The sequence below is a fragment of the Micropterus salmoides genome, unplaced genomic scaffold (genome assembly GCF_014851395.1).
Source record: "Micropterus salmoides isolate LMB-PRFRI ecotype aquatic unplaced genomic scaffold, ASM1485139v1 Ms_hic_scaffold_6, whole genome shotgun sequence".
NCBI lineage: Eukaryota > Metazoa > Chordata > Actinopteri > Centrarchiformes > Centrarchidae > Micropterus > Micropterus salmoides.
The window spans coordinates 37,256,852-37,328,940 of record NW_024044348.1 but is presented as its reverse complement, the minus strand read 5'-3'; the positions used below and the strand labels follow the sequence as shown (position 1 = coordinate 37,328,940).

At 40.8% G+C, this 72,089-nt stretch overlaps 3 protein-coding genes and 1 pseudogene across 3 annotated transcripts; 2 read left to right on the top strand and 2 right to left on the bottom strand.

Moving 5' to 3' along the window:
- Nucleotides 1-12,874: 12,874 nt before the first annotated feature.
- On the bottom strand, nt 12,875-21,460 carry LOC119889822 (annotated as a pseudogene).
- A 925-nt stretch (nt 21,461-22,385) lies between these two features.
- On the top strand, nt 22,386-27,768 carry si:ch211-260e23.9. Its single transcript, XM_038700669.1, has 4 exons — nt 22,386-22,542; nt 23,768-23,910; nt 24,044-24,209; nt 26,664-27,768. Exons 2-4 carry the CDS (start codon nt 23,787-23,789, stop codon nt 26,890-26,892), a joined length of 519 nt encoding a protein of 172 aa, XP_038556597.1. The 5' UTR covers nt 22,386-22,542; nt 23,768-23,786; the 3' UTR covers nt 26,893-27,768.
- A 112-nt stretch (nt 27,769-27,880) lies between these two features.
- zgc:162297 (uncharacterized protein LOC555865 homolog) lies at nt 27,881-35,026 on the bottom strand. Its single transcript, XM_038700668.1, has 6 exons — nt 34,536-35,026; nt 33,832-33,914; nt 33,562-33,742; nt 33,054-33,204; nt 30,979-31,106; nt 27,881-28,161 (listed from the first exon to the last, which is right to left on the bottom strand). The coding sequence occupies exons 1-6, from the start codon at nt 34,606-34,608 to the stop codon at nt 27,971-27,973; spliced, it is 807 nt and encodes a 268-aa protein (XP_038556596.1). The 5' UTR covers nt 34,609-35,026; the 3' UTR covers nt 27,881-27,970.
- Nucleotides 35,027-35,251: 225 nt separating this feature from the next.
- On the top strand, nt 35,252-45,796 carry ccne1 (cyclin E1). The gene is made up of 12 exons (XM_038700666.1): nt 35,252-35,515; nt 36,074-36,124; nt 36,355-36,442; nt 36,782-36,844; nt 37,189-37,355; nt 37,660-37,795; nt 41,803-41,949; nt 42,158-42,253; nt 42,568-42,702; nt 43,832-43,943; nt 44,105-44,262; nt 44,757-45,796. Exons 2-12 carry the CDS (start codon nt 36,111-36,113, stop codon nt 44,934-44,936), a joined length of 1,296 nt encoding a protein of 431 aa, XP_038556594.1. The 5' UTR covers nt 35,252-35,515; nt 36,074-36,110; the 3' UTR covers nt 44,937-45,796.
- Nucleotides 45,797-72,089: the final 26,293 nt, after the last annotated feature.

The window sequence follows — 72,089 nt, the reverse complement described above, 5'->3', positions numbered from 1 at the left end:
TGTTTCCTGTCCTTTGTCAAAAACTCTGGCCCACCAATCCAGCTTTGACACATTTTGAATGTTTCTGCAGGCATTCCTCGTGACGCATGGTCAGCGGGATTCAACTCTGAATTAACATACATCCACTGACATCATCTGACACTGACAACAGACAATCGTCTACATAAAAATTGGTCAACACTGCTGCAACTGCAGCAGGAGCCATGTTTTCCTTAGCATCTTCAGCCGTCTTCCTCAGCGCGAAGTTTGCACAGCTGGGGGAGGATGTGGCCCCAAACAAGTGAACCACCATTTTGTATTCTTGCAGAGGTTTCGTCAAGTTTCCCTCCGGCCACCAGAGGAAGCGCAGCAGGTCACTATCCTCAGGTGGTACACGTACTTGGTGGTACATAGCTTCTATGTCTAACATTAAAGCTACATGATCTTGCCTGAATCGTGTTAAAACCCCGATTAGTGAGTTAGTTAAATCTGGACCCTGAAGAAGCTCTCTGTTTAGTGACTTGCCTTGATATGATGCTGCACAGTCAAAAACTACACGGAGCTGTCCTTTTTAGGGGTGGTAAACCCCGTGATGAGGTATATACCAGACCCTCCCATTGTCAGACTGGGTCTCTTCATCTGGTACCGGAACAGCATAGCCTTTGCTCAACAGGTCAGACATGAAGCTTTGATATTCACCGTGAAAGTCTTTGTTTTTGACAAGTTTTCTTTTCAGGTTTTCTGCTCTCTGCACAACTACACTGCGGTTGTTAGGCATCTTGACGTATCTGTTTTTCAGGGGAAGTCCTATGGTATGGTGACCATCAACCCTTTTTGCTGTTTCACTAACACAGTCCATAAACTGAACGTCTTCTCTTGATATTTCCTGTTTTTCCTCACTGGCCTTTTCAGGAAAATCATGTACCAACAGGTTCTCCACACTAGCAATAGAAATGCGATTCACAGAAACACTGGGAATACTCTCAGATGCAGTGTTGCAACTGTCTCTCCTGAGAGGACCTTGCAAATGTGGCCAGTTTTCCAAATCTTCAGGCACTGGAATGTTCTCTTTGGACACAGGAATATCTTTGTGGGTGTAGATCTCAGGTATGTCAATGTAAATGTTCTCTTTCAAACCACACACCTCTAGTCCTTTAATATGGTAGCTTGACTCCAACTTTTCCTGTCCCATCGTGCGAAGCAGGATTTGAGTTTTCTTGACTTGTAGCAAATGCACTCCCCTTTGGCCTGGATGATTTTGTCGCTTTCACATTTACATGATATTTTTCCTTATCTTCAGCATCCTTTATGTCACCGAAAACAGGATCCACAGCTATTTTAGCTTGTCTGTTTATGAACATGACTAAATCTGAAAACTTTGCTCTTGTACCACGTTTTTCTTGAATGTCAAATGCAGAAACTCTCCATATTTCTCTCATTTTGTACGGTAACTTGGAGACAATGTTTCTGAGGTTAGTGGGACTGTCCATTTCTGTAAGTTGGGTAATGTCTTGCGTGGCGTTGTTACATCCAGTGAGGAACAAAGAGTAACTCTGAAGGGCCTTGCCGTCATCTGGTTTTATTTGTGGCCAGCTAAATGTTCTACTCATATAGGCAGTTGCGATTTTTAGTTCATTGCCATAGTGATAAGTTAGCAACTTCCTCGCCTCACTATAACCTTGATAGGGACTCATATGCTGGCAACTTCTGACTAAGTCCCTGGGTTCCCCTCTGGTAAACTGCTCTAGGTAATATAACCTGTCACTGTCACTATCAGCTTTGTCATGAATGGTATGATCAAATGCTCTTATGAAAGCTTTGAACTCAAGTGGATCACCACTGAAAAGAGGCACATCTCTCTGGGGCAATTGTGACAGTCTTTGCTGTTTGACTAACATCTCAGTGATATCATTTTGTTTCAACATTACTTCACACAGATTTACTGGACTTCTGTTAACATAAGATTGTGTGTCAGTTTCTTGTTTCTTGTTGAAGATCATCTGCCTTTAATTGACCAATGTGCTCATAATTTACCATAGGCTGTTGGTTATGTAGCTGTGGCATTCCTGGTAAGACAGTCTCAGGATGAATACCTACATCACCTTTGGAGTTGTCATACTCACTGTTTTCCAACACTTGTATTTTTGCTGTAGAAGCAGCAATAGCTATCTCAAGCTCAAGTTGTTCCTTCTTTGCCTTTAATTTGCATTCTTCGATGTCCAACGCCTGCCTCTGTTTTAGTGATGCTGCACGTGCAAGTAAGGCAGCACGTTCTGCTTGTTCCTTCTGTCGCACCGATGATATGGATAAGACTTTGGATGATCTTGAAGAGCGGCAACTAGCTGAGCTCGTTGTGCTTTTGTCTGCAGACTTCCTCCCCGCTGGTGTGGCAGCCACAGACACGCTGTCTTCCGGACTCACATCCTCCTGATGTTGTTGCCTTGATGTAGCTATCCATGTTTTAACATCAGTTATGAAAATGCTGAACTGTTCCATTTTTGGCTTGAACCAATACATCTGATCAGCATCGTGTTCATCGTCAGGTAACAGCAACAGTACATCATCATTTGAATGAGTAAACTCTTCTAGCAGTTTTGAGGATTCATTTAAATGTTCTTCAACAATGTCTGGATTTTCATTAACTTCCATTAGTCTTTCAATCTTGTTCCTTTTTGATGTTAACTGTGACAACTTGGATCGTCTTGCACCTATAAGCATGCTCACTTGTTCTTCCAGACCCTTTTCGGTGTACCTTGGCGCCCTCTTCTGGCTAATCCGGCTGCAGCAGCTCTGAGCTCTTGACTTTGCATCGTGTGAATCGTCCGCCATTATGGCTGTAAACACAACTTCTAGTTCGACAAATGTTCACAAATGATGGTCTATGACATAAAGCTCACCAGGCTTTCGTAAAGAATATCATCTTCTGAAGACCAAAACATTCTAGTCGTCTTATTCTCACAAGAAGTTGGGCAGCACCCTCATTTTGGCATGCTTCTGCGGCATAACAGCATTCTTTACTTTTTCACAACTCTTATCCTCATGTTTCCTTTTGACTTCTTTACTGCAGTTCTTTGGGCACTTATCTGCAGCTTTACTCTTGTCTATGTCTGTTCTGTTCTTGGGAAGTTGGTGGTGGCTCTCGCGACGCGTTGTCATCGCCGTCGTCGTCTTCTTGCTGTCGAGCCAGGTTGTTTTGAATGTTTTTGGTCTAATGAATGGCGCTTACACCCAGCTTTTTAGATTTTAGGGAATCTAAGTGTCCCTGATTTCCTGTGGCCCCTACTAGACCCTGTAATTCTACCACTTCAATCTTCAGATCCTTCAAAGATCTGATGATGTCCCTGGTGACACTGCGAGTGTACTGCTGACACAGCTGTTTAATCTGGCTTTTTCCAAAGTCCCACCACTGCTGAATAAATTTTAAATCAGCCTTAGTTTCTCTGTGAGTGAGCCAGAAAAACTCAAAAGCAGAATTAAAGGCTTTGTCATGCAACAGTGCAGTATTAAAATGCCAATAAGCACTGCTCAATCTGACGTTTTTAATAAAAACAGAACAACAAACAAGACAGTGATCAGTAAAACCCACAGGGTTAATAAAACAACCTTTAAAGACATTGATGTGATGCTTAAAACAGTAAAACCGATCTAATCTAGCCTGAGATAAAACATTCTCTTTGCAGTGACTCCATGTGTACTGTCTCTGACTTTTATTTTATCCAGCAGCTCGTGTGTTTCTATGAGCTGTTGTAGGCCCTGTGAGGCTCCTGGTGATTCCTGTCCAACTGTGGATTCTCTGTACAGTAAAAATCACCTCCCAAGAATAAAAACTCATCACTACTGCATTTTCTGACAGTATTGCTTAAAACACACATGCAGCCTTTCCGCAGCATTACATGGGACATAGACATTTATCAGATTCATCTTTATATTCTCATACTGAACTTTAACCTTCAGTAGACAGCCTTCAATGACTTCCTCCACCTCACAAGATGCAGGCAGGAAACCTCTGGAGAAAAAAAGCCCAACCCTTCCACTGCAGCTGGACTGATGGCTCAGAACAACCTGCCCATGCCACTCTTTCTTCCACTGACTCTCATTTTCAGAGTTACTGTGTGTTTCCTGAACCATCAGTACATCTAGCTGCTTAAACTCCATGAGTTTAAAAAGGGCAGCTCTTTTTGTGTCGTCCCATTTAAATTTAAAGTGCCAATTTTAAAGTGACCCATGGAGAGAGAGAAAAATAACAAAGAAACACAAAACAAACATGTCAGGAAGAAAAAGAAGAGAAGAGGCTGTTTAAACATCATCACCAATAATTTGAGTTTTCACCTTAATGATCAGCTTTCTGAGGCGATATATCTCCTGCTCTGTGAGGCCTTCATCACCAAAACCTCCTGAAGCTCTGGTAAGAGGTTGAGCTGAACTGAGAAACAGTTTCAGGTCTGGGAAAACGTTCTCAACCTTCAACAGCCTGAAATCCTTAGTGTCCTGAAGGAACTTTTGTATTTGAGCTAAAGTGTAGCTGCTGCTCCCCTCCTCTTGTGTGAAATAACTGTTTTCTGAAGAGCGTGTTTTTCTGTCTTTCTTTCCTTTGGCAACTTTAGCTCTGCTCTTTACACTTTCTGTGCTCTTTCTCTTCTGTGTGATTTTCATTAGATTCTCATCAGACATCTCCTCATCCTCAATAAAGTCAGAACACACTGAAAGACTGTTCACTGTTGTTCTCCGACGCCGCCGCAACATCTCCCTGCTCTCTTAAAATGTTTTTCGGGAATGAGCGAATAAGATGGCCCTCTGCACCACAGCCAAAACATTTCATGGTTTCTTTTAACAATAAGTCATTTTTTAAGAACGGGGGAGCGTTAATAATTACCCCTTTTTCTACCACATCGTTTACTTTGTCAGTGTGATCTAAAAACACAACAATAGCTCCGTTCATGCGGGAGGCAGACTCAATGCTGCCATAACCCACCACCTCTCCCACCGCTAAACTCGCCTCCTCCACCGAGCAGCTGACAGCCGGCACCAACTTCACTGCATGTCGGCGTGTCAGCTTCACAAAATCCACTTCCACATCTACAACGGGCATGCTGCCCAGCCAGGCTGGAAGCACCGCCACCAACAAACACAACCACAACAGACAAAACTCTTAACTAACACAATATAAAGAGACAAAAAACAAACATAAACATATAAGTTTGAAAACTCACTCAACGCAGCATTCACCACACCACCACTCACGCGCCTTCCGCTCAGAGAGAGAGAGAGAGAGAGAGAGAGAGAGGAACAGAGAGAAAGAGAAAGAAGGATGGAAGGAGAGAGAGAGGGGAGGGAGGCAGCCTACACAATATACACACACAGTGGTACAGACAGTAAAGGTGATGTTGCTATAGCCTGAATTAATAATGGTACATGTTATTTATAGTAGTGTTAATGATAATAATCATAATGTTAATGATTATAACAACAATAATAACAATAGGACTAGTAACAATAATTGTAGCAGAGGGTGTCGAGCAGGAACACGGGGCAGCAGGTGACTCGCAACCACAGATCCAGACTCCACAGCTCCAGAGCCAGAAAACCTGCAGGAAGTGATAGGAGGAGAGAGGAGAGGGACGAGAAAGCACAAGACTACGGGAAAGGGGAGAAGTCAAGTTAGTAACATGCATTAATGGGATGAAGTTACATACAGAGGGAGAGAAAGAAGAGGAGAGAGGAGCTCAGTGCATCATGGGAAGTCCCCCGGCAGTCTAGGCCTATAGCAGCATAACTAAGGGATGGTTCAGGACTCACCTGAGCCAGCCCTAACTATAAGCTTTATCAAAGAGGAAAGTCTTAAGCCTACTCTTAAATGTGGAGATGGTGTCTGCCTCCTGAACCCAAACTGGAACCTGGTTCCACAGGAGAGGAGCTTGATAGCTGAACGCTCTGGCTCCCATTCTACTTTTGGAGACTCTAGGAACCACAAGTAACCCTGCATTCTGGGAGCGCAGTGCTCTGGTGGGGTGGTAAGGTACTATGAGCTCTTTAAGATAAGATGGTGTCTGACCATTAAGAGCTTTGTAGGTAAGAATAATGATTTTAAATTCTATTCTGGATTTTACTGGAAGCCAATGCAGAGAAGCTAAGACAGGAGAAATATGATCTCTTTTCCTGGTTCCTGTCAGAACACGTGCTGCAAGATTCTGGATCAGCTGAAGAGTCTTAATGGACTTTTTTGAGCAGCCTGATAATAAGGAATTGCAGTAATCCAGCCTAGAAGTAACAAATGCATGGACTAGTTTTTCTGCATCATTTTTAGACAGGATGTTCCTGATTTGCAATATTACGAAGGTGAAAAAAGGTGGTCGTTGAAATTTGCTTAATGTGAGACTTAAACGGCATGTCCTGATCAAAGATAACTCCGAGATTCCTCACAGTGGTGCTGGAGGCCAGGGCGATGCCATCCAGGGAAACTATATCTTTAGATAATGCGTCATGGAGGTGCTTAGGCCCCAGAACAATAACTTCAGTTTTATCCGAGTTTAACATTAGAAAATTACAGGTCATCCAGGTTTTAACATCTTTGACAACTTCAACACATTTGAAGTTTAGCTAACTGATGAGTTTCATCTAGCTTGATCGATAGATATAACTGAGTATCATCTGCATAACAATGAAATACTATTGCCTAAAGGAAGCATATATAAAGTGAAGAGGATTGGTCTGAGCACAGATCCTTGTGGAACTCCATGACTAACTTTGGCATGCATGGAGGACTCATCATTAACATGTACAAACTGAAATCGATCTGAGAAATAGGACTTAAACCAGCTTAGAGCGGTTCCTTTAATGCCAATGAAATGTTTCAGTCTCTATGATGGTCAATGGTATCAAAAGCAACGCTAAGATCTAATAAAACACACAGCTGTTTGGCGACTGCTTTCTCCAGGAACTTAGAGAGAAATGGAAGGTTAGATATAGGTCTATAGTTTGCTAAAACATGTGGATCAAGGTTGGTCTTTTTCAGAAGAGGTTTAATTACAGTTACTTTAAAGTACTGTGGTACAGAGGGAATGAAAAGCGCTGTGAGATAACTGTTGTTGTGATTTAGCGCTATATAAATAAAATTTAATTGAATTGAACTGGTACATAGCCTGTTGATAAAGATAGATTGATCATATCTAGTAGAGAAGTGCTGACTAAGGGTAAAACTTCTTTAAGCAACCTAGTCGGGATGGGGTCTAAGAGGCAGGTTGATGGTTTAGATGAAGAATTATTGAAGTTAGTTGGTAAAGATTGAGGGAAGCAAAGCAGTCTAAACATATATCTGGTTTTATAGCTGTTTCTAAGATTCCTGAGTTTGGAGATAGGTCGGTGCCAGTTGAGGGCAGGTCTTGGTGATTTTTGTTTCTAGTTAGAATTTTTCTAGTTAGAATTTTATCATTAAAGAAGCTCATGAAGTCGTAACTACTGAGAGCTATGGGAATACTTGGCTCAATAGAGCTGTGACTCTCTGTCAGCCTGGCTACAGTGCTGAAAAGAAACCATTCCTCTTTTAATGATGAGTACTACGTTGCTCTGGCATTACGGAGGGCCTTCCTATAAGTTTTAAGACTATCTTGTCAAATTAAACGAGAATTTTCCAGTTTGGTGGAACGCCAATTCCTCTCAAGTTTCCGCACTATTTGCTTTAATTAGCGAGTTTCAGTATTATACCATGGAGCTAACAGTCTTTGTTTGATTATTTTCTTTTTTAGAGGGGCAACAGAGTCGAGTGTCATTCGCAGCAAGCCTGCAGCACTATCAACAAGATGATCGATTTGGGAGGGACTGAAATTAACATAGGAGTCCCCCGTTACTTTGTGATCTGATAATGAATTTAGAGCTGATGGAATCAGACAAACATCTTGCATATAAATTTTTGCCCAATGGCGTGTAGTACTGCAATACAAACTCAAAAGTTATCAAAAAGTGGTCAGATAAAGAGGGATTCTGTGGGAACACTATTAAATTAAGTTCAATTTCAATACCGTATACCAGAACAAGGTCGAGGGTGTGATTAAAACGGTGAGTCGGTTCATGAACACTCTGAGAGAAGCCAATGGAATCTAACAGAGAGATAAACACAGTACTAAAGCTGTCGTTCTTAACGTCCACATGAATATTAAAATCCCCTACAATAATAACTTTGTCCATTTTAAGGAGTAAAGTTGACAAAAACTCAGCAAATTCAGATAAGAATTAAAGCTGCAAGCAGCGTTGGGCGGGCCCTCGCACTTGTAAGCGCGTCCGCGCGTGAGCCGGCCGAGTTGCACATTCTGGAGCTCTGCCGGCGCGGCTGTGAATTTCCTACACGGTTCCGACGCCGCATGAAGGTGCTATATGTCACTTCCTGTGTCCCCTATGTGGAGCTACATAGCACTTGCCGCTATGAATATAAATCGGTATTGGCGTGTAGATGTCTGCGGGGTGGGACAGTTATCAAGCACGTACAGTTTGTTTCAGATGTGACCATGTACACTGAACAATAATGTACACAAACAATAAAATAAATTCCTTTCATATTTCCCTGCCTTGTTGTTTATGTGTACATACAGAGGAAGAATGTGAGAACAGCACACATTTCATTGTTACTGTGTGTTAGAGCATGGGAGAACAGTGGATACTTTTAATACAGCCCACACCCCTAATACTGTGTAACTATAACAAGTAGAGAACAGAAGAAAAAGATGTTCTTTCTTTACAACTGTCTGCATAGCTTATTCATATTGTATAATGAATGAAAATAAATAGGCCTACTAGGCTCCTCTCTACTTTGACATTTAAGATTAGCTGGTTTGATCTACCTTCATACACATGTGACATTACTGTACAACTTGAGAAAGGTGAGTTGTTTTCTGCTCCAGCCTGCCTAAAAGAAAAGCGTTTTTGGGATTAAATGGACTTTATTAGCTGCTGCAGTGCAGGATGAACTCAGAATAGACCCATTTCTCACCTTATTATTCTAAATCATGCAACGAAGAAGAAATGCATAATAAATCCTGGGACAAAATCTGTCCACAGCATGTAGTCTGATGAACAAGACTTGTGTTATATCTGACTTGGGCAGTGAAATGTTTAATTTTTTTAATTCATGTGGTCATAGTTGTCCACAACTCAAATCAGAATATAAAAAGAAATGTTTTATACCACCTCAAGAAGGCTTCCTATCACAAAGTTAGGAAGGTATTTCAAATGTACAACTGCAGTACTTAATTCTAAGTAAAGTAATTTCCCTGACATTACAGTGTTACGCATGTAACAGGTTTTATACTTCCTGTGAGTATAATCCAATCAATATTATTTTCATACTGTATATCCGTTGTGTAATTTGATAAATTGTGTTGTATGTGGTGCTCGCATCGGGTACTACTGAGACTTCATTGCCCTCTTCAGAGAAGACTCTGACTGCAACATGCGTCTTTGTAAAGAGAGAAACGGACAGAAAAAGTCTCTAACTCTGCCTGTCAGCTCGCTCTGCTCCGTTAAAACTGAATTTACCATACAGAATTGAATACGAGTGCACTCCAGATTTAGCTGCAGCCAGCTGACCGTGTGCTTCTCCCTATACCGCAGTTCTGTGTCCATGCATGCAGCAAACTGAAAGCACTGTCTGTCGGAGCGTCTACGTGAAAAGAGAAGGAAGACATTGCTGGTAGTATTGTCTTCAGAGTTGTTAAACACCTCAGCGCACTGAAGGAAGCCATCTGACTGTGTGAGGGGCAAGATCGTTGATGTCTGCAGGCAGAGTAGGAGCTCTCCTGTCTGACTGGTCCACCAATAGCAGAGAAGATGACCCCTTGAGACACAGCCCCTCCTCATTTGCATAATGAGGCAGAAATGCATACAAAATTTAAAAAAGACAGGCAGAAATAAATACCATGGGTGAAAATAAATAAGGTAAATAAACAAAGGAAGAATAAAACAGACAAAAATATTAAAACACACATAAATAAATACATTAAAAAAATTAGTAATAAATAAAGTTGAATAAACAAATAAGGTAATTATAACAAAGGTGAATAAGTAAAGACACTAATTAAAATATAAACATTTATGTCTCCTTGTATAATTTAATTACTACCTACATTTATTTATTTGCTTTATTTTTTGTGTATTTAATTGGATGCTTATTTATTTATTGAGCATTTATTTATTTCTGTATTTATTTCTGGCTGTGTCAGGATCGGTCCTCCATAACGGGGTGGGAGAGTTATCAAGCACGTAAAGTTTGGTTAAGATGTGAGCATGTACACTGAAGTTACAACAACTTCCTGTGTCATGGCGAAGACTTGATCTCTGACGCCACGCCACGGACACACCCATTGACGAAAACTCGCAAATAGCACAACTTTTCATCTTGAATGCTTTTAGAAGGCACAGCAGAAATTTGAAGTCGGTCGGACTAAATCCCTAGGAGGAGTTCGTTAAAGTACGAAGTGTGTAAATCATCCAAAATTTGACGTAAAATTCAAAATGGCCGACTTCCTGTTGATTTTAGGGCATCGCTCCAGGGCTTTTTTGTGCGTCTGGACAAGATACACGTACCACAGAAAATTCGTGCACGTAGGTGAAACGTGCGGCGGGGCTGCTTCGTTAAAAGTCACTTCCTGTTGCCAGCAGGTGGCGCTATGACTGTGGGTGAATGTCAGCATGTACATGTGTTCAGGGCGGGACTCTCATCCTACATGTACAGTTTGGTGCAGATGTGAGCATGTACACTGAAGTTACGACAACTTCCGTGTCATGGCGAAGAGTTGATCTTTGACGCCACGCCACGGACACGCCCATTGACGAAAACTTGCAAATAGCACAACTTTTCATCTTCAATGCCTTTTGAAGGCACAGCAGAAATTTTCGGTCGGTCGGACTAAATCCCTAGGAGGAGTTCGTTAAAGTACGAAGTGTGTAAATCATCCAAAATTTGACGTAAAATTCAAAATGGCCGACTTCCTGTTGGGTTTAGGCTATGGCTCCAAGAGGCTTTTTTGTGCGTCTGGACAAGATACACGTACCACAGAAAATTCGTGCACGTAGGTGAAACGTGCGGCGGGGGCTGCTTCATTAAAGTCACTTCCTGTTGCCAGCAGGTGGCGCTATGACTGTGGGTGAATATCAGCATGTACATGTGTTCAGGGCGGACTCTCATCCTACATGTACAGTTTGGTCCAGATGTGAGCATGTACACTGAAGCTACGACAACTTCAGTGTCATGGCGAAGAGTTGATCTTTGACGCCACGCCACGGACACGCCCATTGACGAAAACTTGCAAATAGCACACTTTTCATCTTCAATGCCTTTAGAAGGCACAGCAGAAATTTGAGGTCGGTCGGACTAAATCCCTAGGAGGAGTTCGTTAAAGTACGAAGTGTGTAAATCATCCAAATTTGACGTAAAATTCAAAATGGCCGACTTCCTGTTGGGTTTAGGCTATGGCTCCAAGAGACTTTTTTGTGCGTCTGGACAAGATACACGTACCACAGAAAATTCGTGCACGTAGGTGAAACATGCGGCGGGGGCTGCTTCGTTAAAGGTCACTTTCTATTGCCAGCAGGTGGCGCTATGACTGTGGGTGAATGTCGGCATGTACATGTGTTCAGGGCGGGACTCTCATCCTACATGTACACTTTGGTCCAGATGTGAGCATGTACACTGAAGTTACAACAACTTCCTGTTTCATAGCGAATCATCGACGCCACGGACACGCCCATTGACGAAAACGCGCAAATAGCACAACTTTTCATCGTCAATGCCTTTAGAAGGCGCAGCAGAAATTTGACGTCGATCTGACTAAATCCCTAGGAGGAGTTCGTTAAAGTACGAAGTGTGTAAATCATCCAAAAATGGCCGTAAAATTCAAAATGGCCGACTTCCTGTTGACTTTAGGCTATGGGTTCTTGAGGCTTTTTTGTGCGTCTTGATATGATACATGTCCCCAGAAAATTTCGTACATGTAGGTTGAACGTGAACGAGGGGCTAATTTTTTCCAATTTTCTAGGTGGCGCTAGCGAGTCATTTTGCAACGCCCATGTGCGAAACTTGTAGAATACGAAATTTTTCACCGGTTCTGACATGTTTGCAAATTTTGGTGAGTTTTCGAGAATGTTTAGGCCATGTCATTTGGGCCTACTTTGCAGAAAAAGAAAAAAAAAAAAAAAAAAAAAAAAAAAAAAAAATCCGAGCAAATTCAATAGGGACCTCACACGGTCGTGCTCGGGCCCTAATTAAGAGTATGGACCCGGTGCTCAGTACACTATAACAAATTGAATTGGTTGCAGTGATTTCCAACTTGGGTGGACGTAATCACAAAAGAATATCTTTTGTACACACTATAGTGAATAAATCCTTTGATGAGCCAAGCTAAAGTTTCCTTCTGAGTGTGATTAAAGTGAGAAAAATGTCTTACCATGCACATGGTTGCAAAACAAATGGGGAATAAAATGTAAGTGGAACCTGCTGGCAGTTACAAAATGTAAAGCTCAGCAGGCACTGATTGTTTTGATGCTGCACCCCCTTTTCTACCTAGGAACTGCTTTATATTTTAGGCTGAGAACCTTATTGGAAAGCACACATGCAGCCTTTTTTCTTACATTGAAGAGTCACATTTTCATAGTCAAAATTTTTATTTACAATCTTATAATTATAGACTATTATAATTTTCATAGAAAGACTACAGTATATTTCAATAAAAGTTAGTAGGTGGACTTCTGATCTTCGATTCATTTGTTACATAAATATAATTTCTCATATACTAAGCACTTGTGAGAAGTTGAATTGTTGCTGCAATTCTCTTACAGATGTGTATTTTTAAAAATGTCTCCTTACAATCCTGACAACTTTTAATAAGCAAATAATCAGTCACAAGCAGAATAGCTTCAAACATTTGTTTTATTTGTAATTCATAAGCAGAGGTATATTAAAAACACCCTGAGAGAGGATGGATAAAGAGATTTTATTCCAATCCAGAGAAATTGACTCTCCAAGCAGGATATTTTACACAGTTTATGAAAGCAGAGGAAAGTTGATGTTGATGTCAGTCTGTTGTACAAAACATTATTTGAGTTCAGTACTGAGTGAGGTTTCTATGGTTACTCTGCAATGATTTGTGTTAGGTTTTATTGATTCGACTATACACTGATTTTTAGGATAAACACTGAGAAGATAGTAAAGGTGTGTTGCTCAATTTGGCACAGTCACACAGAAAGTTTAACATCCATTATTGACAGTTTTTTCCAATAAGGTAAACAAATATGTTCTAAAGGACTCTGGCTGTGTTTGGCTGGCCTGACCACCCTGAAAAGCCCATGTGTAACCCTAACTCAGTCTTTATAACGCACCTCTGCTCTGAGTTCCTTTGTGATGTAGTTCAGCAATGCAGCAGTGACCTGCTGCTGGAGAGTGGCGTTGCCCATCACGAGGGATACGAGCTGGGCCGCGTCCGTCCAGTTTAGGTTGCCTAAGACGGCCACAATGTCATTATAGAGCTTCTCTTGCTCGGTAGGGGGGCAACTCCATCAGGATCTGAGGCAGAGGCCTGAACTGACCGCTGGTCATCCAGCTGCCCAACAGACCACCTACTGCTCCACCTGATACAGACACAGAGAGGGTGGAGGGGTAGAGTTACTGTGTGAGTATAAATTGAATATAAGCATGTACTAGTATGAAGTAAATCTGAAGCAACGACAACTGAAAACAATTCAAGGATAAAGGATAAGTCTGGTGATGAGTGATATTTTTCATCCCATGAAAAAGACCCAAACCAACAATAATTTGATCCTACTAACATGTAGTATGGCCGATGATGTTTAGAGAGCTGACATCAAAACAAAGAAAAGTCATGTATAATTCCATTATTCCATGCAGAGTACAATCTAATACATGTTATCTCAGCCAGTAACAGGTTGTTTTACGAGGAACTGTTATTAATGATGTCAGGACCAGGCTCGAAGGCCATGACAAAAAGTCATCTACCAGTGCAAATCCTCCCCAACAAATGTATTCTAAGTAATGTTTAAAGGCCGGTTAGGTCAGAAAGTATTCAGAAACAAACTAAAACATTGTTGATCTATTGATGGGATTTGTTGACGAGGAAAAAAAAGACACAAGCCTTATCCTTCAACTTGGCTGCAATTAAATACTCTCTAAATTCTTATTTGATGTTCTTCGTTCTCACCACCCCAAAGGGGCCAGTGTCAGGATCTGTTAGGAAAGATGGGGCCAGCCAGCTGTTGAAGCACCCTGGGGCAGGAAGGATTACAGTAACTTTTACTCAGGGACATTTTAAATCTTTTAATTCAATGATCTTAAAAGGCATCCTGCTGAAACCCAGCACACGCTGTTTCACCTGTCAGCGAGGAGGAGGGGAAAGAGGGCCCAATACTTCCTTCTGGCCTGGACTGGAATAATTCACCTGGTAATATGCAATACTACAGCTGTTTTTTTGAAGTCGTTTTTCTTTGCCTTCCTGCAGCTGGGGCACAGAACAGCTTCATGACATGATTTTACATATCAGAAGTTGAAGATGCCATGATCAATATTTTCAACATTTTTATATTAATGGATCAAATGACTACATGTAATGTGAGGTGTCGCCTGCAGTGATGAACCCAGAGAGAAAACAAAGACAAACATTATCCATGTTCTCCTCAGCTCTGCAGAGCTTCATTGTGTCTTTTAGCTCAATGTTTTGGATTTTACAGCCCACGACTCTAATGTTTGGTTCACTCTCACCGGCAGCAATCAGCTCTTTTCAGTGGAAAACCTCTGATTAACAGAGTTAGCGTTTACCTGGTGAACACATCATTCAGAAGCTTAAGAGACAGATATTTTCTCAGGAGTTAGAGGAGACAAAAGCAGCTAAAAGGAGAGTGAATATTGGACTTCAAAGATCTGTCTGCTGCCCAGAAACATGACTTCAAATAAATGCTAATGTTCAACTGTGCCTGCTAGCTGTGTCAATGTTGTGCATAAAGTTTGTTGTTCTGCCCCCAATTTTAATATTTGTCTTTTTAGAAGTGAGGCTATGTCTGGTATTCTCAGTCACACAGTGATTAAAAAACACAAGTTCACAGATCCCGTGGTAACATCTCCAAACTGATAGTCGTGTACGACCAAAGGTAAAACTCCCAAAGATTTTGAATTTGACATGATATAAAACAGCAAACAGCAGATCAAAGCCAATAAATAATCTAGCAGTGAATAAGGAGGAAGAGGTGGTGGGTAAGTATTGTAACAAAGCATCGGTCATGCTTTAAATAACTCCTTTTGTGTTATTCCATCTCCAAAAATGTCTCATCTATGAATGACAGCCTAGTTGAAGTTTTGAATTTTCCTCCAAGGTATGAGATCCTACAAATCTCACAATCCCAAAGGCCCCAGTCAGTGTGGGCTACAGAGGTCAGGATCAGTTGTTGTCTTACCAACAGCAATACCCGGAGGTCCACCGAGCAGCCCGCCTAGAAAGGCTGTTCCTCCTGCCACCAGGGCTCCTTTGGTGGAGTTTTTCACCGCGACCTTGATCTGATCGTGAGCTGATATTTCACAGCACAGACGCACGACATCATCCATTCTTGGAGCCATCCCTGCGTTCCGACACCGGCATGAGGACAATCAACACTGCTGTGGTTACCTAAAACAATAACAAAGACACATCTTTAAGCCTTGTTTCGAGGTTGAAGCTGCAGCAGAGTTTTCTCAGCTGAGTATTTACAGATGCGGCGGGGTTAGGAGACAGCATCTAACAAACCTCCAAACTTAACCTGATGTAGTCTCTCAAAGAAGAATGATGAACCACACTCAAGATAGCCTAGACATTAAATTTTCATTTGTAAGTTACCAGGGCGTTCTTGGAACGCCCCAACTGTGACTGATTTCCAGGATCCCAGATTAGTGGTTATGATTGTTGACCAGCATTAACGAATAAGCAACAGTTTAATAAAAATGAAATCATCCATAACCCTTAAGATAAATTCATAGTTTCAATAAAAATCATTTGATGACATTGCTGCCCTGGCATTTGGCCCTTGTGCTCTCAAAAAAAGTGAACCCCTAAAGCCAAGAGGCCTTGCTCCTAAAATTATTAAATTAGGCCTGTTTGCAAAAGACAGTGAAGGGTAGGCCTAAATGAAAAAAAAACATTACATATTGTTTCCCTTTGTGTGGTATGCTTTTGTTACCCTTGATGGTGTCAAATGTTGTATGCTATCTGAAAAAATATTGACTGACCTGTCCTGAATAAAATGAACTTAACAGTTTGACGTCTGCGTGTTCTGGGCTGAGCAGTGGATGAAGCTTATTTCTCTGCATTTGTCTGCAAAACATAGATTTTTTTAATGTCCAGCTTTTTAATGTCTGCTGAAAGTCACCAGTTAAAAGGGCCACTCGTTAAACCGAAACACATGTGTAGACAGACCAGTGTTGGGCAAGCTACTTGGAAAATGTAGTGAGCTAAGCTACTAGCTACTCTACATTAAATAAAGCTTCACTACAGAGAAGCTAGCCCCCAGTGAAATGTAGCAAGCTAAGCTACAGCAACATGGTAAAAGTAGCTTAGTTACATCTAAGCTAAGCTATTTTTTATAGTTAGGTCATATATATATATATATATATATATATTTTAGACACACATACATACATATATATACACACACACACACACACACACACACACACACACACACACACACACACCATGTGTTCACATCTAGATGTGTTAAACAACTCAGGACATACCACCCTTTGTTTGAACCCACCCATTTTTCCAGTGAGCAAAACTATTGGAACATGTGGCTGACAGATGTTTCTTGTTGCCCAGGTGTTGCCTTTTAGGTTGATTGTCCAAACATTAAACAGCTCTGCATGACTAGTCTAAGTTTTCATCCTTGGTTCAAACCTATAAAGAGTGCATTTCCTGTTAAAGATTATAAACCAACATGAAGACCAGAGAGCTGTCTATGGGAGAAAAGCAAGCCACTGTCAAGCTGAGAAAAGAAGGAAAATCGACCAGAGCCATTGGACAAACATTGGGCATAGCAAGCAAAACAAAGAAAGAAACTACTGGTGTACTGAGCAACAGACGTTCAACAGGTCGGCCAAGTAAAACAAGAGTAGTTGATGACAGAAATATCGTGAGAGCTGTGAAGAAAAGCCCCAAAACATCAGTAAGTGACATCACCGACGACCTCCACAGTGCAGGGTGAAGGTATCACAATCCACTGTTGGAAGAAGACTCAGAGAGCAGAAATATAGAGGCCACACCACAAGATGCAAACCACTCATCAGCAGCAAGAATCAGAAGGCCAGATTGAAATTTGCAAAGAAGTACAGAGATGAGCCGCAAAAGTTCTGCAACACAATCTGATGGACTGAGACCAAGATTAATCTCTAGCAAAGTGATGGAAAGGCCAAAGTGTGGAGAAAGAAAGGAACTGCTTATGATCCGAAGCATACAAGCTCATCTGAGAAGCCTGGTGGAGGTAATGTCATGGCTTGGGCGTGCATGGCTGCTTCTGGAACAGGCTCATTAATATTTATTAGGGCCCGAGCACGACTGTGCGAGGTCCCTATTGAATTTGCTCGGATTATTTTTTAGGGCCCGAGCACGACCGTGTGAGGTCCCTATTGAATTTGCTAAGATTATTAGGGCCCGAGCACGACCGTGCGAGGTCCCTATTGAATTTGCTCGGATTATATATTTTTAGGGCCCGAGCACGACTGTGTGAGGTCCCTATTGAATTTGCTCGGATTATTAGGGCCCGAGCACGACCGTGCGAGGTCCCTATTGAATTTGCTCGGATTTTTTTTTTTTTTCCTGCAAAGTAGGCCCAAATGACATGGCCTAAACATACTCGAAAACTCACCAAAATTTGCAAACATGTCAGAACCGGTGAAAAATTTCGTATTCTACAAGTTTCGCACATGGGCGTGGCAAAATGACTCGCTAGCGCCACCTAGAAAATTGGAAAAAATTAGCCCCTCGTTCACGTTCAACCTACATGTACGAAATTTTCTGGGGACATGTATCATATCAAGACGCACAAAAAAGCCTCAAGAACCCATTGCCTACAACAGAAAGTGACCTTTAACGAAGCAGCCCCCGCCGCACGTTTCACCTACGTGCACGAATTTTCTGTGGTACGTGTATCTTGTCCAGACGCACAAAAAAGTCTCTTGGAGCCATAGCCTAAACCCAACAGGAAGTCGGCCATTTTGAATTTTACGTCAAATTTTGGATGATTTACACACTTCGTACTTTAACGAACTCCTCCTAGGGATTTAGTCCGACCGACCTCAAATTTCTGCTGTGCCTTCTAAAGGCATTGAAGATGAAAAGTTGTGCTATTTGCGAGTTTTCGTCAATGGGCGTGTCCGTGGCGTGGTGTCAAAGATCAACTCTTCGCCATGACACGGAAGTTGTCGTATCTTCAGTGTACATGCTCACATCTGCACCAAACTAAACTAATCTTGTCCAGACGCACAAAAAAGCCTCTTGGAGCGATGCCCTAAAATCAACAGGAAGTAGGCCATTTTGAATTTTACGTCAAATTTTGGATGATTTACACACTTCGTACTTTAACGAACTCCTCCTAGGGATTTAGTCCGACCGACTTCAAATTTGTGCTGTGCCTTCTAAAGGCATTGAAGATGAAAAGTTGTGCTATTTGCGAGTTTTCGTCAATGGGTGTGTCCGTGGCGTGGCGTCAGAGATCAAGTCTTCGCCATGACACAGGAAGTTGTTGTAACTTCAGTGTGTATGCTCACATCTGAACCAAACTTTACGTGCTTGATAACTCTCCCACCCCGCTATGGAGGACCGATCCTGACACAGTCAGAAATAAATACAGAAATAAATAAATGCTCAATAAATAAATAAGCATCCAATTAAATACACAAAAAAATTAAGTAAATAAATAAATGTAGGTATTAATTAAATTATACAAGGAGACATAAATGTATATATTTTAATTAGTGCCTTTACTTATTCACCTTTGTTATAATTACCTTATTTATTTATTCTCCGTTATAATCTTCAACTTTATTTATTACTAATTTTTTTAATGTATTTATTTGTGTGTTTTAATATTTTTGTCTGTTTTATTCTTCCTTTGTATTTATTTACCTTATTTATTTTCTTTCTCTTTTATTTCTTCCTGTCCTTTTTAAATTTCTGTATGCATTTCTGCCTCATTATGCAAATGAGGAGGTGCTGTGTCTCAAGAGGTCATCTTCTCTGCTATTGGTGGACCAGTCAGACAGGAGAGCTCTAGGCCTACTCTGCCTGCAGACATCAACGATCTTGCCCCTCACACAGTCAGATGACTTCCTTCAGTGCGCTGAGGTGTTTAACAACTCTGAAGACAATACTACCAGCAATGTCTTCCTTCTCTTTTCACGTAGACACTCCGACAGACAGTGCTTTCAGTTTGCTGCATGCATGGACACAGAACTGCGGTATAGGGAGAAGCACACGGTCAGCTGGCTGCAGCTAAATCTGGAGTGCACTCGTATTCAATTCTGTATGGTAAATTCAGTTTTAACGGAGCAGAGCGAGCTGACAGGCAGAGTTAGAGACTTTTTCTGTCTGTTTCTCTATTTACAAAGATGCATGTTGCAGTCAGAGTCTTCTCTGAGATGAGAGCACGACATACAACACAATTTATCAAATTACACAACGGATATACAGTATGAAAATAAGATTGATTGGATTATACTCACAGGAAGTATAAAACCTGTTACATGCGTAACACAGTAATGTCAGGGAAATGACTTTACTTAGATTTAAGTACTGCAGTTGTACATTTGAAATACCTTCCTACCTTTCTGATAGGAAGCCTTCTTGAGGTGGTATAAAACATTTCTTCTTATATTCTGATTTGAGTTGTGGACAACTATGACCACATGAATTAAAAAAATTAAACATTTCACTGCCCAAGTCAGCTATAACACAAGTCTTGTTCATCAGACTACATGCTGTACAGTATTTGTGGACAGATTTTGTCCCAGGATTTATTATGCATTTCTTCTTCTTCGTTGCATGATTTAGAATAATAAGGTGAGAAATGGGTCTATTCTGAGTTCATCCTGCACTGCAGCAGCTAATAAAGTCCATTTAATCCCAAAAACGCTTTTCTTTTAGGCAGGCTGGAGCAGAAAACAACTCACCTTTCTCAAGTTGTACAGTAATGTCACATGTGTATGAAGGTGGATCAAACAAGCTAATCTTAAATGTCAAAGTAGAGAGGAGCCTAGTAGGCCTATTTATTTTCATTCATTACACAATATGAATGAGCTATGCAGACAGTTGTAAAGAAAGAACATCTTTTTCTTCTGTTCTCTACTTGTTATAGTTACACAGTATTAGGGGTGTGGGCTGTATTAAAAGTATCCACTGTTCTCCCATGCTCTAACACACAGTAACGATGAAATGTGTGCTGTTCTCACATTCTTCCTCTGTATGTACACATAAACAACAAGGCAGGGAAATATAAAAGGTTTATTTTATTGTTTGGGTACATACTTGTTCAGTGTACATGCTCACATCTGAAACAAACTTTACGTGCTTGATAACTCTCCCACCCCGCAGACATCTACACACCAATACCGATTTCTATTCATAGCGGCAAGTGCTATGTAGCTCCACATAGGGGACACAGGAAGTGACATACAACACCTTCATGTGGCGTCGGAACCGCGTAGGAAATTCACAGCTGCACCGGCAGAGCTCCAGAATGTGCAACTCGGCCGGCTCACACGCGGACGCGCTTACAAGTGCGAGAGCCCGCCCAACGCTGCTTGCAGCTTTAATTCTCATTGCTTCACAAAGGAACTGGAATTTGGTTTCACTTTTACTTGTATTAAAATGATGTAATGCTTATACCCGGCATGTACGCCGAATATCAACGTGGCTGCAGTCAATTCGTAAAATATATCACGTCAAATTATTCGCGTTATAAATGCTCGGCAACAGCCACGTTTATTATTATATTTTAAATTGCCCGGTTTCTGAATGGAGTTTGGTGGGACAGGTTCGTTAGTGAACTTGGGGGTCGAGCACTGGTCTAATAAACTATTTTATGTCTATAGTGTTTTTTCAAATAAGAGACATAATGACAGTAGGTTTAATCAACGATGGTTTGATTTAAATTCAACACAATTCCACAAAGTTTCATATCTATTTTAATAGCGAACAAAGTGTGACTTCAAGCGCCAAGTGATCCGTCTTCCGTCTTAAGTTGAGGCAAGAGATAGAAGGCAGCGGTCACGAGCCTATCGTCGATAATTAACTTTTTTTAAATGAAAAAAATCCTTTCAGTCTTACCTTCAGTTCTGGTCCTGTCCCGGAAGCGTAGTTTTCAGTGTACACATTCGCCTCTTCCCAAAACATATGAACTTTGAACTATGCAGTGGGTGGGATAGGCAGTAACGTTAGGGTTGCTAACTTCCGGGGGGAGGGGCAAAAGTAAAGTGCCTTCCCTTATAAATTCACGTCTTTAAGGTTCCAGTTACGAAACAATTCCGTATTTAACGCAACCCCATGGAGGTAACGTTAAACAAAAACCTTCCACTGACTGACTTATCATTGCTTCTCTTTGTTATGACGATAACCCTACTTCCTGTTTCTTAAAGATATCAGAAAGTATATAACAGACAGGCGGGACAAGATGATCATTTAAGCGCAGCGGGTTCATGTGATTTTTATTTGGAGATCCACGAAAATCAAAGATGTGTCATAGCATCGCTACGATAGACTGCATGAAGATCACTACTCGCAGTCTATCTTAACTTTAGGAGGGCTAGCTTTACTCCAACACTCCCTTACTTTACTCCTTTTTATTTTTTACATTGTATTTATTTTAAATTTTATTTATTTATATGATTTATTAATTTTAGTACGTCACCTCCTAGTCTTGTCTGTCCCCATGTCAATTATGCACTGTTCTGTAACATGCCACTTTGTATGTACATTTGTCAATAAAGATTAATATATATATTAATGGCCAGACCTGCACATGCGCACCACACAAAACACTAGCTGAAACTCAAAATTATGGATAGAGTTAGCTAGCTTGTTGTTACTTTGTCCATATATTATATCTCGTCATTCTATATAACTATACAATAAGTTTTTAACCAGCTTTGACGGCAGGGTTCCCTGTGCTTTCATCATGTTTCAGTGGTTATCAGTCCACGCGAGAAATAGCTTTTTACGGTACGGTAGGGTCGGTTCGGGTTCCACTCTGAGCTCCAGCTTGAGAAGCCATGTACACAAATGTAGAAATACAAAAAAACCGTGACATCTCCATCCGCGCGCTTCACTTGCACATGCACGCACGAGAAGAAGTGGGTTTGTTGACATGTGACGCAGTGACTGACGCACTCACGCACACTCCCCACGCCTGAATGGGCGGGGTTTGGTCTCAAAACACTGAGGGGACTCTCGCCGATAAACAACTTGAAGATCAAAACAATCTCTGAGGAACAGCCGGGCCGTTTCTGCACAACGGCCACACCCGAAGAAAAACACACGCTTATTTAGTCAGGTAATGTAAATCTGTAGGCTGTGCATCAATTAGCAACAGTGGTCTTTTATGAGCCTTGGATTTAATTCGTCTTTTGTTCTCTAACTACGCGAGATGTCTTTGCGTGCTTGTTATTGGGACTGAATGTCGTCCGTATTGAAATGTTGGTCTGTAAGTAGGACAACAATGTCCACTCACCCAATGCGAGTATCTGTGATTATAAGAAATGAAAGAGCACACAATATCGTCTCTGGACACACAATATCAGGTTATTGATAATAGGCCTGCTGAGGTTCTGGTCTCGACATTGTTTGTCAGATTGATCTGGACAGTGTCCTGCAGTATGTGTACAGGGAGGGCTCTGTTATCCACACACTGGGGGAAAACATGGGTCGATTTATGGATCTTTTGTTTGTCTTAAACGACAACAGCAGTCGTACTAAAACATGTACTTTCAACAGATAAGGATTATGCAAGTGTTATTGTGATCAGCTGACATAAGAATTTAATAAGTACAAATGGTATTAATCCTTCACATACTGTGAGTTGGATAAATTGGATGAGGTCGGTATGTGTAATCATTTTTTTATTACTTGTTGTGACAGTACGATTTCTCAGACAGCATTACAATAGTACTAAAATATAACTTTGATGCCAAGAATGGCCTGGGGACCTGTACCAGGGACCAACAAATACTGTGTTGATATAAGTTGCACTATAATAAGGCTTCCAGGGTAATCATTGTGGGACAAAAGGTCAGTCAGCTGCAGTCTGAGATCACACATAAAAGTTACTGTCCTTTCACATGAAAGAAATCTAAACCCGCAGAACAGATTATATAATATATTGCTGCAGTCAGTGTAATTTCAGCCTCTTGTATCATCTTGTTTCCCTCAGCTGCTTCAGTTCTAAACTGACCCCACATCACAGGATGTAACAACTCAGGCTGCTCAGGTTTCTGACAAGCAGTTGTTGATACAGAGTGTTCCTAGGTGTCCATGTTCGCAGGTCTTTGGGGTGTTTATTGGGACAGCCTAAAGGGGGAGCCATCTGCATTGTTAATTTGCAAAAGACACAAGCAGGGAGGAGGTTCAGGTGGAGGAGGCTACTCGGATTATCTCCGTGTGCACTCACATTTAAACTGTAGATTCATTTGATGTCATCAGTTAACATGTAACTTTCCAAACTAACGCCACTGTGTCTCTGGTGTTTTCTTGCAAATCACCTGTTTGCTGTTAATTTACAGATTGAATAGAGGCATTAAGATGATCGGAAAGATTCTTTCTCAGCTGCTTGGAAACGCTGGAGAGGACTTTGAGGCCGCAGACAACACTTATGAGGAGCTGATGGAGTTCGAGGAGGGAGGATGGGTCATTGTTAATCTCCCAGGTCAGTGATAGGCCCTGCTAGAGATACATAAATATGTTCTTCACATCTATATGATTTAAAAAGTTCTTGGCTCAGTGAGGGTGCATGTTACACTGGGATGGAAACTGATCTATTTGAGACGTTCCTTAAACAGAGAATGGGCCGTTATCAGCCCCTGAGGTGGATCCCCTGGAGAACCTGCTGATTGAGCACCCCAGCATGTCGGTCTACCAGATGAGATGCAGGATGAGCCCAGCGGAAGAGGAGGAGGAGGAGGAGGAGGAGCTAGGCTCTGATGAAGACGAAGAGGACACCTCCAGGTTACTTTCCATCTACACGCTCAAAACTCACACACGTACACATATTTCTTACATCTTGAAATGAATAACCACTGACCAGTTCACACCACTAAGACAAGTAAGACAAATTAATTTGTTATGAGCTTGAGATTCATGCTTTTTATTATCTATAGATATTTTTCATTTTTTAAAAAGCAGATTTTCTTCACTACACATACGATTATGAAAAATATGTCATTCACTCATCTGCCCAGTTACACTACAGCTGCACCACACTCACCTTAGCGCGACATTATCTGTGACGTGAAAACATCACTTTTCCACACAATGAACGAAAAAAAGTGTTTGTCCTCGTCATTGATCAGTTATAAAATCCTAGCACGCTACGAAGCTTCTTTCCTGCTGCTGACACCGCTGTCAGTCAAAGAGTCAGTCGCGCTGTACGGCAATAGAGGAGGTTCTACGAGCGCCTGCTTCAGCCGACTTTGATAACATTAGCCACTGAAGCTGAGAGCGTCAGAGCTGATCTGCCTCTCGCGGCCCATTTCCATCACCCATCTCTGTTTCCGGCACAGTTAGCTTTGATTTAGATTGGTTAGGACACTGAGACGAGCCTCAGCAAAAGTTTAAAGACTGCCCTGCTGTTATCCTGATGACTCTGTGTGCAATGACGCAGAAAAAAACACTTTAAGGGGGCAGACATAATATTAAATGGTCTCCACACCGACTGGCTTGGAAAACCTCATGTTCCTACATTCCTCCACCAGTGCCTGGTATTTTGAGAGATTCTGCTTTTCCATCCTCTCTTCCCACAGCTCAGTCAGCTCAAGCATGATGATGTTCCTTGAGCTTTTGGACCAGATTTGTAAATCTCCTGGGGTACGATGAGGCATCTTCTGAGGTCTGCTCTAATCTCTAGTGTTGTAGTCAAGACCGCGCAAACCGAGACCAAGTCAAGACCAAGACCAGAGTTTATTGAGACTGTGACAAGACCAAGACTTTTAGGGGCTGAGACCAAGTTAAGTCCAAGACCGAGGGAGGGCGAGACCGAGTCAAGAGCAGTTCCCCACATTACATGACACACAACAAAATGTGGAACGAGATCATAAGTACTTCTCAGATTGATCTGAAAGATCCACACCCGCATATAAACACTAAGAGCTGAAATCAACATAAGCATCTTTATTCAACACTACTTTTCCATGCTTACCATTGCGGGGAGGGGTTAACGGTGACAACACATTTTTTATTAGGGTTATTGGTTGCATTTGAAGCAATACGTTTTACATCCAATCAAAGTTAGGATGTTAACAAATAAATTAGACAATGCAAAAGCAATTTATTGATATTCTCAAAGTTATGGTCTTGACTGGTCTTGAAATAAAATCTTGAGTACTACAATACTACTAATCTCCCAGTCTGCCCCAACAACAACACAAAGACTGGAAGCAGGGGAAACATCTAGCCTGACTACAAAAAGCTAATTATAAAAGCAACAACAGGTGGTTATAGGGTGTTGTGCTGGACTTAATGCACCCTGTCAAGCAATAGTCTGGTGTATATAGCACTTATAAAACTTTAACTTAATTCAGGTGTTAAACATACAAGATATAATATGTCAATTAGCAAGCTGGTATGTAGGGCTGAAAAAACATTAATCAAAAAGTATAGAATATTATCCAAATTGCAATACCTGCAATTTTTTGATTAAGGTAAAATGTGTCACAACATCCATTGTGGTGCTACAGAGATCCCCCGGGCTACAAATCATATTCTCCAGATGGAAGGGAACATTCTTGTTTGGTACAGACCCCAGCAAAAATCCCATCATCATCATTTTAATGAAATGCAAAGATTACCATTCCCACTAAAACCGTGACCATATCACAACAATCTGCCAATCACAATATGACATTCTTGCATATCACTCAGCTGTTTCCCAGTTTCCAGGCCGAAAGCCATTAAGCTTCAAACTTAATGGACAGACACGATAGTTGGATCAATGTTCTCATCTCTCAGCGAGAAAGCAAAGAACATTTTGCCCCAAATGTTTCCAGATTTTGCCTTTTAAAAGATGAAATGTCCGGAGGCAAGGTCAAGGTTTTCAAGGTCAAGAATGGACTTTCATGCTTAGCTAACAAAACAATTTTTGGCCACTTCAGTTATTTTGGGGGTGTAATGGCGGACATGTATTTGCGCAACTAAAGTCAATGGATGTTACAAAGAACAAGACTATTTTTATCCCAATACTGATATTCATTATTTTCAAGCTTTAATCCAAAACTAACCTTTTGAAAAATGAGGACCAACCAAAACCTTGCAAAAGTATCCTCACATTCGGGGTCCAAATCTTAAATTGGTTCTTACACGACAGAAGAGCCAGAACATTGATCCAGAGCTGGTGTACAGCAGTACTTTATCTCTCACATATTGTATTTCACCAACACATACTGTACTTCCCCTGTGTCTATCCAGGTCAGTGGCAGTGAGGCGACACATATCCTGGCGTCTGGCTGCCTGGGGAATCCCTCTGCCCTGCAAGGTCCAGCTGCTGGCTGTCCAGAGAGCCAGGACCCAGGTTGAGCGGAAGAAGCTGAGCCGCAGCGCCCTCCACAGGCAGAACCTGGCTAAGATGCATTTCTCCCCGGCTGAGAAACGCTACGGCCACTTCAAGCAGCCCTGCCAGCGCCTCTGCAACTACTGAGCAGGAGCGATGGTCTCGCGTTGCCTTCACCATAGCCAGGTGTGCTGCACAGTGCCTTGACTCTGAATTACTCAGGTTTTCCACCATTGTTTCACCTCACACAGTTTGTTCTTCATATCCACCGCGGCAAAGCATGTGAGAGTCACCACTTTCTGTGCAGTAAAGTGATCGAATATCCGCCAAATGAACCACAGCAAAACATTTTTACTTTAATATAGGCAGCCTACACGGCAAACCTCACGTCTGAAACCACTGAGAACACAGAACCATTGTCCTCTGACATCATGAATGACACCCCCTCAGGTCATACGTAACAGTTACTTTCAAATTAAAGCCTTTGTACCTTATCACATGAAAACAGTTTAGTTGTTTGACTTGTTTAGATTGATTAGCTATCAGTAGGGGTGAGGCTTATAGGAAGCTGGAGGTGTGTGAAAGTTATTCTAAAAGGTGTGTGAAACAAATATGAAAAATTAAAACCTTTAGAATACTTTGCTTTAAATTATGATGCAATTGGATTAAAGCACGCTTTGATTGGTTATTCCTGGGTTGTTTTGAGTATGTACTTTATTAATGTATGTGCCTTAGCTTTAGATGTTCTTGTTGGAAGTGTATTAAAAGTTAATTTCATATCAGGTTGATCTATACAGTATTCATGTTGTGCGAATACTCTGAGGAAAAATTTCAAAACCACTGTTCATGTTGTGTGTTGAGTCTACCATTTTTTACTTTTCAGCGCGTACTTACTTTTTTCATGTTATTAAATTTTTTCATTTTAGACTCACGAGTGTAAATACAGTTGAATATTGTATTTTTCTATTTGTGCAGATTTACAAAATGTTCAAAAAAAGTGCAAAATAAATATTGTTTTCTTAAGGTTTAAGTGTATTTTATTTGACATGGACATTGGAGCTACAACATATAATTATGCAGAAGCACCAGATGCACTGGATTTGGTGCTCTTAGCAAAATACAATCACGCTATAGGTGGTGGTTGTATGTGTTTAATGTGGCAGTAATTGAACAATAGAATCAAACATGTTTAAGGCTCTGGGATGATGACACAAAACCTTCCCTCTCATTTTCGAAAGTCGTGTATCTTTCCCATTAACCTCTTCACACGCTCTGGGTCGACTGCATTGGCCCAGTGGCCGTCCTCCTTGAAATGAGAACCGATGATGATTCCATTTGCATCAAGGTAGCTTTGAATATTATCGTAGGTCACTCCAGAACCTATTAGTACTGGGATTCTCACAGACTGGGAAACCTCTGCAAAAGCAAAGAAACAACAGAACAGTGGTAACTACAGGTTTTAGACACACACACACACACACACATTTACATCCAGACATTATAATCTAATGTGCTAAACTGCACCTGAGATTTATGGTTATGTCAAAGCAACACACTCTTTTATATAGCTGGGCCTGTTCATGAATGCTAATGTTGATGAATGTCTGTTGTAATGGTGAGAGGGGACTAAACCAAGTGAACTTTGGACACAGTATACTGGCATGTGAGCTCCAGTATCACTGTCTGACCCGTGCCTGCACGTTTGTGTTGACAAGATAAAAGAGAGTGTGTGTGTGCGTGTGTGTTTGAGTGTGTGACAGCATGCCTGTTTAGCTCAAAGTGTTTATCTTGTCTCAGGTGTCGTGTTGGAGACTCTGCTTAAAATAGTTGTTGCTGTAAGAGAGACATGGTCAGATTTCAGACCCACTGACCCTCGGCAGATACAAACCTCTGAAGCCAAGAGGTATTCAAATTCTGGTAGACCACCACAATGTAAAATCCTCTATTACAAGTAAAAATCCTCCTTGCAATATTTTACTCAAGTAAAAGTACAGGAGTAGTTCCAGCTAAATGTAGTAAAGTGCTGGTACCCATTATACAAGTTAGGTATTCTGGGAAGAGATATAGAAGTTTCTGCTGCTGCCCCACCAGACTGCAGAGCAAACTCAATTTCACTCTATAACTTGTTATATTGCGACAATAAACCTACCTACTTTATAAACTGCATAATATTTTTCTAAGCAGCTCATATGTTTTCCATATAAAATTTGATTCTGCATGGTAACGAGTAACAAGTCAAATAAATGTAGTGGAGTAACAATAAGTGCCAAGGGCATCACTTTGTGTTGAAAGGTGGCGGGGACATAAGGGCCCAGATTAGGGGTGTGATGACACACTTGGATCACGAGACGTGACGATGAAGAGAACATAATGAGAAAAATTTTATTTAGGAGAAATATGAAATGGTGAAATATCTGAGAGGGGGGTCTGGGGGTCCTTCACCAGAAAATTGGGGCATTAAACACTTAATTTCCTGCATTCTGGAGACATTTTCTGAACATTTTAGAAACATCTGCTAAAATGCTCCAATTATGTTCACCAACTCACTGTGTCTGTTTGTGTACAGTTGTTTTCTCAGAGCTTTTTTGCCTGTTGAAACTGATACGTCCGGTGTAGACGTTTTTTCACAGTTTCAGAGGAAGACATAATCATTTATTTTTGCATCCTTATGCAAAATGTTTGAGAGGCTTTATAATAATAATAATAATAATATAATAATAATAATAAATTGAATTTGTATAGCGCTTTTCACGAACTCAAAGTCGCTTTTCAGAGCAGATAATGTTATGTTCTAGGAAAGCGAAGGACTGTGCTCTTGTTAAGTTTACTTTGCTAAAAAAAAATTTAAAAAAAATTAACATCTGAAGAGTCAAAACCGTTCTTTTGTTGTGTTAACAACAGTGCTGTCAGATTTGGTAAGGCCAGGGGCTATGGAATATTAAATCATCCTTCTTTGCTCACAACATCTTTCTTACCCTCAGGTGTGCATAAACTACAGGTTATGAACTTCTTTTTGAAAAACAAAAATGTGAAATTATTGGTTGTCAGTATTGGCTGAAAGAAATCCGTATCATGCATCCCTGAATGTACATGAGGTTTGGCATGGGCCAAACCATGACACATATGAAAGAACATATCCTCGTAGCTTCTAGCTTCATGGGGCATTTCACGCCAAGTTTTTGGGTATTTCTTTGTTTTGATAACTGAAGCAGCTTACTTTAACAGGCATAATTTTTTGTTCACGGGGGCAGTGAAACAAGCTGTAAACACAATTATGACATATTATCACCTGATAAAGTTGATATGGCGAACGTACTAGCAAACAGTTGGCTATTTACACGCGGAGCAAACACGGAGCAACATAAGCATAAATTCGTGTCTGTCCACCATGAAAATAAACACATATTATTCATTTAAATTGAATTTAAAATCATGTTTAAAGGACAATCAAGCGTGTGACCATTGTCTGTGAATTATTCAGAAACACCTGAAGAGTGCTTTGTTTTATGTTTTTTAAATTGTGTCCTTGTGAAAGGTATCTTGTTATATGTATAAGTACTGTTGTTCCCGTTTTAGTGTATTTTATGCAGTTGCGATAACACCTGCCCAGGGACTACAGTCGAATATTAACCAAGCTGGCTAAACTGGCACATTTACAGAAATATTTATCAATGTGCACTGTCTCTGTAAACTTAAAGTCTATAAATAAAAATAAATAAATAAACAAAACATTCCACTCGGGCGCAGAGTTCAGATAGCTTAATGTCCGTTAACACTTGTAACACTGTATATGGTGTGTGTGAGAGAGACAGAGGCAGAGTGGGAGTACATTTCCTATAGAGCCATAGTGCAGCCAGGCTTCAGATGGGTGCCATATTGGGTGACTGCCGATCAGTGGTCTGAATGTACACTCACTGACAAATAGAGGACAGAGACTTAAGATGAATTAAATATAAGGCTGTGGTACTTAAATACTTGTGTTACTTGCATTTCTGTTTGATTTCATTGTTAATTGAATACTTTTAGGTTTTTAACATTTTATAGACTACATGATTCATTAAAAAGACCAATGTTGAATCAATAAAATCAATGTTGAAAATAGCTATAAGTTGCAGCCCTATATTTCTATCCAAAATGATGCCAAAGTGTCGAGCTGTGCATGATCAAAGCTACCATTCATTGCAGCACCATATGGCTCAGGCAGTAGGAAGTGTGGAGTTTTTGCAGCAGTACCTCTGAGCTCCCGCGGATCAGCCTGCCCTCCTGTGGCCACTCCCGTGATGATGAGTCCGTCTGACAAGAAGAACTCAGCAGCACGCGCCGTCTCTTCAATGCTCACATCTGATGTCAGGGCATGGGAGCTGGGAAAACACACATGTAGAGTACATACACAAGCATGCATGTAAAACTGAGACTAACTCTGGACAGCGGGCTGAAACACAGTTAAATTAATTCAAACTAAAATACTTTGTAAAATTGTCTTAAAACTCCCCAAACCCTGACAGCCCATCAAAACTTCCAAACCCACTATGTATTTTATTTCAAAACACAAAGTGAGTAAGCAAAGGTTACTAAACCACCAGCACTGGGGGAAAGCTGGTGCTGGCTCTAAAGAGCCAAATGTCTGTTATTGTGGGGTACAGTATGATCATTACTGAGCAACAATCTGGTATTAGGGAGGAATTAAGACTTACACATTAAGATGTTACAGTCATGGCTGTTCCCCCTGCAGTTTCACATGTGTTTGTCAGGGGGCACCCTGTGTTTCAGGATTTCCCTGTCTTTCTCTCTCTGTCCTTGCCTATGTTGACAGTGTGTTGTCATGGTTTCCCCTCCCCTCCTCTGTGGACTCACACACCTGCCTACAATCAGCTCATCACTCCGCCACAGACTCTGCACACCTGTTTGTCATCAACTCATCCTCCTGCAGTATATCTTCTCTGGCTCTCCAGTCACTCATCGTCAGCTTGTTGTTCAGCCTTTCTGGTAGCTACACCTTTGCGCCAGGATCACTACCCACCGACCAGTCTACCTGCTCACCTGTCTTGCCTTCCAGCCATTGCTCCTCAGTAGACCAAGCCCACACCTTAACCCCCTGTATGCAAAAAAGACTGTCTTTCAAATGCTAGTCCAGGTCTTGTGATTGGGTCCTTCACACATTCTTAACATTAATTACTGGGTACCCATTCTAACATGAGCATGACCATCCTTGAACAGCATAAAGGTACAAACAAGAGTCTGCCATCAATGTTTTCTGGTGAAGTGTGTGTGTGTGTGTGTGTGTGTGTGTGTCAGAAGGTAGGGACGCTATAGAGATGTTCTGTATAGCTATTGGCTGGGGTTCTGGCATTAGATCTGTTTAACTTATACTCTAAATTGTTTTACAAAAAACCCTTCAATTTTGATGAGTGATATACAACCTTAAACAAGCCTATATGACTTTATTAATTAAAGTAGTACATTTTATTTACATGAAATCCTAAAAATTAGATTAGCAATTAACAGGTTAAGCATGTATATATAGAAATTGGCTGAGCTGAAAACAAAAAGAGCATAATATGGGGAATTTACTACCACACTAACAAGTGCAGCAATGAGGACACATAGAAAGTGACTAAAAACAAAATGAATGCCACTTTTTAGTGTTTATATTTGCATCTGTCAGAAATGCAAAAAGTGTAGTGTAACTTCAAAGGTGTGTTTGAAGAATATTTTACAGGAAAGCAGCTGTTTCACATAGGAGGCTACGCAAAAACAATGCAACTCTGAATTATACATATTGCTTCAGATAACTTTGTGTAGAGACATTCCAAAACACCTCTTAGGAGGTGTTCCAGATTTTGTTTTGACATTTTTGCCTTTATTGAAGAGTGGACAGAGTAGGGACAGACAGCAATTGAGGTGAGAGAGACAGCGGTATGACATGCATCTAAGTCCAAAATTTCCCATTCAGCTGTTTGATAAATACAGGCGCTTTTAACGACAAATTTTAATTTGCCAAAACCTGCCAGGCCCAACTAGCTGCTGACTCTAATAACAGGCTTAAATCTTGATGATATTGTTTGTCTAGTCACCCCAAAACTATATGATTCTTCGTTTACTAAATGGATCAGTGGTTAGTCCTGCCATTGGTAATTATGTCAGTATCATCAGAGAAAAGGTAGTTCAGAGTTTACCACTACAGTTGCATTCAGAAATATAAATACGCTATGTGTCAAATATGCTTTCAGGTCTTTTTCTGCATACATATGGCTAATCAGGTTCTACTTATCAAACTACTAATCAAACTGTACAGATGGGGATCTCACCTGTGCTTCTTTTTGATGTCTGTGAAGATCTGCACATGTTCAGCTCCAATCTGCTTGCGATATCTCAGTAAGTCCCCAGCGCAGGCATTCAGGAGGCCCTCATCAGCCACGTGAGAAAAGACGAATCCCTCAGCCCTGATGAAATCCAGACCTGTGATCATCCAGAAACATTAGAATACTATGGTTGACTAACCGGTAGCCACATTGTTTTTGCCTGACATACAAGTAGCTGACCTTTGTTTGTATGAAATTTATCATTAACAGCCAAACCACACAGCCGCTTATTTCACTGGTAAACATACCATTAAATTAGAGAGGGTGACCAGACAGTGAAATAAGCTACTGTATTGTTTGGTAGGGATATATGTTTGCACACATTTTGGTCTTGATAATACATGACTAAAGACCTCTGTAGTGTTCATTTCTGTTCTAAAAGCTCTGACTGCACATGATCATAGCCTCTTATTTATACAGCACAGTGATAATTGAACTGATGTAAAGACTGAACCTGAAGCCAGAGCTATGGCTAGTGCTTGCTGGTTAGCAGAAGACAGTATTTGCACTCCGAGCGGGAGGAATGGACAGATGCTTCTCACAGCAGCACATACTGCAGTCATACAGGCACACACATCAGGGCCCACAGAGAAGGAGTAAGGGATATCATGCATGTTCTCAATGATCACACCATCCTGAAAGAGGGGTTTACAAGCAATCGTTACAGGTCTGCATGGAAAGACTTCAAATGTGTAAGGAATTCACACAATGTCCAATAACTTACAATCCTTGCGTCACGGTAGATTGCTGCCTCCCTGCATGCTTCTTCCGTGATTTGGGACATTTTCAAGCAACTCAGGGGGGTACCTGACATAGATGAGAAACTTAGTTACATACAATACAAATCATAGATCTCAAATTTGCAGAGGTAAAATGTAACTAACTGTACTTCAAAACATCTTTGAAGTATTTGTACTTTACTGTATTTCCATTTCATTCTATTTTACACTTCTACCCCATTCAGACAGTACTGTACATTTTACTCAACTATGTTAATTTGACAGTTAGAGTTAGTTACATATGTAGTTACTTTACAAATGATGGTTTTTCATACAAAACATATGATTGGCTTATTAAAACATTATTAACACATTGTTGTACATTAGTTCAAATAGCTTCACATAGACCAACTCAGGACCAACTGTAAGAGAAAAATGCTACTTTATGCTACATTAATGTATGGTCAGAAATAATCTAATAGCAGAATGTAACAGTATAACATTTACATGGCCCAGTATTCTACACTTACTACTTTTTGCTAATACTGTGCACTTTTACATTCTCAATACAGGACAGTTGTAATGGAGTATTTTACAGTGAGGTATTGCTACTTTTACTCCCAGTATGTAAAGAAACTAAATACTTTATCCACCACTGAAAACTTTACATTATCATTAGAGGACATAAGTCAGTGCAGTCTTAGTTTACCTGGTAAGGCTTTCACATGAATCATTCCAATAACCACGGATTTTAGGCGACCAAAAAGGTTCACAAACTTCATCTTCCCGTTTTTGTAGAGAAACCAGGGAGCAGAGAAACAAATCTAGCTTGTGTCTTTCTAAGCCTGGGAATCACGTGACTGGTCAAGGGTCAATTTTGAAACAAACAGCATTTGAATAGTTAACCATCTTCAAAAATCTGTATCAAACCGGTAGCACAGAAAAACAAGTGTTATCCTGCATTACCCAACCGTCTGGATTAGAAACTGACTTAGAAAAGGGTGACCTGGTTGAAATTGGAGGACAAGTATGGCAACCCTTGCTTGAAATGGGCGCCCAGGCAGAAGCATCCGCAGGCTAACATAGTTATTTTTTGCTAAATAGCAGATGCGTCATGGGTGACAGCAAGTGACAGCGTTACGTGGAGTCTATAGGGCGAAAATGCTCAATTATCTCATACTAATTTGGTCGGGTTATGTTTTATTTTAGGCGTAATCCAAAGGACTACAGCTTTGTTTACATCTGACAGACTAGCCACGCGGTGCCCGGGCACTTCCTATTTGGAAGCGCCGCCCCTGCAGCTGTCACTACCAGCAGGCACGCCTCCCGTTTGCCGGCTAACTTATAAACTTATTTTTACTTATCTTCAACACAATGTACGCCTGCTATTTCAAACACATGCGCTCTGCACAGGCTACATACGTGAAACTGTAGTAAATGGAGTTGAAATTAAAGAATAAAGAGGCGGCGAAACTGGAAGTTTAGCGCCAAGTTAAATCCACTCCTCTCTGACGTTGATGCATCAAGTCATCTGTTCCGTACAAGGCGCCAGTTCAGTGCAACTAGCCCGGCCTGGCGCACACACGCAGAGAGAGCACCTCCGAGTCTGAACAACAAGCGAAGTTAAACAGTATTAATATTTATATTTTAGAGGAGGGCAAGAGTGAACTTCAAGGGGAGAATCTTGAGGTGAGTGGATGAAACGAAACTGTTCGTTGTTCGAGTTGGTTAAGATAGTTTCAGCTGCAAATGTTGTAGCTAAGCTTACTTAAATGACGAGTAACGTTAAACCACAAGATGTTGGAACGTTTGAAAAGTTGGTATAGATGTATGGTTTGTATGAAGTGTCGCTTGTGTTCGCTGGGTGCTCGGTGTTGTTGCTGTTAGTGTTAAATTGTATAAAAAAAATAGGCGTCCTGGTTGTGCCTGTCGTTCGGCCATTATGTGGCAGGCCAGCTATCCAAAGTTAGTGTTGGAAAATAACCAAGTTCCCCTTAAAAATACGCAAAATAACAACGTTAAGCTGGTAATGTGGTGTCTGCTGTTTGTCACCGACTCGTTTCATGAATATCCTTGCATTATATGGTACTTTTTGGCGACTTCTAACTTTGCGTACCGTTTCCATTTCCCCGCGCCAGGCTGAGTTGGCTTTGTCAGAAGGAGGGAGTTGAGAGTGGGGGTTGGGAGTGGATTGAATGTGTTTACTTAATCCCCCAAATAAAATATAAAAGCGTGTCTCATTCACAGGTTTACTCTGAAACTGACACATACCCTTCTGAGGATAATGCGAGGAAAACGGTGAGTTGCATAGTTATTTCATCCATGGCTCTTTTTAAGCGCGTCAATCAAAGTGTGTGACGACAGAAAGAAAAGTTACGTTGATGGAACCTTAGCCATCCGGCTAGTTAGCTTGTTGCTATAGGACCGTATCTTGACAATATTAACATGTTTATCCAAGCATGTTAAAATGTTTGTGTTGACTCTCGAGCCTTACAGCTCCGTTTGTGTTCTGTGTTGTTAACTTACAGGGAAGAGACAGAACCGCAGTCTGTTGCTCCCGAGGCACCCAAGGAAAATACAGTACGGTCGAGAAAGAGGAAGGCAGATGTTGCCATTGTAAGTAGTCTGAAAGGCTTGCAGACTAGCCTATATCTGGCCTAACCCCCGTTTTCAGCTGCAGCTGTGTAGGCCCAATTGAAAAACCAAAATGTAAAACTGACGCCACACAGATGTCCTGTGCTTCATTTAAGTATGACTGATCCATGCAGCTGATATTTATATTGCATATGACTACTGTCGTTTAGTAATACTTTGAGCTTACAAAATAAAACACAGGATTCAAATTCTGCATTTCACAACTCTCATGTGCTGTGGAAACTAATCAAGTCAAACCAGCTCTGCTGCTGAACCGAATCACATGCAAAACATGTTTATTTCCTCCTTTTGATCCTCCAGTATTTGCAAGATCTGGATGAGGAGGTAGCAGAGATGACTAAGAAGAAGCAGCGTGACTGTGAGGTAGGCTTAGTTATCTTTCCACTCTTGGTGTCACTTACCTCACTCTAGTCTTAAACTTAATTCTGTTAGGCCTGTTAGTAGATTCAGTCTCTGGGTCTCCCTACTAGGTCTGTATTATGTCAAATGCAACGCTGCTGGTAATTGAGATTGGCTGCTTATTGCAAGTTTAATGGCTGATCCATTGTTAATGCTGCATTAATTAGACCTTTTTAGATGTGTCTTTCAGGCCTATATGTTTGCAGTGAGCATAATGGAGAGTCAGCCCTACTACAACATGTTTCTATACTAGAGTTTACCCTCTGATTTTCTTTGTGTCCCCTCTGCTGTCCCTTGTTCCTGTGAAGCTGGGCTGGAGTGCTGATGCTGGTTACACAAGTCCACACAGGTGGATCCCCACACCTGATCAGGAAGAAGACCAACCTGTTGCCCATATAAACGCATGCTTCCCCCACTACAACTTTAACAACATATTTGTGACCCCCGTGCATTGTACCCCGCTCCCTGCGCTGTGGTGAGTTCTGTTGCTGCTGCCATCTGTGCTTTCTCTTGTAGCTAAGCACACACAGATGGATTTCAAATTAAAGACACATTAGCTAAGCCTAGGCAACAGGCCTAGAAGGCTTGTCTCTTCATTCAGAGGATTGCTTTTTTCCTACAAACCCTGTTGGAACTCGATTGAAAATTGTTCTCTGTATTTTCTGTTCGTGTGGTTTATGTATCTGTCCAAGGAAAATCATACTTTAAATGCAGTTAATATATCTTTGCACAACAAGGGGTCCATTAAAGTTACCATTGTCTGTCTCTCTTGTCATCAGCTGGGCCAGTAAGGATGTGGTATGGAACAACATGTTGGAGAAGGATAAGACCTACACCAGGGACGTCCACATGATGGAGAAGCATCCTCATCTGCAGCCCAAGATGAGGGCAATTCTGCTGGACTGGCTCATGGAGGTCTGTAGCATGTCTAATTACACGCTATACAATAAACAAACATGGCACAGGGTGTAAAGGTAACTGAGGAATCACAAAGCCATGAACTGTGTATTAGAAACCAAAACCTCACCAAATTCAACCCAACAGGAAACCAAATGAAAAGTGTATTTTTGCACTGACAAGAGTATAAATAATCCACCGTTCCTCTCAACAACCCCAAAATGATTTGGTGACATTTCTAAGTCTTGATGGCAAGACGTACATAACACCTATTAATCAACGCATTCTCAATTGTTGTGCCTTTAACTAAATATACTTAAACCAAACTCATTCACCGAGAGTTTAAAGAAAATAATATATCCTTGGATTAGATAGAGTGATAGGTACTTTATTCATCTCCACAGTGAAGTTAGTGGTCTACATAAAATAAATAAATACATCCACAACTTACACAAAACAACCATGAGGTAGGCATACAATTAACAAATCATTCAAACTACTAGATACCATAAACAGAATTACAAAGGCTTTTAAGATATAGTCCTATATCTATGCAGATGAGTGTAGAAGGACACGCGTTGTCATTCAGAAAAAATAAGTCTCCTCTCCCTGCCCAGAGGGGGTCATTGTATATTTGAATTGCAGTGACAGGAATGACTTCCTGCTGCGGTCCTTATTACCGCAGAGCTGAAGAAACTTTGTTGTCCAACCAGTACTTCGTGCAGGGGATGTAGGGATGAAACGGTATGAAAACTTCAGATCATGATTATAGTGACCAAAATTATACAGTTATCAGTATTATCATTATTATTAGTTATCGTATTATCACATTAAGCCTGTGGCAAAGAACCTTGGTGTTTGGTTTGATAGTAATTTAAATTTCGAGCAGCACACCACAAAGCTTGTTCAATCATGTTTTTATCAACTTAGAAATATAGCAAAAATTCAATCTATGTTAACTTTTAAGGACACGAGACCATTTTACACGCCTTCATCTCATCACGCCTGGATTATTGCAACAGCCTTTTCACCTGTTTAACCCAAAAATCTACTGATCAACTCCAGACTGTCCAGAACTCAGCTGCCAGGCTTTTAACCAGAACAAAGAAATATGACCACATTACTCCTATTTTAGCTTCATTACACTGGCTCCCAGTATGTTTTAGAATTGACTTTAAAATACTATTGATTACTTTTAAAGCTCTTCATGGCCTCTCACCTTGTTATATTTCTGACCTTTTTAGTCCCATACACACCAGCACGTACCTTGAGATCCTCGGGCAGAGGTCTGTTGTCTGTTCCAGAGTCTCGACTGAAAACTAAAGGGGACAGAGCGTTTGCTGTCAGGGCCCCGAGGCTCTGGAACAGCCTGCCCGAGGAAATCAGGTCGGCTGAGTCAGTGAACTCTTTTAAGCCCCTTCTTAAAACATACTTTTATAGGAGAGCCTTTCCTGATCTTATTTGACTTTATTTTATCCCTTTTATTTTATTCTATTTTACTAATTTTATAATTATCTGCATTTTAGTCTCTTCAATGTTTTCATGCTTTTATCTTGTATTGTTTTTGTATTATTGTCTTTTGGGTATTATTGTCTTTACACTTGTTAAAGCACTTTGTAACTTGTTTTTGAAAAGTGCTCTACAAATAAAGATTGTTGTTATTATTATTATTATTATTATCACAGTATTGTAAAAATGTGCCGAGAAAGATTAAAATGTACTGAATACACACACTGAAACCATTTCAACAAGTTTTATATCGGAAACGACCAATACAATTGCCATTTTGTTTGCATAAAAAATAAACTGCAAATACCTTTTTGTAAACATGAAAATCAAATGCAGTATCAAGATTTTATAGTATATAGGTAATACAATGACCCTGTGGACAGTTACATGAAAACAAATAAGTCTTTAGAAGACAGTGATAGTAACTGAGCCCTAAAACTGACATAAATGCAGAGCAGTCTGTAGTAGGGGTGGGAATCACCAGAGACCCCACGATACGATATTATTGCAATTTTAAACATATTGCAATTTATTGCAATAATTTATCTTTTTCCCAACTTCAAATTGTGTCTCCAAAGCAAAACTCTAGTGGACTGAAAGACAAACTTATTGTAACAATTTATGTAATAAAAGATCAATACTTGACGTTCGTGTTACGATATGATATTGCCTTGCAAAATATCGCAATACTATGCTGTATTGATTATTATTATTTTTTTTTCCCCCCAACCCCTAGTCTGTAGCGTTTCTAGATATGCTGGTTGGGTGATTAAACAGCGCAACGTGTTATCATGTGCAGTGGATGAATGGAGTCGACGACGCACACAGCAGCAGAACAACGTGTAGCGTTTTTACAAGAGCAGCAACACTGAGAGCTTCAGTTTACACGCGATTAGCAAGTCAGAGACAAACTAAAGCTAAAAGTTAACTCACCCTGCGTTCACTATAAGGTTATTTTCTTCAATCAAGTTTCCCTCAGCACTCTCCATAAAAACTAAAATACGACCGGACTTCAGAGTGGCTGAAAAATCTCTGCAGTGTTGTCTTACACAGTGTTGTTGTTTCCCCAAAAAAACTGTGCGTGCGCGCCTGCTTCTGGGAGACGCTGGACAGGGTTTGCCGTGAGTTTATAACAGCGCAGTTAACCGTACCCGGTTATCATGGTAATTAAAATGTGTACGGTAATAATAACCGTCGGGAATTTTACCATGGTTTACCGTTAAACCGGTAATCGTTTCATCCCTAAGGGGATGTGAAGTGTTCTCCATAATTGTGTACAGTTTGACTCGAGAGGCTCCAGGGCAGTCTCCAGCACAGAGCCAGCCCTCTTAATCAGCTTTTCTAACTTCTTAGTGTCACTGGCTCTGATGCTGCTGCCCCAACAGACGACAGCAAAGAAAATTATACCTGCAACAGACTGGGGGGGAAAAAATGTGCAAAATCTTTCTGCACACATTAAAGCACCTAAGCAAAAAGTAGAGTCAACCTTCACCTGGCTCAAGCTAAGGTTTAGGAGGTGGTGTAGGGGCTGACAGAGTGAGGCATGGTTCCTGGTGTGGCTGTGTTGAAGTCCATTTTTGCAGGGGTTAGTCAAATCACAGGGGGGGTGTGAGGAGGCAGCAGCTGTCGGCAGGGAAGATGTGGTTTCTGTGTAGCTAAGGGAGCTGAAGGTCCTATGGGCCTAGTGAAGAGTGCATTCAGGCTTCCTTCCGCCTGACTCCCCTTCACCTTGAACCCTGTGATGGCCTTCATACCTGGCCACACATCTCTCATGATGTTTTGCTGGAGCTTGCTCTCCAGCTTCCATCTGTATGCCTCCTTGCACATCCTCAGCCTCACTTTCAGCTACCTCTGCACGCTTGTCAGTCATTCTGTCCCCATCCCCGAAGGCTCTCTTCCTCCTCTTCAGTAGCTCCTTTAGTTCACGGGTGATCACAGGGTGCTTATTGGGAAAGCATCGCACTGACCTGGTGGGTATGATATCAACACAGAAGTTTATGTAATCTGTTATGCATGGCGTTGGTGTCGTCTCGATGGGGCTCACAGAGTAGTCCCAGTCTGTGGCCCTCAGAACATCCCTGCAGAGTCTCTCCCACCCCCTCACTGTCCTAGTGGACACATCTTGCTCCCAGACAATGGGTGTGTAAGTCGGTGTGAGACGCACCAAGTTGTGATCTGATTTGCCAAAAGGGGGGAGAATTCAGTGTTTTCTTGTCGCTGTGGGGCATTTGTGTCATGTCAACTGGAGCTCCAGCATCCGGTTGGCACTACCATGCCGCCATCTTAAGCACTAGCACTAATCAGAAATGATACAAATGGGTCTGTTCCAATTAAAACCTCTAAGCAAGCTTATCCTGATGAACCCATGTTGTTCCATCATTATCGGCGATTTCCGGATGCCATTAAATGTCCATAATTCACTCTCATTAGCAATCTTACTAGAGTTTATGGTTTGAAGTCATGGCCATGGGAGGCCACATCACTGCAATGATGTTCTGTTTGTGTGCTTGCTTTAGGTGAGTGAGGTATACAAGCTGCACAGGGAAACATACCACCTCGCCCAGGACTACTTTGATCGCTTCATGGCCACACAGAGAAACCTCTTCAAATCAACGCTGCAGCTAATAGGCATCACCTGTCTCTTCATTGCTGCCAAAGTAGAGGTAAGAAGGGCCGGATTATACAGGATTTAACACGGGATGATCAGAATCCCCGGTTGTTAAGTAGCCTGTAGTAAATTGTTAAAAATTGTTGTTGTTGCTTTTTAGGTACACCATCTTAGTTGTATGACCCCTTCGGCAACATTTTACAATATGTATGTTGGTATGATCGATGGTTATAAAGCTCGATCTGTGTTTTTGCTTCTCCCAGGAGATGTACCCTCCCAAGGTCCACCAGTTTGCTTACGTTACAGACGAAGCCTGCACTGAAGATGAGATTCTCAGCATGGAAATCATCATTATGAAGGTAAACGGCACACACATTACTCACTTATCCATGGCACACAAACTGGTCTTCATATGTTACTATCACATGACCCAATCTCACCCCACCAATGGAGTTTTGGTATGTAAGTGGTATGAATCTTGTAATGATTGGCCCTTGAGTTACCTAAATGTAGTGGACAGCATGAGTTCTCTTCTAAAAGTAATTTGTTGTCTCAACCCTGGAACCATGAAAATGTTCAGTTTATTTAGATTTAAGTGAAGTAGTCAGTCGTATTGCTGCTATTTGACTTCTTCAACACTGCAGGTTGTCTGCTCTTCTCTTTTCTAACACAGGAGCTGAAGTGGAGTCTCAGCCCACAGACTCCCATCTCCTGGCTCAATGTTTACATGCAGGTGGCCTACCTGAAAGAGACAGACGAGCTTCTCATCCCCAGATACCCCCAAGCTACATTCACACAGATCGCAGAGGTATGTTGTGCAGGGTTTAAATTGATTTATCCATTAGGTAGTTCATTATTACAGAAAGGGGAGGCTTTGAGGAAGTCTACACAGTTGTGACCAACATTTCAACAATGCTGGTTGTAGTCAGGAGTGGCTAAGTATGTCATCAGGTACATTCACTTTCAAAAAGTCTGTTTTCACCACAGCTAGGTTTCCTTTTTCTGTACAAATATTTATTTTCTCACCCGTGATGTCTGAAACTGACAAATTCTAAAGCACGTCCTCAATTTATGAAAAACGATTACGCTCATGTGAGGTTACCTTTTCTTTTTTGTTCTCTTCTTTTTTTTCTTTTTTTTTTTTAAAGAGTTAATGTACCTAATGAGAACCCTTAATGGAAACCCCTTATTCTGAATATGTTTGGACCTAACAAACATGTAATTCACATGACTGATCAGCTGTCTCTGAAGAAGGGTTAGGGAATTTCTGCAGACCTCTCTATTTTCCTCTTTTAATTGGCTTATTGTGATTATTTGTTTGTTCTCTGAAACTACACAGCCTAGTTTATTAGCTCCAAACCAGTCTATGGAAACCCACTCCATTTGCATTTATTTTCTTTTCGCGACATTTCAAAAGTTCTCTTCAAATTTGCTTGACAGTTACATGAAAACATGGCTATTTTTGTGTAAAATAAAAAATAATCCCAATTGGTGTTTGAAGCTCTCGTCTGGTTTACATCCTCACCCACCCCCAATAAATTTACAAAGATTTTACTTCACTGGGTGAAAAACAGGATCCTAAGCAACTTTTTGAGAGACGACTTCATTCAGAGAAAGACAGTTTTAGCTCTTAATCTCTCTCATCCTTTGGTTTTAAGGCATCGCTGACCTGCAAGGACAGTTACCACATGCATAGGTCTCTTTAAGCGATCTCTGGATTACATATTACGACTGGTCAAGCTTTTATACCTCTATTTAGAGGTTATCGCACTTCTTGCTACCCTACAGAGCCACCAGTTGCACAGTGTAGCTTTGAGGATCAGTATTTGATCTGAAATCATGATCTGTCCCCTGTTGTTTTTTTTCTAACCATTTTGTAACACTTTTTGAAGTATACACTTGATGTTTATTTACAGTTGTTTATCTCCCCTCCCCAGTTGTTGGACCTGTGTATGCTAGATGTGCGTTGCCTTGAGTTTTCCAATGGCATCCTTGCTGCTTCAGCCCTGTTTCACTTCTCCTCTCTGGAGCTGGTGGAAAACGTCACAGGTATTAAAAAAAGAAATTTCTTTATTTGAGATTAATTCTGCTTGAGCAAAAGTTTCCTTAAAACAAATGAATATGCTTAGTGTTTTATTTGTAATGCTCCTGCTGGTGGTATCCAGGTTGTGTTGCCATGACTTTGTTCATTCGTCCTTCTGTCCACACAGCTCTGAAGAGGGTGGAGGTAGAGGAGTGCGTGAGGTGGATGGTGCCTTTCGCCATGGTGCTGCGGGAGGTTGGTGGGTCGCCTATGAAAACATTCACAGGTATCCCTGCTGATGACATGCACAACATCCAGACCCATGTCTCCTACATTACATGGCTGGTAAGTGAAAATGGACTATGAACACTCTGATTTTCTCAGATTTAATGTGTAAAGCAAGGAGAAAGGAGAACAAGCCAATGAAAATGACAGCAATCCTTTTGAATTTGAAGTCTAGTATTTTCCTGATCAGGCATCTGACAAATTGGGTCTGTTGTTGTTAATAATGATGATATCATCCTACAGCAGTGAAGTGGAAATTAGACTCCTTTTAAAATATGGCACTATTATTATTCTAAAGTGCTTTATGTGTCACTTTTTCATGATAAATATTTTTGAATAGAATATTGAATTAAAATTGGGACTTTTTTAAAAAATATATATTTTGGATAATTGTTATATTAATTGCATAACAAAAACATTATCGCCATAAATAAATAAGGCGTTAGATTAATCTTAAACTCAGATTTTAGGGCTTTACTGAGATACTGCCCCTCCCTTTTCGCCGCTTTCTAGCGACGCCATAATTCACCTGTGTATTTTTGTACTGTGTACAGGACAAGGCCTACTCTTACCACGATGTGGATTTGGAGCGTCACAGCAGCTGTCCTGTCCCTTCAGGGGTCCTGACTCCACCCCTGAGCATTGAGAAAACTGAAGAGTTGGTCCAAGTGGATCCTGCAGTGCTGAAAATGAGACAGGATGCATACTCATCACAACAGTACCTTTCAAAGTAACGAAGCAAACACTGAAACTGCCAAGGCAACAGCAAATCCTAATTTGACTTTTACATTATAGCTGAAAGTGGAAGAAAAACAGCTGATTTGTTGACTCTGAACAGCAGTACCAGTACACGCGTACAGTGGAGTTTCAGTGGGCAAACGTATTTTCTCTTTTCAAAGTCATGCTGATTACTTGATCCTGATGCTTTTAAACGTCTTCCCACAGGAGTCTTACCTACTTATCCCTGCGGGTTGGATGAACACACAAAGCAAAGGGCTGTTAGGGCTGGGGCAGCTCCAGAGGAGATTTTTGTTTTTGAATAGCATTTTACCCAAATGCTTGCATTAATTACCAACCACACCGACTTTTAGTGGTTGCCATTTTTTTTTCTATGCAGAGGCCAAATTGAATGGACATTTTATGGAGTCTCTACTTGATGTAGGGTAGGGGTGGGGATGTGTGTGTGTGTGTGTGTGTGTGTGCGTGCTGTTTTTAATATATCAGTGGCCTCATTTGCCCGAAAACTATTCCTAGGGTCATGTTTGGCTCTATGTGCTGCTATAAAAGTGGGCTTTGCATGATGGAGGGGAAAGTGTGTGTGTGTGTGTGTGTGTGTGTGCGTATGTATGAAATGGTATGTCCTTGTTTTTGGTTCTACTTTTGTCATTTTATTGGACAACATGTTTTGCTTAAGGACCAGTAGCTTGGCTACCTAAAATGGACAGGTGAACCAGCCAGGCTTCAGAAGCTAAAATATTGATTGTATTTAATTTTTATTTTTTATCCCAACCCGCGGTTTGTTTCACCACCACCAAAATGTAAGATTTCTATTTGACTTTTTAAAATAAAATGCTGCTACATATTTTCCATTAAAGACAGTTTGTGAGGACTCTTTAATGAATCTGTTGGGTTATGATTTTTGCAGCGATGAGCCTTTTTGTCAATGTTTTTGATGTAAGGAAGTGTGACTCCTGCCTTACTCTTCAGGAAGTCCCACATGCACACAGGCTTTATTCCACTAGATGTCAGTGTAATGCTGTCGTTTTGAATACATTCTGTTCTCACCAAGAAACAGACACATGCAAGTATACCATCACTAAGGTAACAGGACAGTGACTAGGGCAGATATGAGATATCGGGAGCAAACAGAAAGAACAAAGATATTAAGACCAAAGTTCCCACACAGTCCACACTGTGATTGCAGAATATGTGTATTTTAATGATTTTATTAAGCCGTACGCATTTACCTTTCTTAATTTTGACAAAATATATTCTGAATTGGGGATATTTTTATACAAGTCCTCAGTATAAGGACAGAGCAGGGGCGTGTCCAGTTTTTTTCAGGGGTGGCCTAAGTATCCAGACTACTCCATTTTAGTTTACAAACGGCAAATTAAAACAAATACCATCTCCGTCCACACCAGGGTTTTAGCTGCGTTTTGAAGTTGATCTCCCTCTACATTAAAATGATTGAAAACACATGGCTAGGGCCCGTTCAGGTACACTGAGTGTGCGTGTGCCAGTGTACATAATATTTTACAAAAAATACTATATCAAAAACCTGGTCAGTAGCATTGTGTTTCTGCTTTGCAAGACCCAATCAGAGAGCCGAGCGAGCAAAAAGTCCTGTGTTTTGGCCCGTCTTCACTAAAACGCCTTCCGGAGTTTTGAAACGCAAAGCGGGGTTTGGCAGCGTTTCCAAACTTGTCCGTTTTAGGTCTTCGTTTTTGTCTGGACGGGAGGTACAAACTGTGTAAAAAGTTCTCTGTTTTAAAACCAAAACGCAGTAGCGTGTATGGGGCCTAAGTGGCACTGACTTATACAGGGGTGGCATGAAGTATGTTTCTTTGCTCACACAATATTGTAATTTATCGCTTCTCATATATACTTAATTACTAACACTGTAACATCATACCGTTTATTACAAGCTTTGATATTATTCTTATTCTTCCAAAAAAATTCCACCTCCAAAAGTAGGTTACATACAAAAGAAAAGTTTACACATTCAAGAAGAAGTTAGCTCGGCTAGCGGAAGTCTCTGGTGTGCCTACATGGCCGCCATCATGGTTAAGGGAGGAAATGTGGAAGATGTGCCCATTTGCCACTGAGAAACTTAAATAGGAATGAACAGAGCCCCCATTCAATGCTGTATTCAGTTGTCTTTATAAGACATTTATATTTATTCAGTTAGCTGACGCTTTCATTCAAAGCAACTTACAATTGCTAAGTAGGCTATGTCAGAAGTTGCACGCCTCTGGAGCAACTAGGGGTCTAATGTCTTGCTCAGGGACACATTGGTAGATGTGTCACAGCAGGGAATTGAACCTGGGTCTCTCACACCAAAGGCATGTGTCTTATCATTACCACCCAACTTTATAAGACACTCCCTTGACACAGAGATTGCTGTCACTGTCCTTAAATTGATGACTGATTGATTATACTGGTGGTAACCAGGACCAAATTGGAAAATACAACATTTCTGAAAACACAGTATATCACAAAACACAACGACATAACAGAGAATGCAGCATTTCACAAAACAATAAAAGCAAAAAAGAAAACGCACTATTTCACAAAACTCATCAGCAAAACAGATAGGTCAGCAAAAAATATCAAGAAAAAATAAAATAAGTAAGTGCAGATTGTTTTCAATGGCAATTTTTACTTTCCATGCCAAAATCTAAAGTCACTGTCCTGGCTGCATACAATAAACGTCCATAAATCCATTTAGAAGTCAGAAACGGAAGCATTAGAACTTGAAAATCAAGTATCATTACATTTTGAAGTTTTCCTAATTATCAAAGTCTAGTGATGTCTGTAGATCCATGCAAACGGGAATTGCTAATAGCTAATTCGTCGTAGTTTTAATGGTGCCAATTTGCTGAAATGTAAACAACTTTAGTCTCAAAAGACCATTATCAACCTGCAGCTTACAACAGTCCATTTGAGTTTTAACTTTTCCTGTCGTCATATTGTACAATTTTCAGCATGTATTTTACAAAGAACAGGTCTTATGCCCCAAGCAGAGTACTGCAGTAGACTGAACTGGGATTGAATGATCTTCTCTTCAAAGCTTGACTTCATCACTGGTCTACAGCATGAGCTAGCTGAAGTAAGTTTTGTTTATTGCATTGGTTTTGTTAGTGTTTGCCTTACTCTTCATGGTATTTGTTAAATATGTACTGCTCTGTCTTTACGTGTTTGTCTTTTCGTTTGTCTTTAAATGTTGGTTTTCTTCTCTGTGAATTGATGCGAACAGTCCTTGATGTCTTGGGTCTGTTTTTTAAAGTGATGAAAACTGGCGGTTCATTAATGCAGGGTGCCGTTTTTTTGAATTTGTAAATTTTTATTAAATTTACAAACACTTTTGATTTATTCTGTGTGAATATACTTTCTGCGTGAAGGGCGCCGGCCAAATGTATGCAAGTCGGTCAGCTTTACTATGGATGCGCGACTGTCACTCCTGCTTGTTAGCTAGCTGACCAATAGACTAATCTCAGGAGATGGCAACATCAGGTGGAACTGCAGACAAAGAAAATGTGGTTATTTTCTTACAAAAACACCCTTTTACAAGGTGTTCACTGGAAGAAAAAAAACAGGATAACGGCACTTGGATTGGACTGACCCAATATATAAATTCAGCAGCAGGCAAGTGACCGAGGACGAGCTCACACCTGGGGCTTCTCCCGCTCTTGTCATGAGAAAAGGACTTAGCTGGATGTGGTGGATAATGCCATAGACTAATGCTTTCCCTGTCTGCTAATTCAGAGCGTCAGCACTGAAGCATTGTGGACAACGACGAGGATGCAAGACCTAAAAAAGGTTCCTGAAAAATACAATGCAAGACCTATGCTACAAGAAAGTAGCTGCTGCCATCTGGATAATAGTATGAGGCAAAAAAAAAAAATTAGGCAGGCTTAGCATTGCTGAACAGCTGGCATTTAAAGGCACAACGAAGAGGTGACAAGAAATTGCCACATCCTGTCAAGAATTATAGACTGTGTGAAATTTTGTGGAGCCTTTGAGTTGGCTTTGCGTGGCCATGATGGGAGTGAGCTCTCTGATGAGCCCGGGATATTCCGTGGGTTGGTGGGTTTTGTTGCCTCTGTGCAGAACGAGCCACTGGACTGTATGTTGTCTGTTGTGACGGAACACGTCCTCAAAGATGCCCAGAGCAGTGACTCCAGGCAGGTGAGACTGGATACTGCCAAACAGTTCCAACTGTACATTGTTAACAAAAACATAATTTGAGTTCACACCTCTGCAGTCAGCTGAGTCCACTGCTACAGCAATAAAATAGCTTTTGGCTGCCATCCTTCCTGAAAAGTAAGGTCATCTGCCAGTGTAATGAGGGGTGCCACTGCAGGTGTTCAGAGGAAAATACAAGATGTGTACCCATATGCCCACCACATCCACTGCTACACATCAGCTCAGCCTGATAATGCGACAGGCCACCTCTCACATATCCAAAGGGAGACTTTATGTTCTGACCTTGGCGGATTTGTCAGCTTTTTTTTCCAGATCACCCAAGATCTGACCACTTTCTTCATCTTATTCAGCAGTGACATATGTGTACAACCACCTGTTATTTATTGAGGCCCTCCCTGTTTGTTACACAGTATAAAATAATAACTTATATGTTTTACCTGTGAGCTTTTTGTATTGTGTTGTAAAAAAAAAAAAAAAAAAAGACAAAAAAGCCTGGTTTAGAAATCAGTTTAGTTCCTTAGTACGAGTTAGAAATCTGGAGTAGTTCATCACCCTCAAACCTGAAAGGAGAATTTCCTCCACCTTTTCTATGTAGATGTGCTCAGACACTTGTATTTAGCATTAGATAGAGAGTTACATCAGATGTCTGATGTATCAGCCGAGGGAATTTAATTCCAAGATATTTTTAACTTCAGGATTCTTTGCTACTCTACCAAAGCAATAATCTTTAGCTTCTCACATATTCACATTTTGTCCATCAGATGGCAGCAGAAGGCTCTATAAATGACCTTGGAGTCTGATATTTTATTACTATTTTTATGACTTCATAGAACAGTGGCAGTAAAAATGACTGTACTAGTTATATATTTAGAAATGGAACTGTTGCCTGTTGGAACTTTAGGTGATGTAGGTGGAATGGGCATTTTGTCATCTCTACATTATTTATTTTTTATTATTTTTTATTCTTCTCTCTCTAGGACTGTGATACCATACTGGGACACTTTAACGCTTCTCCTTCACAAACCAGCTGGTCAGTGCCTTCTTGCTGCAGGATGACAGGTTTGAACAGTGTGAGATTTCCTGAAGATGCACTGAGCAACACCTTGAAGGCTGAAGACAGAGCTTAGTTTCATCTACAGAAAGGAAGGAGGGAAGCCTGTTGTGGTGCTGTGGAACTATTCCAGTTGTTTATTGAGAATAATCTTAAAAAGGTCTCTTCAGAGGCTGTCACTCTCCTAAAGCTCCTCATCACCACACCAATGACCATGGCAGAAGCTGAGAGGTGCTTCTCAACCCTTGAAAGAAATTAAAACTTTCCTTAAAAACACCATCACCCAGGAGAGGCCGAATGCACTGGCCACGAAAAAGAGACAGGTAACTGAGACGACTGACTTTACTCAGAAAGTAATTAAGAAATGTGCAGGTCAGAAGCAAAGGAGAGCGAAATTCATGTTCAAGTAGTGCTCCTGACCAAGTGTCGTGTAGACATTACATTACGGTGTGTTTTTTCATTTGTTGCTGAGCTATGAAGTGCTGCTTCAGTTTGTTTGTCCCCCCACTTCATTTTTTTTTATCACCAGCCACCAGTGGAAATAAACCAGACTTGACTTTGTCTTCTCACATTAGCTGTGAGCTGGCTTTATGAAATACATCAATCATGGTTCAGCAACCTTTATGAAACACCCCTTGGTCTTTGTCAACTGCCGCACGAGCTCTGCAATCGAGCGAATAGCCACACAGAGACTAGACAAGCTACCACACTGAAGTTCTTGTTAACCACCGGCATAGATCTTGACTTGTTTGTCTCAAGTGGTTAGTTTCCTCTCTGTATGTTGACGATGCCAATGGTGTTGTTTGCTCTAGCTGAGCAGAGTTAGAACCAGGCCAGACTTCCCCCAGGGCCTTGCCACCACCCCATGTAAACAAGTTGCTCCAGTGTATATCAGCAGACACTTTGATGTCACCAGCTGACTTAGTTTCTCTTTTCTTACTCTAAATATACTAAATATTTTATTGATTTAGGCTAATTTACAACAGTGGAGTGAGACACTGACTATAAAAGGGCTAAGACTGGTGCTTTTCAAAAACTCCACACATTAAGTTTATCATATGGTGGACTGTATTCACAAACATGGAAGCGGCACATACTGTATGACAATTCTGTATGGTTTCTATATGGCCAATCTGAGTTTCTGAAGGGTCTGTGATTGTTTAGGGTCTTCCACAAACCCTGAAGTACCCTTAGACTTTGAGAAACATGTCTGTGAAATGCTTAGGGACTCTTGCTGTACATGCCAGTCTTCATGTCATGCCGTTTTAAATGTGTGTATGCCTCCCTCTTGTGGCTACTCTAATTAAATGCTAGAGCACTTGCTGAACCACAGGAGCCTCATGCTCCGCCCTCTGAGAAGAAACACAAAAAGAAAAGGAATTTTGCATAATCAGTGAGATCCATGTGTGTCTGAGAGAAAAATGTATGTTTTTAACATATCATTAACTAAACACCTCTCCATCCAAGTTAACAGAGTTTTTGCAGAAATGATGTATTTAATTGCATTGTATTGAGGTTGTTTATGAACAAGATTAGTCATTTTCGAATCATACTCATGCAGGTTGATTTTCTTTGAAAGTATGTGTCCACATTTCCCCCAACTACTTTACCTTACTTTACTTTACTCTTATTATTAATAAATACAGCAAATAATGTTGGTGATAAAACATCACCGTGTTGAACTCAGAGGGCGGGGAAACCATTCCGTGAAATATTCATTCACTTTTACATCGGCAACAGGTGCCATATGTATAGAGTTGACAGCTTGATAGAATTTACAAAGCATATATTTCAAGAGGTCACAATCAATCAAATACAATCAAATGCCTCTTGATAATTAATAATGAAAAATTACTATATATATATATATATATATATATATATATAACATAGGTGTATCCAGGGGGGCTATATAGCCTACATCTTTGTTCCATATAATTAAAAAAAATGTTCAGGAGGATCTGATGTTGAAAAGGCGAGATAATAGTGTTTTTAATGAAGTGAATCACTTTTGTAATCTCACATAAAAACAGCTTGCCTCTGATGGCCAGTATACCTATTCCTATGTGAAGACTCCGGGTCAGATTTCCCACCATATGCACTCCTGAGACTCTTGCCTTCTGATTCAGAGCAGTACACACACCAGCAACACCACAGCTAAAGGAGTCCCCTATCACCATAAAACGACCATCTCCCAGCACAACACAGACTCCAATACAAACTCCATGTAAGGATAAGGTGACCAGATTTCTGAAATGAAAACTGGGGACATTTTTGGTTTGATGGTCAGTATGTCATTAAAAAATATATTATTATGAAATAAAAAAGGGGGACGATTTTGGTTTTATAATCTGTCAAATACTCTTCTGAATTAGATCAAGTAATTTTGAGGCAGAAACTACCTTTCACTCAATAAGTAGAGGCTGCAATTACTTTCTGGCAAGTAGAATAATGCATTTTATGTGTGCTATTTAAAGGTATTGTAAGAGGGAAAAAGTACTAGGTGAGTTAAAATCTGTCCATTCGTTTTCCAAATATGAAAAAGGATATTAGACAGGCCTGCCAAACACATAATCTATTGGCAACAAAACGCTTCAATTATTGCCTATCAATCACTAGCAATCACGTAAATGTCATGCTTGGTTATGACAAACTGCAAACACTTATTTGGCCACAATTGTGATTATTCTGTTAGAAACGTTAAAAGGAAAACGTGGACGTCTGGTCACCCTAGGTAAGGATAAAAAAACAGCAACAAAGTTTTATGTGATGGAGACCCTTCAGGCCAAACGAGAATCAAATCAACTTTGGGTGAGTCAGGGAGAGACCTCTGCTTTGTTTTGAAACTGACAAAACCGACACTTAGTTGGCTTTCATCCTATTGGACAGGCAGTTGATAACCTTATCCGGTGCAATATACTACAGTTGTATGGGTTTTCACATTACTTCACCAGCTAACATGAGATATTACTATACTGTGTACCTCCAGTATCATGTCAAAATGCTGATTTTAGCCTGCAAGAAATGATGTAACGATACAACGCTAATTTGTTTATACTAGCCAAGCGGGAAGCTTCTGGTCAACAATATGAAGCTGATGCGGGAGTCCCTGAAACCTGCATTCTATTGAAAATCCAGCAGGGGGCGACTTTTCTGGTTGCAAAAAGAAGTCCGGCTCCATTAGAAATAATGGGAAAATTACCCTACTTCTCAGCTGAATAATTACCCCAATAAACACTTTCCTGATGAGTTTATGGTCTCAGTCGATAGTTTCAAGTCTTCCATACAAAATGGTGTTCATTTTGTAAATTATGGTCCCATTTATTTTAAAATAGACCACAAAGCAGAGTATGTTTCAGGGCGGGATTATCTATGATTAAGTCGTTACCATGGCGACCTGTCAATCAGGCTAGAGCCGACTCGTACCCTCGGCACTGTGTAAATTTAACCAGCACCGTTGAAAAAGCTTATTAGGAGTTGGCTGTTCACTTTCTCTGGTGAGTACATTTAGTTTTTTAGCTAGCTCCGCACACGGCTGTTAGCTGCGCCGTATCGTCACTTCCGGGCACTTCCTTGTTGCAAAAACTTGACATGGCGGCGCCCTATCTGCCAAACTCGAGGCTTCAAAACGGCAGTCCACAAACCAACAGGTGACGATGATGACTATGTCCATTTGTTATATACAGTCTGTGATACTAGCCTATAGTGTGATAGGCTTGTATAAACAGGCTACTATAAATGCTCCAGAGCATCAGTGATACCGGTGAGGTGCCTACGTACAGCCCAAATGATACTAAAGGACAGTACCCACCCAGCCACAGCGTGTTCACCCTGCTGCATTCTGGACAGAGATATAGAAGTTTCTGCTGCCACACCACCAGACTGCAGAGCAGCTTTCCCCCCCAAGCTATCAGACTTTTAAGCTCAAATTCATCCTCAGCTATCTCCATAGTTTATTTATGTTTACCATTTTTATAATTGCTTCTGTATTAATGTAAATTGTCTGCTATGTAGCAGAAGGGAGTTTTCAAATTCAGTTTCACTGTAACTAGATGCAAGGCAGGGGCAGCCAGCTAATGTTAGCATGGATCAGTTCAGTTTAATTCAAAGAACTTTATTTATCCGTTAGGAACTTCATTTGTGCTGAGCATCAATGCGTATACAGTTCCACAGACACAGCGCAATATACCACACACATTACATGTAAGTAATAAACAGTTCTATGTAAATAAGTAAAGCTTGCGAAGTATAATAATACATGATAATATAATAATCTTTATTTTATAATAATAATAATAATAATAATAATATCTTTATTTGTAGAGCACTTTTCAAAAACAAGTTACAAAGTGCTTTAACAAGTGTAAAGACAATAATACCCAAAAGACAATAATACAAAAACAAGATAAACAAGAAAACATTGAAAAGACTAAAATACACATTTAAGATAAATATAAATTAGTAAAATAGAATAAAATAAAATGGATAAAATAAAGTAAAATAAGATCAGGAAAGGCTCTCCTATAAAAGTATGTTTTAAGAAGGGACTTAAAAGAGTTCACTGACTCAGCTAACCTGATTTCCTCGGGCAGGCTGTTTCAGAGCCTGGGGCCCTGACAGCAAACGCTCTGTCCCCTTTAGTTTTCAGTCGAGACTCTGGAACAGATAGCAGACTTCTGCCCGAGGATCTCAAGGTAGGTGCTGGTGCGTATGGGACTAAAAGTTCAGAAATATAACAAGGCGAGAGGCCATGAAGAGCTTTAAAAGTAATCAATAAAATTTTAAAGTCAATTCTAAAACATACTGGGAGCCAGTGTAATGAAGCTAAAATAGGAGTAATGTGGTCATATTTCTTTGTTCTGGATAAATAGGTAGTAAACATTAAAAAGATTGAGTTAAAAATAGATTAATAAAGAAATAAAATAAATCATCAATCCACACACACACAGACATACACATTGATGAATAAGTTAATCAACCATTCATGTTTCTAATGGACGTGGGAGCAAAACTTGTCATGGCTCTCTTAGTGCTGATTGTGAGTGATCTGTATCTGTAGTGGCTGTGCAGTGTGAGTGTGAGTGGTGTCTGAGGCTATTTGTGTTCCTTTTAGTTTTGTCCTTGTGTTGTAAATACTGATAAGGGGTTCCTGCACCTGTCCGATTATTTTACTGCTCATTGTTATGATTTTGTTTAGTGTGTTGCGATGGATGTTTCATAGTAATCCAAACCAGGCTGATATGTTGAAGGTTATTACAGATTAAATGAAGTATTTGTAAAAAGCGGTCAGGATTGACTGGTGAACCTGAAGTCTGCAGAGCTTCCTCAAGAAAAAGAGACGCTTTTGTTGTTTTCTTTGTAATGTTCAACTCATTTTACCGATACTCAGGTACACAACTTCTCCACCGTCTCAGTCACTGTAACTTACATGACCCACATAATATACAATAGTGCAACAAAACAGTGCAGGACAACACCACAGTGGACCCATTCACTACAGTAATTTTATAAAATTTTCTCTAGCTCACTGTTTCATTATCATCCAATAAATGTAGCTGTGCTCACATAACTGAGCTCTCTGGCAAAATCTGAAATCTGCACTGCTAGGGGCCGGTGAAAACTACAAAAGTGGTGAAAATGATTTAAACATTGAGAAGATATTATCAATATCCCCAAGAGAGTCAGAAAAGCCAAGCTTAACCAGATTGGACCTAAGGCTATACGTACGCCACTACCCAGTCTACTCCTGGACTGTTACAGAGACCTGACTTAAAAAGATGCAGAAAAACTAATGCATGCATTTCTTACTTCTAGCTGCCTCAGTAAGTCCCTTAAGAGCCAAAATAGCTTCCTTTCGGTCAGGTGACAAGGAAGCGTAGAGCAAAGCTGGCATCAAGGAGACGAAGCTGAGGCATCAGAAGAAACTGGAGAGAGACATCAACACCAACAACACCAAAGACATGTGGCAGGCAATCCAAACCAGCACCTGTTATGCTCACCTTAATCACAACAGTCAACTGCCAAGTCGACTCCATCTCCAGAAGGCCGGCCACCCTCAGTATCCACAGTGGATATGAGAAGAATTCTTCTGAGAGTGAAAATGAGTAAAGCTGCTGGGCGAGGTACTAACTATATGTGCCAATCAGCTAGTTGATGTCATTACTGGCATTTTACCGTCACAGAGAGCGTTCACACCTGCTTCAAGGCAGCCACCATCTTCCCAACACTAAAAGTCTGCAGGGTCTAATCTAAATGACTATTGCCCCGTAGCACTCACAACCATTCTGATGAAGTGCTTTAAGAAATAGGTTCTTGATTGTTATAAATATTTTGAATTCTAATAACTTCTTTGATCCCTTATGTGTCCAATACTTTTATTTATGACCAAATACCTAGAGAACCAGTGGTATTCCCATCAACCTTAGCTGTAATTTGTGTTTAGTGCCGACAATTAGTAGGGATTAAGTTGGTCATTTAATCCTTAAATTGAAATGGTCTTTTTAAAAACTATAGTATAGTTTTGAGTATTTTTACAGGTTTTTTAGAATGTTGCTATATTTATTAGTTTATTAGAAAACTGATATTGACACATTTTTCTCTGATGATACTCCTACTCGTGAAAAGTACATTACCTGTACCATATAGCCATATACTAGCCAAGTACTCACTCAAGATGGTGAACAATTGGTGATGGTGAAAAATATTATACCTGCTAAAGATTAGCACGTTAACATTTTCATTGTGAACATGTGTGCATGCTGATGTTAGCTTAAAGTACTGCTGTGTGTACAGCCTCACAGAACCAACTCTTAGTTTTGTTTCACTGTACACATTATCAGCACCCAGGGGAGTTGCACAAAATTCTGGACCCTGTGTATAGCCCTCACCACATCCACAGCTATTCATTCTAGTATCTCTGTAGGCCCTACTCACATGAGGGCCCTGTATACAGGGCCTGTATATACATTTATTGCCAAGTATTGCCAAAATAAATATATATATAAACTGACAACATAAAAATATACAACAACAAAGATCAACAATCAACAACAAATATGTGCAACGTGCCAGGGTGTGCATGACACGAGATGAAACAATATTTACATGTGCAGAGACATTTGTATTATTTGAAAGGGGGGAGTGTCAGTAGGGGACCCGTGCCTTGTTAATGAGGCTAGCTGCAAACACGAAGAAGCTGTTTATGTGGCGAGAGGTTTTGGTCCTGATGGACCGCAGCCTCCTGCCAGAGGGGAGAGTCTGAAACAGTTTGTGTCCGGGGTGGGAGGAGTCAGCTGCAATCTTTCCTGCTCGCCTCAGAGTCCTCAAGGTGTACAGATCCAGAAGAGAAGGAAGATTGCAGCCAGTCACCTTCTCTGCAGAGCGAATGATGCGCTGCAGCCTGCCCTTGTCCCTGGCAGTGGCAGCAGCGTACCAGATAGTGATGGAGGAGGTGAGGATGGACTCAATGATGGCGGTGTAGAAGTGCACCATTATTGTCTTTGGCAGGCTGAACTTCTTCAGCTGTCGCAGGAAGTACATCCTCTGCTGGGCCTTTTTGGTAAGGGAGGTGAGGTTCAGCTCCCACTTGAGGTCCTGGGAGATGATGGTGCCCAGGAAGCGGAAGGAGTCCACAGTGGTGATTGGGGAGTCACACAGGATGATGGGGGAGGGTGGGGCTGGGCTCTTTCTAAAATCCACGTTCAGAGCGTTGAGCTCCAGACTGTTCTCGCTGCACCAGGTCACCAGATGGTTGATCTCCCACCTGTAGGTGGACTCATCCCCACCTGAGATGAGCCCAATGAGGGTGGTGTCGTCCGCAAACTTCAGGAGCTTGACAGACTGGTGACTTGAGGTGTAGCTGTTGGTGTATAGGGAGAAGAGAAGAGGGGAAAGAACGCAGCCTTGAGGGGATCCGGTGCTGATGGTCCTGGAATCAGAGACATGTTTTCCCAGCTTCACGTGCTGCATGAAAGACAAGCAACGCATACTGTATGACATTGTTTCTTTGGTGCCTATGGTGCCAAATGTTGTGCATTTTCAATAATGTTTACCTAAGAGGCATAAAGTGAATTCAATCTAGATCAGGAAGTGGGTCTGTGGCAGACCTAGAACTTCTAAAAGTCTTCCGCAAAGTGCTCCATTCACATATCATGCTTGATAACATGTTTAATGAACCCACTCTTACTACCATTCTCCTAAAGACAAACCAGCAGGATCTAGTACTTGCCAAACATTTATTTTGTTGTCCTTGGTTAAGTAAACAAATACCTTATTAAATTGTATTTAAGGATTTGTTATTTGTTTAAGCCACATTTATTTTTGTTCTTCAGTGGGTGTCACGTTCCTAGACATTACTAAAGTATCTGTATCTCCTCATATAATTTAGACTGAAGGGGACATATTTGGAGTAAATCTTAGAGCTGTATGGTACAATAGAGCATGTGTGGATTAGGCCTATTTAATAATGCGAGCACAAAGGCACTCTGTTCTTTTAAGTCTTTATGGGATTTCATAATGTGTGTTTGTGTGTGTGGATGTGTGTGTATATGTGTGCGTGTCACACATGAGAGGCCGTTTCCTGTCGATACTACTCCACACATCCCCGGTTCCTTTTCCATTGTAATTCCTTTAATTAAAGTGATTTTATTCACAGGCACACAGCTGGCACCGGCTACTTTCCATTAGCCATCTGAGTGGACGCCTCGTTCGGTGGGAGGACCCGCACTGGGGCTGCTTCCTATGGAGCACACAATACTATTTTCATCTCCCAGCTGAGTTTGTTGTGTGTTTTGAATTTATTAATCATTGATTTTAATGTGCTGCCTCTTGACAGTGGCAGCAACCCACGCATTAATTAATTCCTGCTTCCCAGCCTTACAAAATGGCATTTAAAAACAATGAGAGGTCGACTGGTGTTTCCTCTGACCTATAAATGGAAGGCGTCAAAAAGCAAAATGTCAAAATTTGCTTTTATTTGTTCTTCTCTTGGCAGATTTTATTGCCTTCTTTTATTTGATAGAGCAAGATAGAAATGAGGTTATTTTAGGTCTATTGAAATCATGTGTAAATACAGTTGTGTCACCTTTAATATTCTGCTCGTCTTTTTGGGAGGTTGTGAAATGCAATAATGTCTCTTTTGTCGGGTATGTTTCCCTCAGTGAACCTGCTTTGCATACGGCATCTGCCGGGAGCACTCTCAAAGGAACTGTGGGTCTTAAGTTGAGGATAAAGGTGCATTGCCATCAACAATAGGTAGTCTGTGTTTATCCTTTGAGGTCTTAAACAACTATGTGTACAAAGATTTGCCTTCCGTGAATTGGTGGAAATAGAAAAAGGGAGATTAGATCTTAAATTAGGCATATGGTGCTGGAATTTGAATGGTGTTGGGATTTGAATGTATTTATAGAAGTATATTCTTTTTTTATTTATTGAGCAGACCTGAATTGTTCATCCATTTAAATGAGTGACTGGTCTGTGTGTTTGAAGAGATAAAAGCTCGCTCTCATAATCCTTATTGACACTCTGGGATGCGTAAAGACAGCTATTGCTAAGTCCCTGCAGTGCCCTGCCCCATGGAAAGGGCCTCATCCCCATTCACACTGGGTTGTTTAAAGCTAAAGATTTCCTGACAGATTGCTCTCAACAGATTGATTAGCACATGTTGTGAGAGAGACGACTACCCAAACTGGGTTTGTGTACATTTTGCATGTCTGCCTGTGTGTCTGTGGGTGCACGGTGGTGGTGCTGTGTGTGCATGCAACCTCAGAGTGAGGGGGCGTCGTGGAGTGCTTATCGCACGCTTCAAAAAGCATTCCCGCTATAATTAAAAAAGCAAACAAACCACAGTCATAACCTGATGGCATTTAGTGGGAGCCCTGTGGAGCTTTGGCACAAAACCGCAAACAGTGCTGACATCTGCAAAAGATAATACACTCGCTCCTCTCAGTTCACCTCTATCATACTTGAAACGGCTGTTAAGTAGGAAGAGAAGAGGTAGATACTGTGTTCATACACACACTCACAAAAAATGCTTATGCTTTACAAACCTATAGCACAGTGTCGCTGATCCGTTTTGATTGCAACACAAAGAAGTCTGAAACGCCCAGATTTGTTAGGTCATGAAGCATTTTTGGAAACAGCTGTAAAATAATCAGCCTTATTGGTTTGATACAGAATCTGTGATTTCATTCAGGAGCGTTCACACATACACACGGTATCTACGGTGTCTACTCTGCCCTGTGTGTGAGTGCTGAGCTGCTGTTCTTTGGTACAGATGTGAGGCCTCTGGCTCAGCCACGCTACAAAGTAAAAATAATCATTCCCATGCAAATGCACTGTTTGACATGTTCAATTAGACCCTTGTGAAGAAACGATCGGCGCTTTGAAGAGAGACAGTTCCCACTGTTAGTGCACCTATGAAGTCCTAAAGCGGCTTGCCCTTTCTTCCCCCCTCCTCTCTCTCTCACTGTCCTCACCGTTCCAACCTCCCCTTCCTGACTGGCCTCTAAAGGGGGAAAGAAAGAGAGAGAGAGAAGCAGAGAGAGAGATCCATCGATCAGTGGCGATCGTTGAGCGCCTCCTGCCTCGCATTGTTTTTATCTCATCTCTCAACCCTGTTGCCATGGCACTGAAGATGGCACTTCAACCCTTGTGCTTAATGATCTCTTGGATGATAGCCTACTTGTCAGGCATTCATGCCCTGTTCTGTTGAAATGCAAGACAGAGAGGAATGAGCTGCTGCTGTTTCCAGAAGGGAGGGCCGGTTATTTTAACATTTTATTTAAGCTTAACTGGTAGTGAAAATGGCGTTATGGGTTATTTCCCAAATTTACAGTCTTGAAAAGCTGTTTTGTTTCCTCTTCCTGGCCAGATGAACCGTGTTCTCAGACGTGGACATTTAGAATGACAGAGATGCCAGTGCGCATTAATTTAGTGACTCCTTTTGTTTTGCAGCATTACTTTAAAAGCCATCCCTCTTTTCTGGCAGTTCAGCGCTGGGTATGGGATTACCGCTCATATAAATAGCTGCCATTGATTTGACTAAGAGAATGCTTTGTGTCATTATGAAGGCAGAAAATCCTAATTTGGAAATTGGAACACAAAAAAAAAAAAAGAGCTGAGCGTTCAATTCATATCCATAATCCACCACATTGCATGAAATCAGGGGTGTCGAGTTACAATGCTTGATTTTAGTCATCGCTCTGATGGAGACAAAGGTAGCGCCTGGAGCCATCATGGCGTTGCTACTCAGTAAGGCAATGTGTCATTTTATTTATATTTTATCTGGCAACCTCCCTCTGTGCTTTGCTGTGTGGAAGGACTGTGTAGGGAGTGCACAGGAGTTGTGATCCTGGAAGGCTAGGGTTAAAGACACTAGGAATCGTTATGAATCTGTTGCAAAAAAAAGTGAATAATAATAATAGATTCAAATGTGAATGCAGACATGCCTAATCACATATAACTTGAGGGAGATGATGTGTGCAACAATGCCCCACCCCCCCACCCCGGTTATTTAAATATGGATTCAGGCGTCTCACTCAGTCAAACACATTAGTGACTGCTTATTGATTGAGATTCCCGGAAAAGAAGAGATATGCCAGCTCGCCATCGCTGGACATGGAGCTATTCGATCACGTCTATCCTACTATTCATTTGTGGTGGGCTAGGGTTGGTGCTTTTGTCTTGCCATGATTCCCCGCCTTATTTTTAGGGATACACACTCAACGTACTGAAATGATCACTTTCATTAAAAACATGTCTATTACAGTAAATACTGTAAAAGAATTAGAAAGTTCTAATTTGGAAATGTTCGTATATCCTCAGCTGTAGGATTAAAACACTTTGGTCCGCTGATGGAAGGGCCTCATAACTTTTTAGTTGTAAGTTTGGTGTGTCGTCACCTTGAGAGCATGGAGAGAAGTCAAATATAGCCCTGGTCTGAGTTTAGTTAAACATGTTAACTTGTGTTTTGTCTCCTGAACACAGACAGGCAGCACTGTGAAGCGACTTAATCCTCTCCTCCCTTACAGAACAGAACACAATGAAAAACACACTCCTCGTTTTATCAGCTTTTATCTCCCTTTGTGCTGAAGAGCTTTAAAGAATCAGCATCTTTATCTCTCCCCCACTCCCCATAATGCAATAGGGCGAATGCTTCCTGTGTGTCATAAATAAGGTATTGAAAGGTCCAATTGAATTAAACTAAAAGATCTGGGAAGAAAATGGGAAGTACTCTCACTTTTTCCTTCTCATTTTTGACGGCGGGAATTGCTGTAAATTGACACTGAAATGGTCCGTCTCGCCTCAGCCGCCCTCCCTTTAGCCCCGCTACCCCGACCACCCCCACCCTCCCACGCCGGCTGCATGCGCCCCCTCAGTGCAGTCGGATAACGTGCATATTAACAGGCTCTGGGCAAAGTGTGTTGAAATGGGACAGAAATGCAGTAAATGAGATATCCATTGTCTAGCAGATAGCATTTCCCCTCATCAGAGCGGCTTGCTTGATTTCCTCCCCTACTGACGCCTGATGGGTTTATGACGTAGCCACTCCATATTAACTGACCTTGGCCTTGCAGTCGACACACACACACACACACACACACACACACACACACACACACACACACACAAACTGTACCCAAGAAATGGTTGGTTCACGAAATCTTAAAAGTTTTTGTTCTGAGTGGCTGGTGCTTAAAACTGCTCTAATTAACATTTTTATATTAAAAATTTATCAAATGACTACATGTAATGGTAAGGGTGTCGCTAGTAGTGAAGAACCCACAGAGGTTCACTCTTACCTCTCTCATGAATGCCATTTTCACACACATCAGAAAGCAGTTTTCAGTGAAATAGTTGCAATAAACAACATTAAACACTACCTGCCCAGCACCAAACAGCAGACAGACAAAGTTAGCGGCTAACAAGTTAGCAAGTGAACATAGTATAGCATTTAGCTGCTAAAGAGCTAGATGTTTTTCTCACAAGTTGCTGGGGACCAAAACTGAGCTAAACTGAGAGTGAACGCTGAACTTATATTCATCAGGTGGCCAGCAACACACTTCCAAATGAATGCAAATGTTCTGCCGTGTCTGCTGGATGTGTAAAAAGGCAACTGCTTGCTAACATAACAATTTCATAATGTGTGCAATGTTGTGTATTCAGTATGTTCCACTGCTCAACAAGAGGTCAAACATATTTTAGCTTTAAGTGATGATGACTGGAAATGTTGTACTTCTACTTTGTGTGAATTCACCCATGAAAAACTAAAGTTGTCAAGATATGTTAGGACAATTGTCGCGCTAGTTATATCCAAAAGTCTGGCCTATATGCCAAAACTGCTGTTACATTTGGATCAATTTAACGCTGTCTGTAAATGTGAGGAGAAGGTGGGACTTCAGATTCCTTAGCTGAGGAAAGACAAGAAGATGCAGAGAAGATGCAGCTGGTGAATTTCCCAGTGATACCTGTGAAATGTAGGTTAGATGTTTCGTGGAACTTGCATCAGTGTTTAGTGATTGTCATTTCTGCTTTAGAGCAGCATTATGGGGATTCTCTTCTTTCGAGTGGCAACTGTCAGGGAATATTTTGGTGCGTCTGAAAAAAGAGAGATGCCTTGAATACACATGCTATTAATAATTAACTCTGTTCTTTATTCCCCTTTGAAAGTTATTATGCAAAATTAATATTTCATATGGGTACAGGCTGTACATGACAACAGTGCTAAGACAAAGGATAGTAATGGCACAAAGTTTGACAAGTCTGTCTGGGCTTGCTCGAAAATCATTGGCCTTCATCTTATATTTAGCATTCAAGAGACGCCATGAGATGAATCTCTATTTTTGTTCACTTTGCTATTCATGAATTCTTCTTTCCCATCTATGTGCAAAATATAAGAAGTGTTCCATTTTGAATGAAGATGCACAGTGGTAGGCTTCCCCTTTGGAGATGGTAACTGTCACAAGCTCATCAGGATCTGGAAGCTACTCTTGTGATCCACATCAGTCCTTAACACTTATACCCTTAAGAGACTTGGAGCTCTTTAGAGACAAGACGCATCAGGTCGATGGCAAGCATCCAACCTTTTTTCTGTGGCACTTGAGGGACACTCTGCCAGCCCATCATATCCTGAGCCGTCAGTCTCTGTTGTGCTTTATCAATGAATATCAGCCTATATCAGCATATTGTAGCAGCTCTTAGATTTTCCTTTCTTTGCAACATTTTGTAATCTTTGTATTAGACTATAAGGTAACACTTTGAGGAAATACAAGGCTCTGATCTTAGCCAAGGGGCAACACCCGCGGCTCTCACAAGTGAAGCCAATGCAGAAGTAACTTAAACCTGCATTCTTTCTAACGGCCAGCAGGAGTCAACTCTTTGCAAAATGAAGTCCCATTCCATTAGAAATAATGGTAAAATAAGCATACTTCTCACTAGATTTATACCCTCAGTAAACACTTTCCTAATGAGTTTATGGTCTAAGTCTTATTTGATACAGCATTATGTTCATTTAGTAAATTATGGTCCCATTTAGCGGAAAATAGACGACAAAGCAGTGTATGCTTTTGGGCGGGACTACCTTGTGAAGACAAGTTGCTACCATGGCGACCCATCAATCAAGATAGAGTGGGCCTTTCTCAATCTGTGTTCTTGTCTGTACTTGTGTTCTTGTAAAACATCATCTTTTGTGGCCCGAGTACTGTCCAAAAGCACACGTTTGCATGCCTCTGGCCATTATTAGCAAAATCAGCTGATAACAACACATTACACTTTATTTTGCACATACAAACACCATAGCAACATATCTACAGATATTAGTTGGACAGGACTGTGTACATGACTAATTTAATGAGACACACATAAGACAGAAGTGCTATAAAAAGTATATACTACATCAGTAGCAGCCATCTTGGATTTTGAAGCCGGGGTCGGGTCTGTGAGGTTCTCCCGACTTTCCGAGTCGGAAATCTGACTTAAGGGGGCTTTCCTGTTGAAATTTTCGACTTGGAACTCAGAAATTCCGACTTCCCATGTCAACACAGATATCCCAGTATTCATTTTGGCATTCAAGAGGCAGAGAGAGGCCAACAACAGAATTTTTTTTACTATTTTCATGCACTATTTCATCACAAAATCCACTTCTGAGAAGTTTTGAGGCGAGAAATCAACTGTGTAGATGTCAAATATTGGCATTTTTACTAAAATTAATGCCAAATTGAAAATGTGCTCAGACATTTTCAGAGTTGAGAAGGCTCCGCAAGTACTGGTGGGGGCAGCTAACGAATCGGTTGCCAGTCAGCTCACAGAGGCCCCAACAGTCACACACACCATTGCAGTCAATGCAGAAGACGAGTCCAGCAACAACAGAAAAAATTTGATGTATGGAAAAATCTGGTCTTGTAAAACTTCGGAAAAAATAAACAACTATTATGAAAGAGGACTGTTGTTTCTTTATTATTATTATTATTATAATTGTTATAATTATTATTATAGTAGACATTACATTGTTAGTGTACAGTAAAGTTGTGGTTACAGTACTTGCTTTTTATTTGCTTTTACTTTATATAATTCATATTTGCCAATATACCTTGGCAAGACCCCTTGTAAGTTAAAACCTACTTGGCAATAGACCCGATTCTGAGCTTTTTGTTTTGGAGGATACAGCCTGGCTGTTGTATTACAGCAATACAGGCTGTAGCTTAGAGGGTGTAGCGTGAGAAAGGGAGAAAGGGGCATGGTGTGAGCGAGGGGCTCGGTTTAGGTCAAAGTTCATCAAACAAGAAGGCAGGATTTGAAGAAGAAGAAGAACACAATGACATAAAGTAATGCAGCAACAGAAAGGTAATCACAGCTCAGTGCAGCAAGTTGAACGTATGATGTTATTGGACAAATAAGTACAATGTTTTTAATAAAAGTTATTTATTGCAGCTGTTTAATGTTGTCAATCTAAATAATTTTTAAAATCTTTAAAAATAAGCATTTTATTTTTTTAAGTATTTTTTTATTCTTGTTTGACTGTATTGTGGTATTCTGTTCTGTTTTATACATTTTATAAACAACATTTGTAGAGATCCTCAATAAGCAGATGCAGCAATCATGCTGGTTGCATGATTGTTTTTGGTTTTCTATTTGTGCCTACTTACTGTTAACTGTTGATACTGCTAACCTTTAATATGAGCTTCCATGGAAACATGCATACCAAGATCAGAGTTTAAGTTTCAAAATGTTTCCAGACCTTTGTGACAGTGTGACATTTATGTAGTATTAATGGCAGAAATTTGCAATATTAATATTTTTTCATGTCAATAGTAATGTTTGAATTGCTTATTATACTTTCCCAGATCACTTTAACATTTAGCTTGTGGCAACAAGAACAAATTGATCAAATAAGACTTTAATTTTAATTTCAGTCTTCATGCTAATGCTATGACTACCTGCTATAGTGCATTTGTTTAATATTGTGTTGTTAATAAAGTTTTTTTTTAATTCACGAACTTCTGTCAACTACAATGTTCACGCCAAGCGGGAACCTTCAGGTCTGAATTTTGAATCCATGCGGAAGTAACTTAAACCTGCATTCTATCTAATGGCTAGCAGGGGGTGACTCCTCTGGTAGCAAAAAGAAGTCCGGCTCCATTAGAAATAATGGTAAAATGACCCTACATCTCACCTGGTTTACTCCCTCAGTAAACAATTTCCTAATGAGTTTATGGTCTCAGTCTGTATTTTCAAGTCTTCTTTAATACAGCATGATGTTCATTTAGTAAATTAATGTCCCATTTTTTACCCTTTAGGGCGTGACTACCCTGTGACTGACTGTGGTGTAAATTTAACCAGCACTGTTGAACATGCCTATTATGAGCTCGCTGTTCATTTTCCCAGTAAGTAGGCTATGTTTTGTTTTAAGCCTATTTTTAGCTAGCCAAAATTAGCATCCCGGTTAAAATCACAGTTAACGTGAATTATAGCTGCAGCTAGCTAACCAAGCTTGCTAGTGCCACGTCTCGTCCAAATATGGTCATGTCCGGTGCCTCTGGTTGCAAAAAATCAACATGATGGCAGCCTATCGGTCAAACTCTGGGCTTCAAGATGGCAGTCCAGAAACCAGTCATAGTGACTACGTCCACTTCTTTTTTACAATCTCTGTTTCACACATGTGGGGTACAAATTGGGTGGCAATAAGTATGCGCATGTGCAGAACAGACCATGCAGAAAGGTGGCGCAGCTACAGCCAATCATTTAAGACTTTACAGCGAGGGGGCGTGGCGTAAGCGGTGCCACAGCCCGCATCCGGATGTTATTGATGCAGGCAGCCTCTGTGCTAGGGGTATTGTGCAATACTAGCAAGAACGCATCATCTCAGACTGTCAGCATCTTTCTGTGTGCTCGTGACATTGCAAGTTCATTCTTCCAAGAACGACTATCAAGAACGTTCTCCCCAAGAACACATGTGAACATTTGAACCCAGAACCTTCTTGCTGTGAGGCCACAGTACTATCCACCGGACCATCCAAACAGCATCACATCTGGTGACAATGAGCCAAGGGGTAAGGGTTAGGGCCAAGCAAGGCTGGTAAAGTATGTATTTGAGTTTAAAACAAAAGAAAGTATAGGAAGTTGGAGTTACCTGATGATCAAAAATGGTTTGTGTGCGTCAATGCTTTTCTGTTCTTTTTGTCCATCACAGGTTTCAGGTTACGTCACAGACAGCCTTCCTATGACTTGTTTCTTATTGAAAGGTCACAAACGAACATGATCAGCAGATAGAGGATGATAACTGTCAAGGCATGAAACCCGAGCTGCATGCAGTGCCAAAGGTAGTACTTCCATTAAGTTCAGCATCTTTGCCCTCTCTATAATAAAATAATATCTCATGGCGAAGGGATTCTGCCACTGATGTGACACTGTGTGTAGGGAGCCTAACTCTGCAACGGAGATTAAAGGTTTAGATTTAAGCTACATTTAAGGAAAAGTTGTGTTAATTGGGAATACCATTAATCATAAGACCAGCATTTTCATTCTGAAGTTTGCAAGATGATTCTCATTGATTTTCAAAGTGTTACAGCTGTTACAATTGCAGCGTACCTTACTGCAAAAATAGCACATACATCTACACTACAGTGCTGTATAAAAGGTATTGGCTGCTAAAGTCTAAGGGATTGAGGTTACAACACGTCTCCATTTTTAAATTGTTTTTGTACACCTCTTTGTCTCAACATTTCGCTCTTCCCTCCTCTTTCATTTGGTCCATCTCTTCTCCCCCCTCCTCTCTTGTCTCATGCTACGCCACAGAGAGACACAATTATCCACTTCATTTGAGTCATGGTGGCAATGGGGGTTGGGGGGGGGGGGGGGGTAGGTAGCAGTAATTGTAAATGGTTTAATGAGTGTGGAATGGCCACATTGTAGCGCTCCACCATTACAGGTGACCCACTCCTGCCCCCCCCCAATATCACACCGACAACAAGTGAGCCCCCACCCTCCTCTCCTTCAGGGTTCAGCAGAGACAGAGGAAATATTAGCCTCACAGACCATTACTCCCAAGTGGTTTGGCTGTTGCTCCTTCTTGCCTCGTTCTGCGGGTGGCCCCCTCGCCTCCTGTTTCACTTCTTGCCTAATCTGACATTTGTTTTCGTTAAATTTTTTTTGTCCTAACTTTTGTTTTTCCTGACAGATCAAATTAACCCTGTATCTCTGGACTGGTTTCAGTGTTTGTACAAAAACATCTCATCAAGTCATGGCATAGCACACATTGCTCATAGTCACAGGATTTTATGTCTCTCCTTTCTTTTTCATCTTTAACACCCTATTATGTCTTACATTTAGTTAGCTTTTTATTATCAATCAGTTTGCATCCTTTTCATAATTAGTTTGATTGGTTCATTTGTCCGTCTGTCAACTATCGTATCTGTGGTGAATCAACATCGCCATGCCTAGCTTAAAAGAGTTGCTATAAGACAGGGAAAACAAATCTGTCAAAACTGCTTTAAAACATATTATTCTTAAAGTAAATGCAAGAAATAAATACAAGAAATGAGCAGGAACTACCCCACAGTAACGCAACATCCGTGTCTGCCCTCAGTCTTCTCTCAGCGTTCTACAACATGGAAAAGCTATACTTGTGGATTGTCCTCGCCGTCGATCGCTTTCTTTTTTTGACTGTAATCCTTCCTCTGAACGCAGAGTTCCGTTTTTACCTGGAGCAAACTTTTTTTCCTGATGCTTCTGAGGTTTTTTCCGCCATAGGTTCAGCCATACAGATAGTCCAGAGAGACTAACCTGCCGGTGATAGGCTTAATTAGCATTGTGTGAACTTGTTTGCAAGGGCTTGAATGAAACAGACGTTCATTTAAAAGTCTCGTGATCTAGTTTTAAATAATAGCTCTGATTTTGCATCTTAATACAATGATGACAGATGTTTAATGTTTGTAAACATCCACCACAGACTGACTTCCTGGTTCAGCTGTGGCCTATGGTACTTCCTGTTGTTTGTACCCACTTTTCCTATGCACAGAGCCACATGAGCAACATTTTTAGAGCTCACCTTTGTTTGCAGTGCAGATGGCAGATGCTGGATGTGCTAATGTTGTCTTCACTCTTAAAAATCTCTAATAGCATTAGAAACCTGTGGGAGAAAACACAAGCGACTAATTACAGTTCTTGCAGTGCCCACATGGTATCTCTGTGACTGCTATAGCCCTGATGTGTAGTTACATATTTTAGGAGATGCATGTCAGCTACAGCACAGGCTCTGTAGCTTTGCTGTAACCCCCTGAACACACAACTATAAATCAAGCTTACGTTTGATTGTTGAAATTCTCACCAGTCATAGATAGAGGTAAAGATAATAAATTACTAAACACAGCTTTAAATGAGCCCCCCCCCCACCAATCACATAAAAAGCAGCTATTTGGTGGTGAGAAATAAAAGATGAGGAGGAATATATGAGAGAGAGGAGCTGTTCCTCTCCGGTGGGCGATGACATAGCAGCACCTGAACGGAGACAGGTGAGCGAGCGCGCTGACGTTCCCCAATTATCACAAGTGACACAGTGTCAGTGAATTACCTCCCCGCTCACCGACGCCTGGAGTGCCGGGGAGCAGCGGGAGGCCCGGCAATGCTCAGGCAACATTCATCGAAGAGAGCTGCTGGCTGCCTGTGGAGGAGCAACACACACACACACACACACACACACACACACACACACACACACACACACACACACAGGTTTTCTGTACCTTTTTGTATTCTCACATGATCCTACTTTCTGCTCTTCTTTTCTCTCTCTCTCTCTCTCTCTCTCTCTCTCACACACACACACACACAAAAACACACACACCCACACACACCCACACCCACACCCACACACACACACATATTCCTGAAGTGTGTGTGATGAGCAGCTTCTCATGGATTCCTGCTGTTTCAGAGTATGTGGGAGTGATATGCGCTCACTTAAAATCCCTCTATTAATTAACTGACCCCTCCACTCCAGCCTAACCTTTCTCCCTACTGTAAGAGGTGTCAGTGTCCACGTGTCTTAAGCCCTGAAGTCCCTAACTGGCTCTTTTGGTTTTGTTCAACAAGCAAGTTGAGTAGTTTTACTGAGTGATACTCTGGAAGCTTGAGCACTACCTGAAGAGTGCTCCTTCCTTGTCCAATTTCCCTCCTTGTGGTACATGACTTATGACCATCGATTATCAAAATACTTGTGGCTGAATAGGATGAAATGTTATATAACTTCTCTAAGGCACTAAAGAAGTGTAATTTAGTTGTGATGCTTTTCTATATCTAGTGTAATTTGGTGCCAAGAACACCACCAGGAAACTATATGATTGAGAAACTGTGTGCACTAAAAATGGTTTAAGCATGCTTGGGGCCCCAAGCCTTGAATCTAATTCCAAACCCATTATATTTATAATTGCTTGTCAATCATAATACAAGGCAGTGCTATGTTTATTTGCAACATGTTTGATGCAAACTTAAAAGAAGAGTGCCAAGATCTGTCACCGAGTGACAAAAATGGATTTGTTTTCACTCAAGGGAAGTTTTTCTGTTAGCATGTTATGCATGACACCATATTTTTGAATACCAACATTTAAAAAGACACCCAGTGAAGCTGAGTCATCCTCAGCTTGTTCTGTGGGAATGTGCGGTACGGGTATTTATATATTAATCATAATTTGTTGTACCTTTGAAAGCTGCACTGAGACAGAATGTTATGAAAGCCAGCCATATTTAACAGATCTGTACAAGAAGTATGGTTAAAATGGATAGATGTGGTAAGTAAACTCAGGACTTTCACTCAGGAGACCAAGGTTTTTACCGTGTGAAAGACAAAGTAGGCTGATTTTAAGTTAAGTTTGAGTTAAATAACATTTTCTATGTGATTTAAGTCATATTTTAAATTTTTAAAAGTCACATTGTCAAAACTCTTCACACAGTCAGTGAAACAGACGTGTATGTGAACCAAACTGTGAATCATTTTTCAATGCTTTCACACAAAATGCATTCAATGAACATTTTCTCCAAAATCCATGAACTCTTTTCTCTTTACTACTTCACCACCTGCAAAACACTGTACTGGACAAAAGACTGAGAAATTGCTTTTACATATGATGTGCACAAGCGACTAGATGATGTGGAGGCTGAACAAGTAGAATTTCAATTCTGATCTGAGAAATGTATCAAAGTGACTGAAAACAACAGGATTCTATAATGAAATACTGATTTATATGAAAATATCAGTGACATTTCAAGGACAAAAGTTCAACAAATGTATGTAATGCTTCCTGTTGTTAGTGTTTTGTAGGTCAGTGTGTTATGAGTGACAGTGTATGCTTTCTGAGTGGGTATTGTTGTCAGTGTTTTGGTTGAACGAGTTTATTTTGAGGCTTATATGAAGTGT

Coding starts and splice junctions, on each gene's coding strand:
- zgc:162297 (XM_038700668.1), bottom strand. CDS start 34,608: ATGAAGTTTGTGAACCTTTTTGGTCGCCTAAAATCCGTGGTTATTGGA. Junction 31,107..33,053: donor GACATCAAAAAGAAGCACAG/GTGAGATCCCCA, acceptor GTGTTTTCCCAG/CTCCCATGCCCTGACATCAG. Junction 28,162..30,978: donor TGATCCGCGGGAGCTCAGAG/GTACTGCTGCAA, acceptor TTGCTTTTGCAG/AGGTTTCCCAGTCTGTGAGA.
- ccne1 (XM_038700666.1), top strand. Junction 37,356..37,659: donor ACCCCGCTCCCTGCGCTGTG/GTGAGTTCTGTT, acceptor TCTTGTCATCAG/CTGGGCCAGTAAGGATGTGG. Junction 42,254..42,567: donor TGGAAATCATCATTATGAAG/GTAAACGGCACA, acceptor TTTCTAACACAG/GAGCTGAAGTGGAGTCTCAG.
- si:ch211-260e23.9 (XM_038700669.1), top strand. CDS start 23,787: ATGATCGGAAAGATTCTTTCTCAGCTGCTTGGAAACGCTGGAGAGGAC. Junction 23,911..24,043: donor GGTCATTGTTAATCTCCCAG/GTCAGTGATAGG, acceptor TTCCTTAAACAG/AGAATGGGCCGTTATCAGCC. Junction 24,210..26,663: donor GACGAAGAGGACACCTCCAG/GTTACTTTCCAT, acceptor GTGTCTATCCAG/GTCAGTGGCAGTGAGGCGAC.